The 72,089-nt window shown below is 39.1% G+C and overlaps 2 protein-coding genes across 2 annotated transcripts; both read left to right on the top strand.

Annotated features, from left to right (window-relative positions):
* Positions 1 to 14,093: 14,093 nt before the first annotated feature.
* Positions 14,094 to 31,820, top strand: KLF5 (KLF transcription factor 5). The gene is made up of 4 exons (XM_057533188.1): positions 14,094 to 14,689; positions 17,065 to 17,938; positions 18,930 to 18,989; positions 29,981 to 31,820. Exons 1-4 carry the CDS (start codon positions 14,438 to 14,440, stop codon positions 30,157 to 30,159), a joined length of 1,365 nt encoding a protein of 454 aa, XP_057389171.1. The 5' UTR covers positions 14,094 to 14,437; the 3' UTR covers positions 30,160 to 31,820.
* Positions 31,821 to 44,747: 12,927 nt separating this feature from the next.
* Positions 44,748 to 45,312, top strand: LOC103000203 (peptidyl-prolyl cis-trans isomerase A-like). Its single transcript, XM_057532998.1, has one exon. It carries the CDS (start codon positions 44,748 to 44,750, stop codon positions 45,240 to 45,242), a length of 495 nt encoding a protein of 164 aa, XP_057388981.1. The 3' UTR covers positions 45,243 to 45,312.
* Positions 45,313 to 72,089: the final 26,777 nt, after the last annotated feature.

Below are 72,089 nucleotides of genomic sequence, written 5' to 3'. Positions count from 1 at the left end.
AAACGATGGGATCCTGAAAACAGCAAATTAGCCCACAGCTATACCTGTTGACATAGTCAATGCGTGTTTGTTCTGTTTGAAGATACTTCAAAAATAACAACTGTAAAAGAGATTACTGCTTTGATCAGAGAATCTGAATCTCCTTTGTTTGACCATGAATAATTGGTCTTTGTAATGTTAATGCTTCTTTTAAGGAATATCAGATCTGTAAATGCACCTTAATTACAGGCAAGCTGTTTTGGAGGGAATTCGCGACAGCATTTTATTGAAGGTCTTTTCTAGTTCCCCTTCAAATCTAATTACAGTAGAAAGATTATTTTACGCCAAACAGCAAAAAGCTATAATTATTAGTGTTTTCATTCATGTTCACATAGGTGAAAAGAGTTATCTTATTGAAGAATAAGATTGAAATCTTAAAAATGTCCTAGTTTTCCTATTAAGCACAGAAGGAGGTAAAGCCTTAACTGAGTTATACTTGCTAACCTGTTAACCAGCCGGCAGCTCTGAAGTCTGTTTTCCCCAGACTTTACACTTGGAAGCACCACTTGGGAATCCGCAACTTAAGCAATGATTGATTCCTAAATCTTGTTTTTAAATTTGAAACCAATTAAACAATCCAGTTAGAGTATATAAGTACAGTAAGGAGGGAAGACAATATCTTTTTTTTAAAAGGCTTCCAATTGTAATTTTGTGGTATTCAGCTTAGTTATTTTTGTTGTAAGAAAATAGATGTCAATATAGAAAGTTAGATGTTGCTGAAGATGTGAGGAAATGGGATTGCTAAACTGCAGATCGGGTGATTTAGTTAGATATGGGGAAGAATGTCTCAACAGCAGAGTGAAATCTCCTTACGTGGAGGTGGCTTGAAAGTTGCATATTTTATGAAATGGTATGGGGCAAAGCTTGTGAGCCAAGCAGGACCTTCTCAAAGGGGAAACTTTCCATAGACTGCTTTTGCTGTCTTACTTTGTATTCAATCCCCAAACGGAATTTTCTCCTCCTCTGGCCAGAAGGCTAACGACCGTTAAGCACTTCTACCTTGCCCCCACCAGCTTCCACCTTCCAACCTGAGAGCATTTTTTTGCAATATCGTGTTAACATTTAAACTTATCATTTTAAAACTATGAATAGAGCCCATCACACCTGTATAGGAGGGGAAATGTCTCTGAGGTTTAAACCACACTGAGTTAGCACATTCTCAGTCATTTGGGGTGTGGTTTTTTTTTTCCTAATTATAGCAGCAATTAGCTTTGCAGCATTGCATTCATTCCAAACAGCAGGGATGGAGAACAATAATCTTGTTTACCTGAAGCTGGAGAGAGTGTACCTAGCTTTGTTCCCTCCGCAGCCTAATCTAAGTGCTTTGCAAGGTGCCATCCTGCACAATAGAGTGACTGGGACCCTCAAAGAGCCTCCCTCACCTGGTTAATTCAGTTGTCACTGAAAACCTGCACAAGGTCAATGAAAAACAGGTAACACGCCGTTTCAGATTTAATAAGGTGGCGTCTTTTATTTACATTGATTTCAAAGACAGAGCCCTCAGATATAGTGATACCTTTTTTTGTTTTTAAATCGTTTAATCTGTTAAAATTATCCCAGGGAAAACAATGGCGCTCCTCTAGAGTGTTCTTGACAGTGAATGAAATAGGAAGATGGCTGTTGTTAAAGGCTCTTTTGCAGTCATGGGGAGGAGCAAATTATTAAATGGACAAGTTATTTACATTTGAAAATGAACTGCGTCTCACACGGGGAAATTGGGCGACAGGCGATTCTGCATTACAAGGGGAACGTGTCATTAGTTTTCATTTTCCACAACAAAGATTTTAGGGTAATTTCCTTTCATGAGAGTTGTTTCTCTTCTATGTACATTACCCTTCAAAACCACTGTTGTCACCATTAGAGGGTCTTCGGTTTGGGTTTGGGTTTTTTCCTTAAGGTGTAAGAAGAATGGCCTTGATTATTCTAAATACCTAAATATTAGGGCAAAAGTTTGATTGCAGCCAGCAAGAACTGAAATGGTGGGTGGGTACAGTACAAATGGGTCATAGCCCTTGTACATTGCCAAACGATAATACTCTGAAGGTATACTACAGCGTTTGACATATTTTAGTGTTTTACAGTGTACACAGTTTATTTCTCTACTGTCAAATGTAGGCTACTACAGAGGAAGAACAGTGATCAGTTATATATTAACCATGAAAGGTCATTTCTTGTGGCAAATGCAAGGTCTATTGATCAAGTAATATTTGTTGGTAGAAATGAGTCTCATTACTGAATGAAGCTTGTGAAGGAAAACATTATCTAGTGGGACATCATGATGTGTGCAAATCATCCATTTGTTCAAGGTGGTTTGAATATCATCAAATGTTTATCTGAACTTCTTAAATGTAATTTACTGACTTTTCAGCTAATCAATCCCCAAAGCTGCGTTCTTTTGTCAACTTACTAGGCTGCACATTCAAACAATGATTAATTGCCTCATGTTAACTATGAGATAAGAAAAAAAAAAATGAAAAGAAAATGAATGACGTATTCACTTGGGTTGCAAAATGGGCTATAAACTAGTTTCCCAGCATGAGCTGTGGTTTACTTTCAAACTTAAATAACTTGTCCATGTAACCTTATCTTCCGGGCACTTCCTGCAAACTTCATATATTATGCAATGAAGCCCATAAATATAGGTAGAAGTTAACTTGAATGGCTGAAACAGAGTTAACCACACACATGTAGTTAAAGCTTTATCACCATTTCTGTCATAAACCTCTCCCTTTTCTTTAAGAGATTTACCAAGCTATCATAAAAAAGTATTATGGCTGTATCTTTGCAAAAAAAGAACCCTTGAGAAGTGGCTTACCTCCTTAAACATACTGGACTTCGCCTTACAGTCCCATAGCCATGAACCATGAGTGCTGCCACATGTCAGGAAGGCCAGTGTGTTTGCATGTCGAACGTCGCAGGGTTGAGGTGGCACCGGCATTTATTATTCATATATTCCTAAAAAATTTAACACAGTATAACTCCAATGATGACATATTACTAGAGGTATACGAAACACATTTAGCCAAGTCACCAAATAAACAAGGAAAAGTGTAAAATAGAATGCTTTATGGTAAAAAAAGTGATTAAACATAATCAAATATCTGTAATGAGAGGGATAGAAATTTTCCAGGCGTATAATCAGCCTAAAATAACTGGGCAGGAAAATTGAAAGGATCTGATCCCCTACATTGACTTTTAGTAAATGGCTATAGCAAGCATCCTGATGATTCTGCTGACTTCTTTTCAAGAGCTAACACCAGTGGCATTATATCTTGCAGTATATGTGTAGCATCTTGAGAAACTCAGTCATTGTAAGTTTCTAATATATATTTTTTAATGGGTAGACACAAGCCCTCTCTTTCTAGGAATGATTTCTCTCCAGAAATATGAGATTATCTTTAATTACCTCTTACTTTCTATGTTCCTATCAGAGAAGTCTGAGGATCATGGAGTGGAGGATTACTGGACTTGAGTCAAAAAACTGAATTCAAATTCTTCAAGGCCCTTCTCAGAGATCTCTTCCTCCAGGAAGCCTTCCTTGACTGTCTGACACAGATAATGCTTTATCTTTTAGGTTTTCAAGGTATTTGGTGTTTAATCTTTAATAACACTTTTGGTCCCCTTTGAGTCACCAGTGCTCTTTAGTACAGTTCATGTCCCATAGTAGGTGCTCAGTAAATGCTTGTTGAATAATGGGTTTCTAAAATTGAGAGGGTTCTATTAGGTGAGATGAATCCTTTGGTTCTTTTCAGACCAACCACATTCCATGAATCCTAGCTCATCTTCCTAGTAATAGGCATTTATGGAGATAGGCTACTTTTTGCATGGAGTTGCCAATGCTTAAATGGGACATAGCTAACAACCTCCCTCCCTGCCTGCTATCCACAACCCTCAATCTCTCTCCTCTTTCCAGATGTAAACTGTTAACAGTTGTGTGTTAGCCATTTTAGACAATGTATATTTCACATAAATCACTTACATAAATGACACCATGAAATATGTATTAACCAATGACATTTTTTTTTTCACCTATTGTGCCTTTAGAGACATTTCATGTCAGTATAGATATAGCTACTTCATTCTGTTAAAATTTCTGGGTAATATGTGGATAGAGTAGAATTTACCCACTCATTTACTTGACCATTACTTATTGTTGGATATTTAGATAACTGTCAGTCTTTCATTATTACAAACAATGCTGCAATAAACATTCTGCTACATCTATCTACTTTTGTGCACACTTAAGGGATTTTGAGGAATGAATTTCTAAGAGTAGAATTTCAAAGTGTGTGAAAATTTTACCTTTTGATAGATGCTTTAGAGTGCCCTGTGCAGAGAGCCGTTTTACCAAGACCCTACAAAGTTATATTTTTACTAACATTATGAGACTTCCAGTTTCCCCACACCCTCTCTGAATCACTTTCATTTCTGTACATCAGGTGAGCAAAAATGGTTATCCCATTGCTGTTTGTTTTGCATTTCCCTGAGAGTGGTGGGGTTGAGAAACTTTGCATACATTTATCGGCCTCTTGTACACCTTCTTCTGTGAATTGCCTATTTACCACCATTGCCTAATTTTCCTTGGGTTCTCTCTGTCTTACAGATTTTTTTTTTAAGATCTCTTTTATGATTGTGAATATGAATCCTTTGTTGCAAATGTTTTCTCCCAGATAGTCACTTACTATTTAGGGGTTTGGAGTAAAGGGGTCATTTGTCTTTTACCTTCATGGTCACACTGATACACAAGACTCTCCATTAGGTTAGACTTTCTCTTGGACTTTATTATATAAATTCTTTATATAGCATGTAGAAATTAGGTTTGATCTATCCGTGGGCCAACTGTTCTCACCAGTTTACCCAGTTTGTGATTTACCCTAAGCACTATGTCTGTTCCTACCTAGAATTCCCTCCTCTCTCCTCCTATCTGCTGTTTTGCAGAACCTTGTGTTTTCTTTAAGGTCAATTCAAGAATCAAAGTCCACAGCGGATCTCTCTCTCTTCCTTGTTCACTATCCACTGGCACAAAGTTATTTTGCTATTTTATGTGCACATATACTGTAACTTCAACGAGATGGGAAGCTACCCAACTGAAGTTCTCTTGCTTTTGCCATAACTCCCACTGTCTAACACATAGTGGGACTCTAATAAATAATTGTTGGTTGTTTTAAAAATTCTTTTTTATAGGAAAATACTTAATCTATCCCTTCTCCCCCAGACATGTACACCATCCCTGTGCATTTCTTCAATCATCTTTTTTGTGTAATTTGTCTTTTGTTCCATTTGTCGTTAGGTCACACCTGCTTATAATGTCTGAGGTTCTAAACCTCAACAATAAATTGAGAGCAATGTTAAGGATCTGATTTTCTCAAAATTCTCTGGTGGCACAAAGAAGAATCTAGTATTTTTCAAATTTGAAAGACGCATCTCTAAAGTCTAACTTATTCCCTGGGATAGGTTTTTATTTCATGCTACCTGAGACCTGTCTTCTCAGACACTAAAGAGAGACTACGGCTTTACGGCAGTTTTTTTTTTTGGTTTATTTGTTTGTTTTTTAAAATTAAAAGTCAAAAACCTAATCTACACTACATTAAAATACAGTTTATGTTTCATTGATTGGTCAAGTTGTGCTTCTTATTACTACTGCTTCTACTGTGCTTTCCTTAAAAAAAATTTTTTTATATCATAGAATGTTTCAAAAAGATACAAAAATAGTGAGAATGAACCCTTCATGTACTCATCACCCAGCTTCAACCATTATTAACTCGTGGTCAATCTTTTTCATTCATACCTTCATTCAGTGTTTATCCTCTCTGGGTTATTTTGAAGCAAATCCCCAAATGTCACATCATTTTATACTTAAATATAAAATTTAAGTCCAAAAATGTAGTTCAAAGCTCTGGAGGCCCTTGTGTTTTGTGTGTGTACGTGTGCGTTCTTCATTCAGACATGCCTTTTCATATAGCGCTCTACACGGCAGAGCCATGGTTGGCTGAAGAAACAAAGATGAATGTAACATGTAATATAATAAAAATAAATTTGATAAGTGCAGTGATAGTGGTGGTACTCAGTACATAGGGCCATCACGACAAAAATGATAGTTCCATAAGGTCTGTATGTTTTAGCTGAGGTGGGATTGCTTTCATGGGTTTGTGATAGGTTCTCCTCAATTTAACTTCAAGTCTCCTACAAAAACAAATCTGTGAAGACCAGTGCCAGAAAGCAGGATCTCATCTTTTGAAATAAAACAAATAGTTCTCAAACCTTTATTCTTCTTTTTCCTTTTAATTTCAAAATGATTTCAAACTTAAAGAAAAAGTTGCCAGAATAAACAAAAAATTCCCATATTCATTTTACCCAGATTCATCAGTCACTAACATTTTGCCACATCTGCTTCCTCTGTCTCACTGTTTCTCTCTCTGTCCCTCTGTTTCTGCCTATCTCTCTCTGTACACACACACACACACACACACACACACACTGTTTTGGGCCTTGATTAATTCAACCATTAGTTGCAAACATCATGACCCTTTATCCATAAATATTTAGGGAATATATTCTAAGAACAAGGGTATTCTCTTATATAACCACAGTTATACTATCGAGTTCAGAAATATAGCATTGTCCATACTCAAATTTTGCTAATACCCCAATAATGTTCATTGCAAACAATGCTGCAATTAACATTCTGGTACATCTATCTTTGTGAACATTTAAGTGATTTTGAGGAATGAATACCTAAAAGTGGAATTTCAAAGTGTTTGAAAATTTTATTTACAGTTCATACTTAAATTTTACTAATTAGCCCAATTATGTTTATTGTGACAGTTCCCTCCAGCCTCCCCCCATGTAGATCAAACCAGGATTATTTATTCCTTTAAAAAGAAACAGTCGCTGAAACTTTGTCTTTCATGACTCTTTCATCATATGCATATTTTTTAAATTTATTTTTGGCTGCGTTGGGTCTTTGCTGCTGCGCGCAGGATTCCTCTAGTTGCTGCGAGCGGGGGCTACTTTTTGTTGCGGTGCGCGGGCTTCTCATTGCGGTGGCTTTTCTTGTCATGGAGCATGGGCTCTAGGTGCATGGGCTTTAGCACGTGGGCTCAGTAGCTGTGGCTCGGGGGCTCTACAGCGCAGTCTCAGTAGTTGTGGCGCAGGGGCTTAGTTGCTCCGCGGCATGTGGGATCTCCCCAGACCAGGGATTGAACCCGTGTCGCCTGCATTGGCAGGCGGATTCTTAACTACTGCGCCACCAGGGAAGTCCCTCTTTCATCATATTTATTGTACATTTTTGAAGAGTGAAGCCAGTGGTTTGTAGAAAGTTCCTCAATTTGAGTTTGTCTAACTTTCCTCATGGTTAGATTCAAGTGATGTATTTTTATGTACAGTACAATACAACACAAGATAAACAACGTTGCATCCTTCTCAGTTCATCAGATCAAAAGAACCCCATGATATCAGTTTGTCCCATTAATGATGATGTGAATTTTGATCATCTGCTTAAGGTAGTGTATGCCAAGTTTTTCCATTGGTAGGTTACTATTTTTCCCATTGTAATTAATACCTTATTTGTGGAGAAATACTTTGAGACTATGTAAAATATCCTATTCCTCATCAGAATGGTACCCAATCATTTTAGCTTCCATTAATTCTTGCCTTAATCAATTAATACTATGCTGGTTGTAAGAGGGTGATTTTTCTGACTCATTTCTTCTACATTTTAAGATGGCATTCTATGAAATTTTATTCTTAATTTTACCTTTTATGTTTATAAGAATAAAATTGAGTTCACCAAACCTCAGTGGTCTCTCTGGTGTGGGATACTGCACTCAGAGGCATCATGATGGACACTAAGACAAGACCATTTGTGTCCTGCAGGGACATGCGATTTTGTAGGGGGAGACGGATTCAAGGCCGATGGTTAGGAGTGCTTTACTGGGGATACAAAGCTAATGGGAAGGAGAAGAAACCAAAAGAGTGTAATTTTTACTGGGGTATATGGAGTGACCTTGGGAGAGGGGTGGGATTTTAGCTGGGCTTGTGATTTATGGTATATGTAGTCAAAGACAGACATTGGAGGGAACAGGAGTGGCATTTGGGAAATGACAAATTAGCCCTATGGTTAGAGCCTAAGGTTCCTGGGAGAAGAGGCAGGGAGGCGTAGCGAGATTCCAGGCTGGAAAGATCAGCTGGGGTTGGCTCAACGTCCCAAACTGAAGAGTTTGGACTCCAATTTACTGAGAAGCAAGAAACATATTTGGGGGGGGGGGTTACCTGTCAGATAATGCTTAGGGCAGGGACTGTATCCTACCCATCTTTATATTTCCAAGGCCTACAGCAGTGCTCAGCACACTAAGGATGTTCAATAAATGTTTTCAGGCACCAGTGATGTGCTGGATGATTTAGAATAGGGGTGTGTATGTGTGTGTGTGTGTGTATATGTGTATGTTTTACTTGTGGGTTGAGGTCATGATGGGAGGGTGGAGAAGGGGCATGTGGGCCCTTAACTCTGAAAGCAGCTCTCTATTGACTTGTTTATAGAAAAATGTTTAAAATATTAAGTTCCTAGACCACCACCAACAGGCTCCCCAGACTTTAATTTTCAATTCCCAGAAAGCAAGTTTGGGAATTACTTTTGAACAACTTTAGGAGAACAAGCCTCTCAGAGAGAATATAGTAAAGACATCCCATTAGAAACCATTTTACTCTATATCGCCTTTATGAATATTTTAGAATTTAAAAAACTCCAAAAATGAGAATTCCCTGGCAGTCCAGTGGTTAGGACTCGTCGCTTTCAATGCGGTGGCCCTGGGATTGGTCGGGGAACTGAGATCCCACAAACCCTGAGGCGTGACCGGAGGAAAAAAAAAAACCCCACAAAAAACACAAACAGCCCTTAAGAGATGCATATGAACTTTAAGAGTCTATGCATTTTGTCAAAACACTGTAAATAACCTAGTTCATTTAATAGGGGAAAACAAAGCAAGAACGTAAAATGAGATACCCAAAATAACTTTGAGTATAAATCATTGCAGAAGTCTTGTTGATCACTTAAGAAATAAATTAAAGCATATTTATATTTAAAACATTCCCAGGTTATCCCTTTCCAAACTTCAAACCTTGTAATCTCTCTTCAGCTTGTTTACTCTGCAGTGAATGCTGAAAATCTACTGGCTTGGTTAAGAAGGTTTACATATTTTCCCAGCACAGGGTGTCGGCAAGTTGTGGCTATATTTGGTGCTCTCAAATGGAAAATCATTTGATCTTCACCTACAGTTCCAATAAACCCTTAACTGTATAGAGGTAACATTTATGTATGTTTTTTATTAAAAACGTTTATTCTGGTTACAAATGGAATATGTGGCAATTGTGAAAAATTTAGAAACTATTCAAAAGTATAAAGCAATGTAAAACCACCCATCATTTGACCATCCAATGAGAGCCACCAAAATACATAACGTGTTTTGTATTTTCTTTTCATCTTTGGGTCTGTGTTTATAAAAACCTCTTAACTTTGTTTTACTTCACATGTCGTGAGTATTTTCCCATGTGACTAAATATCCTTTAATAATATGAATATGGTAGTAGATTCAGTGGCTGCTCTTGAACTACTCTCCTATTGTTGGATACCTGGGTTCTTTTCAGTGTATAATGTAATATATTTCCTAGAGGGGGAATTATCTATTATTTTAAACGTTGTTTACATTTTAGCCTTCTTCTACTAATTGTCAAATTGTCCTCTTCAAAATTTACAGAAGTTTACACAACCATCACCAGTGGATAGACGTGAAGGCATGAAGAGCCAGCATTGGGCTTAGCGCTATCCTTACACATTTCATTCACAAGTTAACCTCCAAAGGCGTATTTTCTTGTGCCCCGTGCACAGTTCACTTGAGCATTCAGTAGGAGTGCCTCACAGCCTAGGACCATTAGTGCTTTTGTCATCACATGAACAGCAATTGGCTCAAAACACTGCTCATTGTGATGCTGGTGATGAAGCCTCCTTAGTGTTCTAAAAGATTGTTTGGTGTAACTACTTCAGTTCAGGATTTTTCTCTTGACCTTTCCTAACATGTTGAGAGTCAGAATTCAAATACTGTACAGTTTAAGCTACAGTATGCCTGGCCCTGGCCTGCAACTTGGTTCAAGGCATTTATAGTTGTCTGCTTATTATACTAACAAGGTGGAAAAAGCAATCCCAGTACACCCAAAAGGTAAAATACTGTTTTTTGTATATTACTAGAGTTTTAAAAATAGGATAAATTATAGTACATTTAGGAATAAGTGCACATTGAGAGTTTTATGAGATATTTCAGGAAGAACACATTTAAATCCAAACTTAAATATAAAATTTAATTTCTTAAGGACTGGGGTTGAGATAGTAAAAAAATAGAATATGAAGCTTTTTTCTTGACATCACTTTAATTTATACAAAAAGAAGTCTATAATCCTATTTAAATTACATACTGTTTCATCACAAAAGGAAAGGACATCTTTTCTCGTGTGTCTTAATTTTTTGAGTCAAAATGGTTTGAATTTTGACTAATCTCATTTGAAGCTTCTGTTTCTTGTGTTCTTTTCTCAATGGCATTTTTTTCTTTTTATGTGGGGCTACAAGCAGTTGCCATTAATGAATAGAAAAGATTAAAAGTGTGAAATAAAGGACAATAATTCTGTCTTACGTTCCTACTGATACAGAGTCTAACACTAGGTGGATAATTAATGATTATCAAAAAAGTCACTTTAAATTGAATAATCTTACCCTAGAGGAGAATTTACTCCCTTATTAAAAAAAAAGAAAAAGATTTTTATTCTTTGTCGTGCTTTTTCTATGGCCCAATATCACTCGGAAATTTGACTTTGATTTTACTGAGTTGCAATATTCCATGAATAGTTTCCAAAGTGAATAAAATGTTGTCAAAAATACTCTAGATCCCTTAATTTCAAGCCCTCCGTGACGTGTCGGCCAAACAACTGAGTACAGATATTTCTTTTGCCGTGTCTTCCTATGAACATTGCCCTAGTGATAGCTTCATATTTCTCTCATCTCATCATTCAGAAGCTATTTATCCATTTTTTTCCACTGCCTCCTTCAAACCTCCCCCTCCCCCATCGTTGAATGCCTATTCAGCCTCCACACATTCAGGCATATTTATTCCCGTAAAGATAGTGACACTTAGGGTTTATTCTAAGACTAAATCTGTGTTGCCCAGTGACTAAGGACTTAAGCATGCACACTGCTTCTGTGCTTACCCTCCTACCTAACTTGACTACTCAACTTTTCTTCTTTCTTTCCCTCCGAATGCTCTGTTTTGGCACAGTTCAGTTAACACACCACTGCCAGGCCACTAATTGATTTTTGAAACCTGACATTTGTTTTTTGTTTTCTCCTATCTTCCCTCATGGTACAGCACTACTAAGCAGGAAGGAATGCAAAGAACTAGAAAGTTCAAAGTAATTGAGTATCTGTCCATTCACACTGTCTGGCTTCACGCCAATGCAGAACCTGGAACATTTGAAAAATATTTATCAAGTTTTAACCCTTTTGGCTAAGTCAGTGAAGCAGGTTTTCAGCTGGGGCATTTGTGTTCACAGCAACAGCAAGTGAGCCTGGTTGAACATGTCTTTTATATGTTCAGAACCGCATGGCAAATGTCTCAGAAAAGGATTTCTTTCCAATTTCCGTACTATTGTACAGTGCTAAGCTAGTTATTTTCTGTGAGACTGCAGAGCTGGGTATTTCAGAGAAACTATTACTTAAAAGTGGCAGCCCTATTTCATGAACCCTTATGTCAGGAATGAAATTTAAATAAATGCTACTGTATTTGAGCAAAAAAGATTGTATTCAGTTTTTCTGCTGTAAATATGTTTCGAGCCCAACCATAGCTAGGTTCATATCTACATTCATTAAGAAAAGTGGAAATATGAAAAAAATTTAAAGGACTATAAAAATGTTTTATTAAAAGTTTATCAAATAGTTTTTTTTTTTTTTGCATTGGAAACGCTTTTGTAAATGAAAGCATGTTAAAAAATGGTGTGAAATGTAGAAATATTTCCAGTAAAATAACTGGATTTTATTGCAGCGAAAGCTTAGGTTGAAATAACAGGCCATCAACGCTCTGGTTAAAAAAAAAAAAAAAAGAGAGAGACAAAAGGAAAGGTCTAGATAGGTTTAAAAGCAAATTAAAATATAAATAGATACCAACTTGTATTAAATCTAGGTTAGATTTAAAGTTAAAAAGAATACAAAATTCTATTGAGTTATCTATATCACACAGGTTTGATCATGTTATCAGCATTAAGTACTAAAAATCTTGCAAGGTTCAATTTTTTTTAAAGTTACATTAAATCCCATACCAATTCTATAATCTGTTTCTAAATTATTTAATTATATAATTGGGTTCAATATCAGAGAAAATCAGGGCGGCTTTTTAAAGGTGAAGGTGGATGGTGTGAGATTGCTTAGAAAAAAAATTTGCCAAAACGCATTAAATAATACTTTGGTAACATGAAAGTAGTCGTCAACCATTCTCTGAAATCAGTGATCACAGCTCTAAAAATGAATCATTAACAAGAACGGAATGAAAAGGAGAAAAAATATATTTTACAGCATAATTTTATGTTTTCTAATAATAAATAAACACCTGTAACACTTTGTGTATATAAACTTTTTTAATCTACACACTGAAACGAGATTCCTATCTTTGTTAGATTCACTTCTTGAAGAGAACATTTTCCTAAGAACTCTTTTTTTGTAAAAGCTGCCTTACTGTGAAGTGATGTCGTATATGTAAAAATGTCTAATGGTATAGTGTGCTGTCACCGTATATACACATATGTAGTAATATTCCAGGCATTTTTATTTCAGTGTATTGTTATGGCTTCCCAATAAGCCAGATAAAAATCATGTACAAGAATATTAAGGATTAAGGAAAGTGCTTTCCTTAGGTGATTGCTGGCAAAAATTCACCTTCCCATTATAACACAGTCAATGGACAGTGATATATTTTGGCTATTACTTTCCTACAAATTTGGATTCCCAGTTTTCAAAGCTGTTGCCCGTCTAACGTCTGTGGCTTCTTTGGTTGTCTTTTCGTAGGAGTAGGTGCCATGGTGAAAGGTAAATGTGCTACGTTTCTGTTTTGTAAATATTAAACTCCACTTTTTGAACACACAGGGGTAGCAAAAATAAGTCAAAGATGTAATGTCTATTTAAATACGTTTCATCTAGTCGTCAGTGCTTAAATTAGATTGCATGCTTTGGCTAGAATCAACAGTGTAAATATTAAAAACTTCAAAATTCATATGACCCATCCCCCTCCTCTCCATACACGGATACGAGGTTGAGATGTGTGTGAAAACTACTCCTACCCATTTAAATACTGTAGGAAAAAAAAAACCAAGCTTTTATGTAATGACTTAAAAAAATACTTGCCATTAAAACTTTTATTCAGGACATTCCAAATTTGCTTTGCTAAATGGATATATTCAGTGCTAAAGATACACAGAGACAAGAGCTGTTTTTAAATTTATCACACCGCCCCTAGTTCTGCGCTAAAGAAAGTACATTTTGTATATTTAAAAATACACGCTCATTAAACAAAACTCTCCAAAACCCTAGCGCCCGCACCTAGCTGCCTTCTAGGTTTCAGCTTGTGAGTTTCAGGTCCTTGCACAACACCTAAGACCTGCAAAACTCTTTTTTCTCTCTAATCCTGGCAGAGAACAGTCCGTAGAGATCTCCCTCCACGTCTCCACCCGAATTCCCTCTCTTCCCCAGATTCCACCCGCTTCTTTCCTTCCTCCGCCCCCAGCTCCGCCAGCCCAATCTGTCAGAGAAGTTGTGTACAAACTGCGCGGCCGCCCTGCGCGCGAAGCTCGTGGCCCGAGAGGGGTGCGGTCCGCCCGGCGGAGGCGGAGCTCTGGGCAAGCTTCTCCTTTCTCATAGGCTAGTCGCTCCGGCCCGGCCGGCCTCGGGGCCTCGGGATTCGCCGGAGCGCTGCCAGTCTTGCCGGCGGGCCCCGCCCCCCCAGAGTTGGGTAAAATAGAGGCGGGCGTCAAGTGTCAGTAGTCGCGGGGCAGGTACGCGCGCTAGCAGCTCGTTCGGGGACACCGGCAGTGGCGGGAGCGGGCTCCGGGGGAGCGAGGGAGCGTGGTGGGGCGGGGCGGGAGAAAGTGGTCGGCCGGAGGACATCGGCGTTCACGCGAGGCGGAGCGGAAGAGTTTGGGTTTTCGTGCGCGCCTTCAAAAACCGCGCCTGCTGTGAGCTGAGGGGTCCGCCTGGAGCCTCCCCTCCTCCGCCTGCCGCCCCGCGCCGAGCTCGCCGGCCCGAGCCAGCGTGGGCGACGTGGGAAGCTCGCTCAACCCGCACGCCGCGCCCGGAGCCGACCCCCGAGTTCCCATGGCTACGCGGGTGCTGACCATGAGCGCCCGCCTGGGACCCATGCCCCAGCCGCCGGCCCCGCAGGACGAGCCCGTGTTCGCTCAGCTCAAGCCCGTGCTGGGCGCCGCGAACCCGGCCCGCGACGCGGCGCTCTTCCCTGGCGACGAGCTGAAGCATTCGCATCACCACCCGCAGGCGCAGCCCGCGCCGCCGCAGCCGGCGCCGCCGCCCGCCGCCGGCCCGAGACTGCCAGCCGAGGAGCTGGTCCAGGTAGGAAGACCTGCTCCCCTCCCTCCGCCTTCCTCCCGGGACTCGGGCGTGTCCCGCCGCTGCGACGCGCGGGCGACAGGGGCCGCTCCAGGCTGGGGCGCGCGTCGGGGCGCACCGCGGCCCGGGTCTGGGGGGCAGCCCCGCCCTGCCCTCCTGGCCGGGCACTCGCTTTTCGCCGGGAGAAGGTGGGGGGACCTGAAGGGGAGGGTCCAAGGGGAATCTGCCCTGGCAGCTCTGTCCGGGAAAGATTAAGGAGGGAACTGGTGCTCACGCGCACCTTAGTTGTTTTTCTTCCACTCGGGGGATGAAACCTCGTACCTCACGCCCTACTTCGCTTCGATTCCGCATGTCCTCTTAATCCCGCCTCCTGCCGCTGCCCCGGCCTTGGACTCCCCCCCCCTCCCCCCTCGTCCCACGCCGTCCCGGGTTCAGTGGAAACGCAAATCGGGGTGCTGGAGGCAGGCCTCTCGGGGTGCTAGTTTCATATCCCTTGGTGCAACCTGCTTTAGACGCTATCGTAGGGCTGCCTTTGGGAAACGGGAGTTGGAAAAGCTAAGGTGGTGTTGGAGCGCTTATTTTTCCTTAAAAAGAAAGACAAAGAAAGACCGGGGGGTGTTGGTTTCTTCATGTGCGCGTAAATTTCCTCCTGGAACCTCGATGAAAGCTGGCAGTTGGCTTTTACACTTGCCCGGCAGCCGAATTAGAGCAACCGCCTGTTTCTTTCGCCCACGCAGGGAGTCATATAGCCCAGAAAAAACTTCCCGGGACTTTTAGCCTGTCCCAAGGAAAAAAAAAAAAAAAAATTGGAAACATACCCACATGCAAACAGCTGGAAGAGCTAAAATCAGAAACCACTAACCACCATGGGAGCGAAGTGCACGAAAGGGTTTAGTTCGGTTTATTTCAAGACGCCTCATTTAATAGCCCCTTGGTACACTGTGTATTTGCTACCCAGCTCCTGCTCCGGGGGGTCTGCGAGTGTCGCGGTGCTGTGAAAGGGCAGTGGCATTTGTCAGAGAAATGACTCACAAGACCAGAGCGTTAATTTTTATTTTTAAATCGTGTCTATGCGGGAAACACGGTCTATATCCACACCGAATGATTCGGGATCTGATTTGAAACACTTGAAATTAAGTAGTAGCAAAAAATGACTGTATTATTCACTGGTTAGGATGCCGCGGTTGATCGTTCTATGAGCATCTAGTTTGGGGTGTTTTGTGTGTGTTTGTGTCTTTTTTCTGTTGAAATTTCCTTTCAATGTAAAAAATTGTAGAAGTTTATGTTATACCAGGAAAGACGATAGCTGTAAAAGACGGAGGAGACCAGTTACAAGCTGGGTTGTGTCCTAAAAAAAAAAAAAATGACCGTTTTAAAATGATTTGGTTATTTGTCAGTTTGCTGCTTAGAAGACACAAGAGAATAAGGATGACTGAGCTTTTTACAGAGTGAGGGGGAATGTAGCATTGGCCCACTGAGGAGCACACGATAAATCTTTGGCTGATGACTGACTGTGCTGGCGACAGGCAGCCTCTCCCCACCCACGGGCCCCTTAGCACCACTCTACCAAGGGAATGGTTTTCCCCTAGGTAATTAAAGATCTGTTTTAGATAGGGATATGAATAGGAACATTTCATTATCATATTAACCAATTACAGAATCTGCTGATTAAAATCAACATTTAGATCAAATGGTGAAGGGTGAAGTTGGTTTGTTCTTTCAGTGGATACTATGTTTTGCTCAAGACATTGTATTTAAGTTTCCACTGGACTATAAAATGGAAAAGGCACTGAAATAGCCAAGGAATATGTTTTATATTAAATATTTTAGCAATATCTACCGAAGCAAAAAAAAAAAAAAAAAGAGAGAGAGAGAAACTTTGCAATATTATGGTTGAGGTTTGCTGGGTTTTTTTTTTTTTCTTTCTGTTTTAAACACTGAATTTACCTGTATGACATGAACAGAATCAAGGTAGTTTGGCCATATTACAATACTGTATTTCAGTTGCAAACTTAAATGTAATGGGGCAGGGAACCCTGCTTGTACGTGAGTGATGATAAAGTATACTTTATTATTGCATCAGAAAGGAATATTTTTTCTGTTTGCTTCCTTTTTCTTGGTTTGTCTCTTTCAGTTTTTATCTGGGGTTGATTGGGGGCTATTTTACCAAATACTTGGTAAACACAGTTTCGTAAGTTTTTGGTGAACCATTTTGTTACACAATTGACAAATAAACCTGATATGTTTATAAGCAACACTTAGGAGTTTGCCTTAGTACTTTTCATAAGGATTGTTGGGGGAATTTTTAGTAAGCACAGTTTGTCCTTCCTGAGATGATGAATTGGGTGGATTATACATGTTTGTATCTTCTTTTTTAGACAAGATGTGAAATGGAGAAGTATCTGACACCTCAGCTTCCTCCAGTTTCTATAATTCCAGAGCATAAAAAGTATAGACGAGACAGTGCCTCAGTCGTAGACCAGTTCTTCACTGACAGTGAAGGGTTACCTTACAGTATCAACATGAATGTCTTCCTCCCCGACATCACTCACCTGAGAACTGGCCTCTACAAATCCCAGAGACCGTGCGTAACACACATCAAGACAGAACCTGTTACCATTTTCAGCCACCAGAGTGAAACGACAGCCCCTCCTCCGGCCCCGACCCAGGCCCTCCCTGAGTTCACCAGTATATTCAGCTCCCACCAGACCGCAGCTCCAGAGGTGAACAATATTTTCATCAAACAAGAACTTCCTACACCAGACCTTCATCTTTCTGTCCCTCCCCAGCAGGGCCACCTGTACCAGCTCCTGAATACACCGGATCTAGATATGCCCAGTTCTACAAACCAGACAGCAGTGATGGACACTCTTAACGTTTCAGTGTCGGCCGCCATGGCGGGTCTTAACACTCACACCTCTGCCGTCCCGCAGACTGCCATGAAGCAATTCCAGAGCATGCCCCCTTGCACATACCCCATGCCAAGTCAGTTTCTTTCCCAGCAGGCCACTTACTTCCCCCCATCACCACCAAGCTCAGAGCCTGGAAGTCCAGATAGACAAGCAGAGATGCTCCAGAATTTAACCCCACCTCCATCCTATGCTGCTACAATTGCTTCTAAACTGGCAATTCATAATCCAAATTTACCTGCCACCCTGCCAGTTGCTTCGCAAAACATCCAGCCTGTCAGATACAATAGAAGGAGTAACCCCGATTTGGAGAAACGACGCATCCACTACTGCGATTATCCGGGTATGTGATCCCACCTGGTTGAAGCATCGATATGTGTATTTAGTGTGTGTTTGTGTGTGTCTTTTTACACGGGAGAGTAGTGCTTGACGATAAAAAAAAAAGTCACCTACTCTGTTCTTGTCGCATCACAGTCTCTGTGCCTTACCCAACTTTGTAACCGTTTAGTTACCTAGTGTTTATGTGATGTGTTAAAAAGTCTGGAACATTTGGATAAAAAAGGTTACTTTGGACTTTTTTCTTTTTAATATTATATACGTTAGAGTCTTGCTACGTTTTCTTTGTTTACCATAGCAATCTAAATTGGAGTTCTTAATTCTACATTAAGTACCCTGAAAAGGGATTACTTAAGTAAGGTAGGGGAGAATAAGGGGTGGGAATGAAGAGTCGGTTGCTACAAGACAGAACTATCTACAGAATAGATTTCAAGGTTGGTTCTGATAGCGTGTGAACATACGCTCATTCTTGAATGAGATACGTGGCCCAAAATATAAATTGATGACGGTTATGAATAAATCTGCAAGTTGCTGGCATAAGCTAGTTTATGATTAATACAGGGTATAATTTATTATACATGATATGGCATGACATACTAAATGAAAAAACAAGAAATGTGGGAGTACAGAAAATTGCAGTCATCTTGGATAATGGTTTAACATTGTCAGCTCTAGAGCCATTAAAATTTTTTAAATCACTGAAGTATGTGTTACTAGTATAAAGCACCTACTGGTATAAACACAAATTTCCCATTTGTAGCTTGGCTTGATTGCCTGCTCTCTTTCTGCTAAAGTGATACATAAAGCAAATCACGTTATACGTTTAATCAGGTAATAGGGGAGTATGTTTTAAGACATCTCTTAAAATTGAAGTTTCAAATACCTCCTTGCGTGAGAGATTTCTTCTTTTAAAGCCAGATTTTAAACACTGAATCATCAAATGTAAAGATTGCAAAAGGATCTCCAGAATGACACGCTGTTCTTCTCCTTTATTTTAGGCTGCACAAAAGTTTATACAAAATCTTCTCATTTAAAAGCTCATCTGAGGACTCATACTGGTATGTTAATTTTCTTGTTAATTCTGTGAGTTGTGTAAACAGTATTAAGTGGTATTCACCCTTTAAAAGCCAACACGTGGTTTGATCTCTTCTTTCTTCTGTCAACTTTTATTTTTTAATGGCCTACCTTTTCAGCACTGGCTTGGCTCAAAATTCAGTTCAGTGAAAAAGTTTGGTTCCAGGAAGGCTGACGTTCCCTCACTAAGGCCTTGCCCTGTCACCTCACATAGAATTAATTGCTCGCAAACATAAACAACGATGTTTACTAATGGATTTTAAAACTTTAATGGCACTGCTATTCCTATCTTGAAGGAAAAAATGTAACTCATTTTCTCCCTCCTCAGCAAATCAGTTGGCTTCTATAAAACTATATCAAACACTAAAACCTTTTCTATTTAGCATGTAAAGCATAACTGCTGAATACATTATCTTTAGTTTCACCTTAACCTAAAATATCTGCGTTTAGCATGTTTTCCGTGCTTGGTGAAAGGTAGGGTCAAAATTGCAGAGTATTAAAATCAGGCAAAACTGGGGTCGTGGTTTAAAAGTTACTTTACATCCTACCCCAGCCCGTATTTTATACATCGGAGAGACTTTATCCTTATTCTAGCTTATATCTCATCCGTGTTTAACATGTTTAGCCCCTATAATTTTATGAATACATATCTTGTCAGATCTATACAGTCATTTTAAAATGCTTTTTCATTTTAAAAATTTACATCAGAACTCATTTGAGGACGAAACTAGGTGGCAAGCTGTAAAAGCCTCCAAGTACCCAAAGTATTTGCAAATATATAGGTGGTTACTGTGATTTCCTTAAAAGGATAGCCCTAAAGGGAGGAACCTATACAAAGTGATGGTGGTTTTTTTTTTTTCTCTCAGTAAATGCAGCTTTAATCTAAAGTTCAGAGAATAAGTTTGCTAATAAAAGCAATGACCTAGCAAAATGTTTTATTCCATCATTGCTATGGAAACCAAAGTATTCAACAGTTCCTTTGAATGGGTTGTTGGATTAGTGTGAGGACTTGAATCTCCCCAGGCTAGATGTTACTATGGAAATTGAGTTTTGATAAATGAAACAGTTATCTCTTAACTGCTGCATTAAAAAGTAAAAGCCTTTGAACAAAGGTCAGTGCTGAGATAGAGCTCTAAGAGGAATATGGCTGCAGACATTTTGTGTGCACTTAGGAAGTATTGCTTGATATTCCAGTGATAAACACTACTTCTTCAAATCTAAATAGCATTGGCGACAATGTGGTAGATTCCAGGACTTTCTGAGAGATTGCTTTTAAAGAAAAGACATCTCATGTATTTATCAGTGAAACCAATGGGTTAATTCGACCCAAAGTTTTTAGATAGAGACAAATTGATTATGTAAAAGGAAAGATCCTACCTCAGCAGCCCAAAGTAGAAGTTATATTTATAGTTAACAGCCGTTAGGCATATAAACTCAATCTGAAGTTTTCAGAATAATATGACAAGGCCATGAAAACATTCCCTATAGAAATACTAAACTATCCCTTATGTATTATATATTAAGGAAACATTGAAAATGGGTTTTTACTTGAATTTTGATTAAGGAGAAGAGGAAATAACTTTGAAACTTTTGAACGATTTTTTTTTTTCTTTTGAAAGTCCTTGAAACAGGAGATAGAAAGGAGGGAACACGTTTCTCCTGAGGTTAAAGTCTCCTAATAAAAGAGGAGGGCGATACTATATAGCGATGTAATCAACTGCTTATTGCAGGGATGTAGTCAGAGCATATCTAAATGGCCTTGCAACCCCTGTCAGGGTTTAGTGCTCTGAATGCTTATACCTAGGATTCTGGAACTTGACCTGCTGGCAGAGAAATTTAATAGTGGGTTGTCTTAACAATGCTCCTGCTTAAAAAAACAAAAAACAACTAAAAAGAAGACGTAGGTCTAGTTTGGGTCCCATGCATCGACTTTTTCACCAGATCATAAATGTGTGGCCATCGACATCTGATGAGTGAGACCCTGTAATCCAGTTTAATAAAGTTTTGTTTGATAGCCTTTCAGATGCCTTGGGGAGGGTTTGTAGCAGACTTGTTCATCTGGCTAAACCCGTTCTTGGGTAATCATAGAGCATTGAGGTTGTTTTCTCCTCATTTCTAGTTTCTAGACAATGCCTTTGAAAATTACCTGTGCTCTCTCATTGCGTCCTCCCCACCCTGCCTGTTGTTTTTTAATGAATGTCTCTGAAGCCAGCAAAATCTTTTTTTTTCTTCTTCTTCCTTTAAAGGCCCAGGTACTTCTAAGTAACTGCTCTCATGTGATAGATTTTTGTTTCCTTTCTGTCTCCCGCCCACCCCCTGCCCACCTCCCCTGACAATCTGTTAGGGGACTTTAAAAACAATTTATATGGGAAGGTCGATCTTGTTTTTGATTTCAAAAATAAAAAATAACTTTTTAAACGATTGCCATTTTGCAGGCAGAATGTGAAGGACCCTAGGATTTCTTTGGAATATAATTGTGATTGCTTTAAAATGTCAAGTTACCTTATGTTTTAAAAATGATTTAAGCAATTAAAACAGCCTATGCCTGAGTTCTATTTAATTGCATATTCTGGATTTTTAGATAGCAAATGCTTCTTGACTTACAAATTGAACATAAGGAAATAGTCCTTCCAGAACAAGACCTTTTTAAAAAAATTTGGGATGAAAGAGTAGAAAATAATCAGTTTCTTGAACCAGAAGTCTCATAGCATTCAAGTTTTTCTAAGTTTATACACTTTGATTTCTTTATTCAGAAAGAATATGCAGATAATAAAAAGTTCTATCTTTATATGGGTAGACAAAATACCTGAAACGGATGTTTCCTCTATTCTAGGAAAAAAACTATTTCACTTAAAAACATGCTACATCTTTATATACATGTGGTACCATACTTATAAGCCTATAGGGGTACCCTTAAACGTGTGTAGGGGTGTTTGTGTGTTATTTGTAGTGTGTGTATATACATGTCATGCCTCTGGTTAGACATAATTATGGCTGCTTCTAGGCGACAGTGTCAGGAAGTGTATATTTCCAAATAAAATTATTTGCGCTTTTAACAGCATTTAAATTCAAGCATTCTACTGAAATTTGTGTAAGCCTCCTGACGTGTACAAGGGGCTTTACCCATTGCCATCATTTGACAGCTGCTCCCAAGCACCTTTTTAAAAAAGAGATTCACATACCATTCTGCCCTTACAAATCAAGGTGACTGTTAAACTGATTCATAAATCAAAAAGAATATTCTACTGCAACCAGCAGTATAGTTGTTTCTGCTCATACATCTTACTGTCTTTAATTTCGTAGTGAAGATTTTAAAAACTTCTGAGCACAGGCTTGGGGCCAAAATATAGGAAAAAGTTAAGACTATATATAACAAAGAAAAATTTGCAAGAAACTGAAAAAATCTCTCATCATCTGATACTGGTTTCTTGGTATGCCTAAGAGTACCACAAGTTAAAATGCTGCTTTTACATTGAGTGTGGAAATTTCTTTGAAAATTGTGTTTACACATTAGTAAAAGGTACTTACTTTCCAAAGAAAGAGTTCTGAAAAAGTAGTGAACTCTGAATACAAATGTGTGAAATCTGAGTACTTTTAGTCTCATGTATGGCTGTGCACTTAACCCTAGAGTATATACTAAAGCAGTTGGGAAAAGAGGGTATGGTAACATTTTAAGGTCACTGGTCAGCTGCCTGCAGCAGGGCAGAAAATGAGCATTTGTGCAGAGTCTGAGCAGCGCACTCTCTGGGCTCCGGTATCCCTTAGACCCGGACTCTGCACGGGCTGCTAAGTGTGGACTAAATGATCCCAGAACGCCTTGCCCCGGGTTGACAAGAAAAGGACCATTGGAAACACCCCACAAGAGAAAATGGAAGCATAAATAACATAACAACACAAAATGGACTGCGGGTGAAGCACTGTCCTGTTAGAATCTCACAGTGAGCTGTATTTGGGATTCCTTGTTTAAGAAGGAATTTCACAGTAAGCCTTGGAAAGATTTTGAGCCCAAGCCTACTTGTAAAGGGACTAAATTCCTTCATTCTGCCTTACTTGCTCTGTAGAACACTTTCTTTTCTAATGGCATTTATATTAAGATGTTACCATGTATACTCTTAAAATACAGAATCTCTGCTAGAGGTTTATTGCTAAGCATTGATTTTAGTTTCAGTTTGGGTACTAAAAAATCCTTAGGTATAAATTCCTGTCTAGTTCCTTGCTCTACACTTACTATCCATGAAATATGTTAGATACGGATTTTTATTTTAAAATACTGACCATGTTGATAATAAAGGTATTTTGATTTGTAGCACTTCCCCACAAATAGAAAACATTCATAATGTTCTGAGCATGAGTTACTCCTTTTGTGGAACTGTGGGAAGTAGTAAAACACTTAAAAAATATAGGAAGGACTTCATTTCCTTAGAAAATGATTTAGAGCTGAAATCGGCATATGATTGTATATATGGCCTTAGTGGAGATCATGCAGTTTGGATCTAGAGATCAATATTGGTTAAATGTGTAACCTGTGTTATTGGTAAAGGTGAAGAAGTTTTGCAGGATGAAATTATTTAATACTCAGTGATTTGTTTGAGTCTGTATTTGAAAACTGCAGGAAAATGTATCACATTTAGCCTGTGTTATATGTTACTAGTTAAACATTCTTAAATTATTTTTGTTTGCAGCTTTGAAATTTATTTTCTATATTGACAGTTTCAAGTTAATGTAAAAAAAAAAATAGTGGCTTAAAGAGATTCTCTGGTTCAGACCCCTGGAAAGGTATTTATGAGCGTGAAAGCTTAGAAACAATTTCTTTTTAATGACTCACTGGGAAGATTAAACTTTGCTTCTGGGACTTGTTCTTTCATCCGAAAAACATTTACATAGGAAATTGATTAAACATTGTTTTGAGATGATAAAGCTTATGGAAGGTTAAGAAGTATAATTTGATTAAGTAAACATTTTTGACTGATCTTGTGGAGGATCCAAAGAGAATCTCTTCTTCCTTTTGTTTTTCTAAATTAGTGGGAGAAGGTGGTTCATAGATGGATTAAATAGAATTGCTGAAGTTGAGACAGAAACAGTTAGCTGTGAAGGTAGTGAGAATGTAGTTTTTTTAAAAGTAATGGTTTAATCACCAAAGGTTTTTACTTTGGCAGCTATTTTTAGTTTTACAGAATGTAGTAGTTGCTGACTTGATGACCTACATCTTTTCAGGTGAAAGATTAGAAACAAAGTAATGTCCTACTTCAGTAAGTGTCTCTGTAGCAGCATTCCTATTCTGTCAGCCTGTATTATTTATATTCAAGGATCTTTAACAACTCTGATTAAGGGTGAGTTACTGTTTTAGAAGTGCACCATAGGTAGCGTTCATTTAAAAACATCGGGGCGAAAGAAAATACTTTTGACTACTTTATAAATATAAACCTTTAAGAGTTGGGAAGAATCTGCAGGTCAAGGTAACCACGTTAAGTGCAAATCAAAGGAAAGGATATCTAGTACTCATTCAGTGCTAGAAAAATGAAAGCATAGAATTTTTCTATTTTCGTTAAAAAGGAGAAGGTAAAGTATTTCACCAAGACTTTGCTTTTTTTAAAAAAAATTCAGTTTGGGCTCTTATTACAAGAAGGTGAATCTGAATGTTGTCTTTTTGTCAGGAGACTCAGGAATTGGTATTTCATTAGCACTATCGATGACAGAGGTTGTTTTTGTCCAGAACCCTTAGGAGAAGTAGCAGAGAGGAGCTTAGGTGCCTAGAGATTGGTCCTGCTGGGGTAGAGATATGCTGTCACCCAGGATATCACGCCCACCCCTGTCCCCTTCAGGTGTGGCAGTTCCCTGTCTGCCTTTGGCCAGCACTAGGGGCCCCACAACTGCTTGGTTTTCATCAAATGCAGTCCAATTCTGGAAAAGAAAGCTCGTTTACATAGTTGATTTATCCTTGGGCAACTTCGGGATGGATAATCAACTGATTCTGAACAAGTGTTTCTGAAGAGGCTAAAAGTACGGCTCTCGCCTAAATGTACCTTTAGTCAGATTACACTCGGTGGTCCTCAGCAAAACAGGACCCGGCAAAGCCCTGCTGCAGGTGGGGTCGTGGAAAAAAAGACACAGTATGGTGGTCTCGCACTAGATGCTTTCCTGTCTCTTACGCCTTCCCTCCTTTTTGTGAATGAAAATTCCCAAGTCGGTCAGCCTTGGGCCGAACGTGATTAACCAAAGGTGCACGGGGAGAAGTGAGGCAAGAGAAGACAGTCTCTGCCTTTGAGGGACTTTCACGGCTAGTTAAGGAGGCAAAAATACGGCTATTTGAAGCCTTTATTCAGCAATATCTGTGCCAGTGTAAATCAGTCATTTAAATCACATTGAAGTGATGATGGGGATATAGAGAAGTGGAATGATTTCTCTTGGACTGTTCAGAGGTTTTCTAGAAGGAATCAGGTGAGTCCGATTTTAAAGATAAACACACAGGGAGAAAGAAGGGAATTTCTTAATATATCCTTTTAATTAGCCCCTTTAAAGTGAGTACATTATTGACAGGGATACTATATCTAGTAAACATTAGGTGCATTTTGCAAATACTGGTAATACAGATCTTTGAAATGAACTGCCTACCCTTCTGTTGCCAGGTGTAGGAGGTGTTCTGCAATGACCTTTAATAAAAAGATTTTTAATGGAAAATTACTGACATAGATATATACAAATATGAATTAATGAGCCCAAATCGTCTTGCTTTATCTGTTTTTTAAGATACCCAACAATTTCCCTATGAGTTTCTTTAATCTTGGGATTAAAACTTCTTTTTTTTTATGCTTTTATTAGAATGTATACTGTTTCAGCTCTAAATTCCTTAAGTCACTAATGATGGGAAAAGATCTAATTATTCTTGAATTGCATGAAAATATTTTCCTCCTGAAATAAGAGCTCATTTTGAGCATCAAGGACTCAAGTTCTAAGAATTAAGCTTAAGTATTGACTATTGAAATAATTTTATTCCACTTTAACAGTCAGAATAGAATATGGATGTTAAGCTCTTTGAGGCCAGAGACCAAGTCTTATTCGTTGTGTTTTGCAAGTCGCTTGGTACAGGTTACACTCATCAGTACAGGTTATACTCTCCTTTACTAAACATTGACTTTAATTGTGATGATTTTGGGCCTCTATCAAATATAATTGATTGGATTTATTTTTTAGCCATCAGGAAGGAAACCAGGTACACAAATTTGCTGTAACAAAGAAGTTACCTAAAATAACTATTGTAAGATAAATATTGCCATCTGTGATATTTTTCTTTTGTTAGAAGAATCTGTGTAGAACATTCTAGGGAAAGGCCTTGGTGTGAGTCTTTTGAATATGTTCAGCAGAGCAGAGAAACTTTTCCCATTCTATTGTGGCAGATTCAAAAGTCATTTCTTAATCTATTCAACAGAAGAAAAAACATCGCTAAAGACTTTTCAAATACTTCACAGACATGTTCTGCTAACCCACTGAAGTTCCTTTAGCCTGGGGTAAAAGAGAGCCATCATTAGGTGATATTTGGGAATTGTCAGTCCCAGCATAGAACAGCTGTCAGGACTCCACAGGTCCTGAAAAGCAGGTCTCCCCCCCACCGAGGGATGGCTCAGTCAGGGTGTGTCCTGTGCTTCAGACAGTCTGGGATTTCAGGCCTGCTCTCAGTCCGTTAAGCTAGTCATTAACTGACCTTCACAAGTGGCTTCAGAATCTTTAAATAAAGGTGAACAGTATCCTTGTGTTCCTTAAATCATTCATATATAGAGCGTGTATTGGTGTTTGCTAATGGAGGATGTAAGCAGGACATTGAGGAAAAGTGGCAGGCCAGGCTTCTGAACGTGGAGCTCATCATTTTGCTTCTGACTCCTGGAGGTGTTGTGCTTGTAAATGAAATACAAGTACCTGAGTTGGGAGTATGCGCTCAGTGTCTGTTTCTGCCTGCTCCCTCCTTCTACTGGTAATGTTTTTGCTTAACATTAATTGATTTCATCAGTGTGGACCCATATGTATGTTTAACTTAACAATTTTTTAAAAGATCAGGGATTTCTAGTAAAATAGTCCTAGTAATTTTAAAAGAGAATGAGAAAGTACATACTTTATTTGAGATAATTGAAGCTTGTTTTACATGCTGTACAGATTTGTCACTTTTTTTTTTTCTTTTTGCCTTTGGAAAGTTTCACATTAACAGCATGAGAACTTAAAAATACAGTTGATGTTGAAAGAGCTTAACTAAATATTTTAAATTGGTGGTATTGGAAAGAGATTCTGTAAAAATCCAATTAAACTTTTGAAAGCTCTATCTTGTTGAAATAACTTAAAGGAAGTTAGTTTGGTTTCCCAGAAGTACTATGCATAGTGTTTCTGGCTGAGGAAGAAAGGTCTGCATCTGCTATTTGGCCAGAAATTGGGTACCAGTTTCCTCTACAATGTTTTACTTGAGCCGTGTTGACACTTGAACAAATCCCGTAGAAACTGCCTCAAGTGGGGAATAGTTGTCCTTGCTTTTATGGTAAAGCCCTGGCCCCATAACTAACGTCCAGACAGTGGTAGTATTCTTGGCTGAATAATCTATAGATACATATAAATTGAGAGCAAAACCCCAAATGTTTTAGGAATTTTCATGGCTACCGTTTTTCAACCAATCAGTAAAGTAAACTTTTAAAAATACTGATGCAGTTTATTGCTTCCTAGCCAGTAAAAATAGTGAACAAAAAGAGTCTAGTGTCCCTTGTTTCTTAAATAAACTTTGAAAATTCAGTTCTCTTGCCATTTAATTATTCAATTCAAAAAACTAGAATGACTTCTTTTAAAATTGGGGCACTTTAGGAATTTTTTTCCTTGCCTCAGACATCAGAAATAGCTTTCTCTTCCCATTAAATGACAGTAAAGTATTTAACCAACATGTTTGTTTTTGTGATTTATTTTTCATGAGGAACAAAAACAAACACTTGTGTGCAAAAAGTTAATTTTTTCTGTTTGATTTACATCGACAAGAGTGATAGCTACATTTACAACTGGCATTAAGACGTTTCTATGTATTAAACAGATTACATGTGAATATAAGTGAAAGAAGAGTGGTTTATTTCTTGTTACTCAAAAGGTTTAAGTATATTAGCTTAAATTCTTTGAATTTACTCTGAGGGGGAAAAAAAAACACTTCAGGTATTGAGGTGTGCATTTTTTTAAATGGAGCAGTAGGAACCTAAAAAGGACTTAAAAACACAAAAAATATTTGTGTCTTGGCTCAGAAGCAGAGAGGAGAGGAGAGGGGAAGGGTGGTAAGGGGTGCACACCACAGGAGTTGAAAGAGAAATCTCCTGGGAAGTAACTGGTACAAAATTCAAAGGGCTGCCCTGGCCCTTCCATCTTTGTCCTTAATGGGATTTTGTTTAGGAGTCAAGAGTGGTTATCAGGACAGCAAAAATACATTAACCACGAGCTGTGGAAATCTCAGTTGATGTGAACAATGTCTTTTAAAATTTGGACTCAGTTGAGTAATCTTACAACTTCCTGAATATGATCCTGCTAAATCAGGCAGAAAGGTAGTTGGATTTCATTGCGGTACTAAGTTACCAGTGTTCAAAGCACCTCTTCCCTTGCAGAAGAAAACGTTTTTAAGGAATTTAGGAGTTTGGCTATTCAGAGTTTTAAAATGCTATCCCTATAAAACTCAGCAGTAAGCCAGCAGTACTTTAATATGCAAAATGACTTCACAAACTCTCATCTTAAACAAACTCATGGAAAATTATAACAAAATAAAGCAGAAATATAGGAACTACTAGTGAATGCCCAGTGAGAAGTTCTTAGGTTTAGGGATTTATTTAGAGGAATACATGATCTTAATTAAATAGGATTAATTAATTCTAAAACTGGGAGTTACGACTGCCTTATAAATAGCAAGTAGTTTTTTTTCCAAAGGTGACCTTAATTTTATTTGTATATCAAAAATATGCAATGATGCAGGGCAATTGCATGAAGTCAGAAGCTGGTCTGGAGTGAGGGGTAGCAAAGGCCTTTGACAGACCATCCGGGAGTTGGGTGCCACTGTAGGCAGAATCCTTTTGGGCTGCCAATATTGAGTAGTTTTGAAAGATTAGCAACCAGCAAACTTTAGACAACGTTAAGAATAGTACAGATTGCAGGGGGTAGGGCAGCGGCTCAGATATCAATTCACTATTTAAGTGAAGAGAGCTGTGAAAGAACAGGAAGATTGAATTAGAGGCTTTTCTGTGTTACACATACAAGCTCCATGAGGTCAGGCATTTTTGTTTTATCCTAAGCATTCAGGACGGTGCCTGGCATATAATATGCATTCGGCACGTCGTTGATGGAATGAATTTTGCTTTTTGGCGCAATACATTGCAAAGGAAAATTAAATGCATTTATCAGCAAATGTTAGAATTATTATGGCTGTTTCATGACCCTTCACCAAAGTGAAGTTATCGGTACCAGACTTTCTGATCTGGTTGAGGAATTATTAAATAGCAAATGCATAAAGCTTTAGCACCATTCAACTTTCATCTCTTTCTAGCTTTGATTTGCTTCAGTCTGAAAAACGGGAAGGTGTGTATGTACGTGTACTGGTGTGAATTTCAAAGAGCCAGTGCCCAGTCGTCCATTTTGGAAAGCCATGTGTTCAAGCAAACTGGCTTACGTGCTGGAAGTTTCAGTGTGGCTAATTCAGAAACTCTTAGGACCACTTCGTTGAAGTAAGGGATCTCGGTTGTGGTCCATTAAGTTTCTAGTATTGGTGAACAGAATACTTTTTCTCTCTATAATTAAGTGCTCTTCCGCAAAACAGTGACTCTGCGCTCGATGACGCGAGGGGTTTTTAGTTCGTCAGGGAATTCACACACTTCCCCCCCCTCGGAGCATGAGTGTGAGAGAAATGCCTTAGCAGGCAGCGCTGCCTGTGTCCGTGTTGCGAGCTACCCCTTCACCTCCTCCTCTTGGTCCCTTGGCGCAGGTGAGAAGCCGTACAAGTGCACCTGGGAAGGCTGCGACTGGAGGTTCGCGCGCTCGGACGAGCTGACCCGGCACTACCGCAAGCACACGGGGGCCAAGCCCTTCCAGTGCGGCGTGTGCAACCGCAGCTTCTCCCGCTCGGACCACCTGGCCCTGCACATGAAGAGGCACCAGAACTGAGCTGCCGCTGCCACCCGCGCCGCCACCCGCGTGTCGCCTGCCGCCGCTCCTCCGCCCGCTTGGCAAAACTCTAAACTGCAGACTTAACTGTATAGAGAAAAATGAAAACGAAAACAAAAGACTGGAAATGTATATTTTGTATATTTGAGAAAACAGGGAATACATTGTATTAATACCAAAGTGTTTGGTCCTTTTCAGAATCTGGAACGCTTGCTGTAACCTGGCTTCACCCAGGCAGATGCCAATCATCTCAGACAGGCAGCCTCATCTCAGTGCGGATTGGGGGTGCAGGGTGTGTTTGCAGTGTTCTTCCCAAAGCACCACCGTTTAATGTGACAGTGTTGAGTAAACAAGTCAGTTGGCAGGCACAGGAAGTCGGCCGGATTGTGTGTCAAGATGTTACTTGACATCAGAGGAGTTTTTTCAATACTAGGTAATTCTCTAGAGGTGCGCAGCATACCTGGCAATTCCAAATAGCCATTGAACAAATGTGTTTTGTTTTTTTTTTTTTAAATATGAGTTGCCTATATTTGCTATTCGAAATTTTGTAAATATGCAAATCAGCTTTATAGGTTTATTACACGTTTTCTAAGATTCTTTTGGGGAAAAAATCATAAATAATTCTTTTGAAAATAACCATGAATACATTGACAGTTAGAACCTGTGGTAAGATACCTTTTCAAACCTTACCAGATTCATTTCTCTAGGGGGAAGAAATAATAATCATTCAAATGAACTTCAAAAGCAGATTTCATGCACTGATTAAAATCAGATTGTTTATTTTAAATATGAGCGACATTTTGTATGAATTCTGAACTCAAGAGCTAAAAAGATAGTTAACGATATTCAGAAATTAAACCTCTTACAATAAGCTGAACAGTATCATTTTTTAAAAAGACAGACTTATGTAGTTTTCACATGGCCATGTTTAGTTTATGATGTAGTTTTCATATATGGAAACATGGAATTTATGATGCAGGTTTCATATATCGAGATGTTTGCTCGTGCAGTACAGTTGGTTAAATGCCAGTTTATGTGGACTTTGCATGTAATATACAGTGAGACACAGTAATTTTACCTAAATTACAGTGCAGTTTAGTTAATCTATATTGTTAATACTGACTCAGTGTCTGCCTTTAATTATAAATGACATGTTGAAAACTTAAGGAAGTAAGTGCTACACATATGCAATATAAAATAGTAATGTGACACCAATGCTGTCAACCAAAGGGCAGAATGAATAAGCAAAATGCCAAAAGCGGTCTTAATTGAAATGAAAATTTAATTTTGTTTTTAAAATATTGTTTATCTTTATTTATTTTGTGGTAATATAGTAAATTTTTTAGAAAATTTTCATAACTTGATAAATTATAGTTTTGTTTGTTAGAAAAGTTGCTCTTAAAAACGTGTAAATAGATGACAAACGGTGTAAATATTTTGTAAGAGGCTTCAAAATGTTTATACGTGGAAACATACCTACAAGAAAAGCATAAGTTGGTTGCTGTTTTGCTTCTTTTTCCCTCTTATTTTTGTATTGTGGTCATTTCCTATGCAAATAATGGAGCAAACAGCTGTATAGTTGTAGAATTTTTTGAGAGAATGAGATGTTTATATATATAAATGACAAATTTTTTTGGAAAATAAAAAGTGCCTAAAAGATTCATGTTGTGCCTTCCTTTTTCCCCTACCATAGCAAAAACAACAAATTCCTTTCTCATAACTATATAAAAGGGTCTGTTTTATGTGGGCAGTTAATAAAAAAACAGTTCCCACTTTGAACCAGTATCTACTTTTGTTTAAGACAAAAGAGAAGAATTTGTTTTTACAATATCGGCGGTATAAAGGGAGGCATACTTAATGAATGCTTATGTCTTTACACAGACACATAGATTGACTTTACCTTTTCAAGATCATTAGTTGAAGACACCGTGGCGCTCATTTGTATATATCCTAGTTTTGTCAGAGGTAAACAAAACAAGAATTGGGGTTTTAACTTTTTCTTCCTTTTTAAAATATTTATTTATTTATTTATTTATGGCTGTGTTGGGTCTTCGTTTCTGTGCGAGGGCTTTCTCTAGTTGTGGCAAGCGGGGGCCACTCTTCATCGCGGTGCGCGGGCCTCTCACTATCGTGGCCTCTCTTGTTGCGGAGCACAGGCTCCAGATGCGCAGGCTCAGTAATTGTGGCTCACGGGCCTAGTTGCTCCATGGCATGTGGGATCCTCCCAGACCAGGGCTCGAACCCGTGTCCCCTGCATTGGCAGGCGGATTCTCTACCACTGCGCCACCAGGGAAGCCCTTTCTTCCTTTTTAAAAGAGAAAAAGAGGGAATTTCCAGGTGGTCCAGTGGTTAGGACTCCACCCTCCCACTGCAGGGGCCCAGGTTGGGGCCTGGGTTCGATCCCTGGTTGGGAAACTAAGATACCGCAAACCGAGCGTCATGGCCAAGAAAACACTGAGATGATTTTAACCACTAACAACAGTACACCTTGGCTTCTAATGTCATCTCCAATAAAAAGAGCCAAGAGTTGCTCAGAGAAATGGCTGATTTCTGGGACTAGGGTAGGAAGCATACAGAGATGCCTGGAGTATCTTAACAGCGTTGGAAAGTAAGCAATTAAAAAAAAATTCCAGGACTTCTCTGGGGGTCCAGCGGGTAAGGCTCTGCGCTCCCAATGCAGGGGGACTGGGTTTGATCCCCGGTCAGGGAACACGATCCCCAGTGCCGCAACTAAAGAGTCCGTGTGCCACAACTAAAAGATCCCGCATGCTGCAACTAAGACCCGGCACAGCCTAAATAAATGTTAAAAACAAATTCCCACAGTGACGCTGGAATGTCAGAGCAACAATATAAAATAGGATTGGATTATAACCCAAAGTATAAAATACCCGTGAGTCCATGCTAATATCAATGATTGAAAAAATAGGAAAGAGATCTGCGGAAGAATTCCAAACAGTTTTTGTAGATCCTCCAACCTCAGAGGTAGAACATAAGTCCCCGATCGCTTTAAGTGCAGGTTGCACAAAGTGACTTTATTCCCAAGAGTACAATATGGCCAGGAGGGGAGGGAGGATCCCTTCACACTTAGAGAAGCCTGCCGGACACCCTCAGCAGGTGATCAAGGTCCTGGTCAACAGCATAAGTCATGTTCATAGTATATACTCTTGGTTTGATGTTATGAAAATGGAACTTTGCCTCTGTGGTCTTCCTCCTAAAAACACATAAGCCCAGTCGAATCGTGAGAAAGACATTGGACATCCCAATTGAGGGACATTATACAAAATATCCAACCAGTAAAAACTCCAGGTCATGAAAAACAAGAAAAATGTGAGAAGCTGTCACAGCCAAGAGAAGCCTAAGGAGACATGACCAAATGTAAAGTAAACGAAATGGGATTCTGGAACAGAGAAAGGACGTTAGGGGAAAACTGAGGCAATCTGAATAAAGTATGGAATAGAGGAAACTGGGGGTGGGGTATACAGGAACTGTGTATTATCTTTGTACTAGTTTGATAAATCTAAAGCTTCTAAATCTAAAGTTTAGAGCATCTTTATTCCTGTCCTGCCGCTAGCAATTATACTCCAATAAAGATGTAAAAATAAATAAATAAAATTTAGAGCAGAAGTTAGAGTGAAAGTTTAAAGTTTAGAGTGAAGGAAAAGAATCAGTATCACTATTATATATTTTCAATAAGTGGGAAAATCCCTGATGGGAAAATAAAGTGAAATTGCGGTTACATAATTTGGCATCCTAAGTTTATTCAGCCTCTCTCATTATTGGACCCCTCATTCTTCCCTGTCATTCAAGTAACAGCTAGCTCAAGAATACCACACATTCATTCCCTAGCCAGAACCTCATTTTTTCATGGGTGAAAAACATAATTTCTTTGGCTTAAATTTATTTCTAGACATTGAGATAGAAAGTGAGGCTACCAGGTTTCTGAAGCAAAGACAACTCTATGTCTAATGACAAATCAGACATGGGTCAGTATTCCGCTGATAATTGTAAGAATTAAGTTTTCTTGTGCGTAGAAACCTTCACTCTTGCTTTGGTTCCCGGCACTTAATTGTATACAGCTCCCTAACACTTCAATGCCATTTTACTCCAGATTACAGAGCACAGCTGTTTCTAGTCTCTCTCCCTTTCTTTATTCTCCTTTTCTCCCTTGTGTAGGCTGCTCTTTCTCCTCTCTTGCCAGCTACCTGTTCACATCCTTGTCGGCCACAGCTCAGTTCAGATCCTCAGTGGAACTTCTTTTGCATTTGGAGACATCATGACACTTCAGCATTTGAATATTTTCCAACTTCTGTCATATATGTTTTTCCTCCTCAGATTGTCAGCTCTTTGGAAGAAACACCACTTCTCAGATTGCCTTTGTATTCCTGCTCTTTTTGATTGATAAAGCAGATGTCAAAAATAACTTTACGGTGCTGTGTGAATTGGCTTAAGCCCTGCAGGGGTTGAATCAGTCTGATGTTCACCAAATTTCCTCTTCATGTTGCCCTGTTGATACAGCATTGGTGCTGGATTCTTGATAAGGTGTGTGACTGAAACTGTGATTATAAGGTGAGCAAGCAGATAATACCTTGTGAATTTTCAAACATTGTGAGTAAACTTTCAAAGGGAAAATTATTTTAGACAATTGCGCCTAACACACTTTCAAAGCTGCAAACAATTTATTTACTGATCATTAGCATATCCATTAAATAAATATCTGCATTCAAACATAGTCTGACCAGTCTTTTGGTAAACAAGCTACCCTGTCTAGACAAAAATTGATGACACCAGCTTCCAGTTAGCCAGAAAACAATGATGTGATTTGACGTCAAGTTAGTAATGCTCCGAGTTTTAACTATCTTCAGTTAGTTTTTATTCTCCCTTCCACTCCTTGCCCAAGTTATCTTATTTTCTGTTTTGCTTCATTTTGTTGCTTCATTCTTACGTTGCAGCTTGTGTTAAGTGCATCACTTCATGGCATCCAATTAGAGAATCCTTAGATAAGCATGACTTGGCCTGCCTACATAAAAATGTTCTTTAAAATCTAGCTAGATTCCTTTTCCTATCTGCAACTAAGCCCACCAGAGCTCTTTGGATTAGCTCATGGGCCATAACATAACAAAACAGGGCTTTATTCCCCATTACTAAATCTGGTCTCTACTTTGAAGTTAACCAAATTCCATCTTTGGTTAGATTCTTTACTGCAGTCTTAAACTAATCAATAGGAGACCACCACCACCCCCTTTTTTTACTCATACCAGAGTTATCGGTGACAAAACCTGGCAATTACTTAATACTTATTTAACAATGACTATTAAGAAAAAAAAAAGCATAATAAATCACATGAGAGCTATGTGTGATTAGAAGAGTTTGCTACATGAAAACTCAGAATTTCCCTTTTTCTTTGTAAACCAGCAATCTTTATTTCACCTATCACTCTCAGTGCTTCCCACCCCCATGAAAGCATTTGGGGATATAGAAATGGTAATATTCTTGAACATGAATGTAAAAGCTTAATGCTATTTGGCAACCAAAGACATTTGAATGATGATATATATATGAAAGGAATTGAATGGAAAACTAAGAAGCTTATACAGACGTCTAGGGAAAAAATGGTAGATTACATGCCTCTAATTTTGCAGCCTCCTAAAGCCCCACTAAAATGAAGAGCCTTTTTCCTTCAAGGCATAAAGCTATGAGGCGAAAAGGAAAACAGAAGTACCAACAAGCTTGTGGGAACCGGGAAAAGCTACAGAGAAGAAGCAACAAGCTGAGCAGAACTGAAAAAAAGCTAAATCTGAAAGTAGTCGTGGAGAAAACTAGGAACAAACCTAATTCTAATCCCCATGAAAATCCCAAAAGATCTCAGGAATTTGTATACTCAAGGACTTCTAAAAGTAGAGCCAAAATACAATTGTTAACAGTTTGTCTAAGAAGTTGTTAATTACCTAGTCCACCCCCCTCCCCCTCCCCACTCCCCCGCCAATCCCGCAACCTCCCCCAAGCCGCCACCCACTCCATCATCAACACCATGAACAGGGCATAATAAGCTAGTGCCCTCCCCAGCAGAAGAATGGAGGTTTATCTGCTTATTCTCTGGAGAAGGTAAAGACAGAGGGTCTCTAAATTAGTAGACTACAGGCCCAGTTGTGGGGAGGAGTGCCAAACAGAAAATAGGAGAATTCAATAAATGTGCATGTTGGTTGTTGAACCAGTTCCTCTTCTCTTCTTTATTTGGTTCCCAGAATGCTGGAACCAAGCCTTTATCCTCCAGGCAGGAGGCTGGAAAATTCTTCAGAATGGACCAGCCCAAGAGGAAAGATCTAAATGTACTGAAAATCCCGAGTTCTCCAATAATATGGCCCAACCAGATCACTCACAGAGAAACCCACAGATGGTTAGCCTCACGCATATACTCAGAGCTTCCAATTGTTGGTCCCTCACTATTAAATATTAATAAACAACCAAGAATTGCCAGATATCTGTGGAAATGATTTAACATGAAAGAGATAAAACAAAGAAGAGCAACCTGGAGAAGAAAAAACTACGTGAGATAGGTCAAATATAAAAACAAAACAAAACTGTTATTAATAGCCTCAGAGATATACAAAAGATACCACAACTATGAAACAAACAGGATGCTTTGAACATGCAGAGCAAAAAATTAAAATTCAAAATATGAGAGCAGAAATGAAAGAATCAAAAGTAAACAGAAAAATGCAAAAAAGATAGAGTTCCAGTCTAAAAGAAGATAAGTAGAGTTCTATCATCTAACAATAAGTCCCAGAAAGAGAGACTAGAAAAACTGGGGGTAGGGAGAGACATTAAGAAAATAATTCAGGAAAATTCCTTAAAATCAAAAGACATGAATTTCAAGAGTAAAAGGCTTTGATGTCCTAACACACCAGTGTGAATAGATATACATCTGTATGAACTTTCAAAGCCTGGGACCAAAAATAAGTTCCTAAAACTTCCTGAGAGAAAATAAGTCATATATAAAGGCAGCTGAAATGCTTCAGACTTTTCATCGGTGACATTGGAATCTGGAAGATAGTGGAGAAATGCCTTTTGAATTATGAAGAAAAATGATTTTTAATCTAGAATTTTATAACCAGCCATACTATCAGTCAAGTTCAAGGGAAGAATAAGATATTTTTTGGACATGCAAGGTCTCAAATTTTTTACTCTTTTACCTTGCAGAAAGCTGCTGAAGTCTACACTTCACCAAAATGAGGGAGTAAATAAAGAAAGAGAAAGATATGGAATACTGAAAATTATCTGTGCATGGGACCCTGTGCAGATGAGAAGTGAAGGGGATCCTCTGGATAAGGTGAGAGAACAGGTAACCAGGCAGGACTGGAATCAATTAAAAATCTCTGGGAGATTCTTCTCCAAGATATGAAATTGATGGAATATTGGATACATCTGAAAGTCTTTCAAGGCGATTTAGACCAGAGGTTGACAAACCACAGCCTGAAGTCCAAATCCAACCTAAGGCGTAATTTTTTTCCTGCCTGTGAGCTACAGAGGTTTTCTTTCTTTTTTTTTTTTTTTAATTATTATTTATTTTGTCTGTGCCGGGTCTTAGTTGCATCATGCAGACTTCTTAGTTGAAGCATGCGGACTCTTAGTTGCAGCATGCATGCGGGATCTAGTTCCCTGACCAGGGATCAAACCTGGGCCCCCTTCACTGGGAGCGCAGAGTCTTATGCACTGGACCACCAGGGAAGTCCCTACAAAGGGTTTTTTACATTTTTAAAGGGTTGGATCAAAAAAATGTAGCAAACTGTATGTGAACCAGAAAACCTAAAATATTTACCGTCTATCTCTTTTATAGAAAAAGTTTGCTGACCCCTGATTTAGACATCTGGCGAAGATGTGGGGGGTTTAATTAGAGATCTGTGTATAGAAAACCAAACGAACAGAAACTTACACACACACACACACACACACACACAATTATTGATTTCATGTAAAAGAAAAAGTTGGCAAAGCAAACGTGTTATGTAGAAATAGGGAGGAGAATATTGAGTACTGGGCTGAAATAGTTGAATGTGGGTGTGTCTAGGGATGGGGTAATGGCAGAAAGAGGGAAGGTGGGATTATTGATTTTTCATTAAAAAAGCCTTGTAGAAGTATTTAACTTTTAAACAATTTAGCATTTAATTTGATAAAAATTAACGGGGGCAGAAGGAGGAAGGGGAGGTAAGGAGGACAGTAAACACACAAGAAAGCGTGAAATGTGTGCGCTATTGTGCCTTTGGAAACTGCCGGATAATTCTGAATGGTTGACTCTGTCCCTCCCCTGGCATCGAGCCCACCTTTGGTAGTTTGATGAGAGGAGGCTCAGTTTCTCTCATGAAGGTCTGCATAAAAGACAAAAGAAAACTGAAGAAGTGTATGTTTAGAAGGAGGTAGGTATAATAATATTTGGAGGTTCTTTATTATACAAAATGGTTGAAAGTAATCTGCATTGAGGTACTAATACTGGGGTGTATGGTTTGTAAAGTACAGAGATGTACAAGAAGATACTGTTATCTTGAAAAAAACGGCACAGGGAAAAATCATTTTTTCCATTTCTGAATGTTCCACACTGGGATTGGGACAAAGTCAATGCTCAATAAATACACGTTGACTAAATAAAAGTATCTGTAAAAATACCTCATAAAGATGGAAGGTGTTTTGGAAGGTATTTCTTCCTAAGATGGAAGAAATCTTAGGTACATTAGACCAAGAAAATTAGGGTGATTTAAATCTGAGTAAAAATGGTCATGAATTCTCACCAGAAATTATTAAAAAGCTATTGTTCTGTGTTACAGTCGCAACTGTCTTGAAAAATTCTATTACTACGTAATAAGATTCAAGGCTACGTCTGAAATATTTGGGACTTAAATGAACTTCCCTTGCTGAGTACATTAATTTCTTTTTTTTTTTTAATTGAATTATAGTTTTTTTGTTTTTTTGTTTTTTTTTGCCAGTCTGCGCAGCTTGCAGGATCTTAGTTCCCTGACCAGGGATTGAACCTGGACCCCAGCTTTCACTAAAGCACTGAGTCCTAACCACTGGATTGCCAGGGAATTCCCAAACTATAGTTGATTTACAATGTTTCAGGTATATCGCAAAGTGATTCAGTTTTATATATATATATAGGTAGATATAGAGATAGATATATGTATAGATCTATCTAGATATATGTATAGATCTATCTAGATATATTCTTTTTCAGATTCTTTTCCATTTTAGGTCATTACAAGATATTGAATATAGTTCTCTGTGCCATACAGTAGGTCCTTGTTGTTTATCTATTTTATATATAGTGGTGTGTATCTGTTAATCCCAAATTACCAATTTATCCCTCCCCGCCTTTCCGCCTTTGGTAACCATAAGTTTGTTTTATATGCCTGTGAGTTTTGTACATAAGTTCATTTGTATCATTTTTTTAGATTCCACATATAAGTGATATCATATGATATTTGTCTTTGTCTGGCTTACTTCACTTAGTGTGATAATCTCTAGGTCCATCCATGTTGCTGCAAAAGGCGTTATTTCATTCTTTTATATAGCTGAGTAATATTCCATTGTGTGTGTGTCTGTGTGTGTATGTATATCTATATCTCTATATATACCACATCGTCTTTATACATTCATCTGTCAATGGACATTTAGGCTGCTTCAGTACATTAATTTCGTTTTTTTTGAATTTTAGAATTTTATTTATTTTTTTATACAGCAGGTTCTTATTAGTTATCTATTTTATACATATTAGTGTATATATGTCAATCCCAATCTCCCAATTCATCCCACCACCACACCCCGCCACTTTCCCCCCTTGGTGTCCACTTGGGCAGCCAGCATCTTTGCCTCAGGTCTCCCTGGACAGAGAACTAACCAAGAGGAAAGTGATATTGCCTCCCTTTTTTGAAAAAGCAACTGTTTGTTTTCCATAACCACATCTCTATAAGTACTTTATGAGGTGTGGCCACCATGCCATGATTATAGGCAACAGAGAGTCAAAGAGAACACGATAAAACAGTGACCAGGAAAACGGAGTATTGTTGAAACAGGGAGGGGTCAATTTTTGGAAAGGGGTGGTCCAGATGAACCTGGTGTCAGGTGATCAGGCCTAATCTTATAAGTCTGGTTGTCACAGCCAAAGAGTGTGATGAAAACCAGGCAGTGTATCAGATATAACCAACGCATACTGTGTGCCAGGGTACTGTCCTGGGTCTTTTTTTACACACATTACCTACCTTACTATAATCCTATAATGGGCTTATTATTACACCAATCTTATAGATGAGGAAAATAATGCTCAGCAAGAGTAAGTGGTTTATTTTTCCTCATGGAAACATAGCTGGTAAGAGACAGAACTGGGTGTTCTGACTTCAACTCCTTGACTCTGAAATAACAAACCCATCTCAAGAGTCACGAGACTCACGTTAAGTCTAGGGCAGCCCGTCAGACTCAAGGAATTAGGGAAACTGGACTTGAGGTAACTTCAGTTCATCTAGAGGGCTTCCCAGTCTCCCTTTGGGGCAGGAGTTGCTCCAGGGTGCAGCATGCCTGGGCCTGTCAAGAGTAGTAGGTGAGTCCTGATAAGATAAAGCAAGTGGATTAATCTGCTTAGACAGAAGCACAGATTCTGACTGTGTCTTGAGGAATAATGGAGGATCAGAGCTGCCATGTATAGGAACAGACCCCACAGCTTGGATGGGCCTTTAGGGAGTGTTTTGTCCACTGACTTGAGAAAACTATCCAAGCCAAATAATACAAGCCACTGTCGAAGCAGAATGACAAGTACATTCCTTGAGATTATACCTAAAGGGAATACAAGAAGAAAGGAAAGTGGGGATGTTCCCAGGCCTTTGATCTTGTCTACCTGACACAGGCCTCTCCTCCCCCTCCCAGAGACTTCCTGAGGCAGGAAGTGGTGACATCACCCTGGGTTTGTCAGCCCTCTCCTGCTCTGAGTCACCAGGATTGCTGGCATAGTTCTCCATGAGATCTCCGAGGAGACAATTCACTCCCCTTGTAGGGGCTTGGCATCGTGCTGAGTGGCAAATCACTCGTGAACTGCCAGACTTCCATCCAGTGTGAGATTTCCTCCTTGAAGTGTCACTCAGGGTCCTTATAAGCAGTATCTTATGACTTTTATTAACATTATCCTATAGTAACTAATTCTAAGTGGGGGGGTGTTTGTTATCAAAATAGACAGTGGAATGAATTACAGTGAATTTTAACCATTCCCCCGTTGTGGAACGTGAATATGGTTTCCAATTATTTGTTATTCTAAACAATGTTAAAGAAAACATCTTTCTATATAAATGTGTGCCTGTGGATGAGTTTCTGTAGGATACATCTCTAGATGTGGAACTGAGGGGTCATTTGATTTATTTTATTTATTTATTTTTTAATTAGTTTATTTATTTTTGGCTGCGTTGGGTCTTCCTTGCTGTGCGCGTGGGCCTTCTGTAGTTGCGGTGAGCGGGGGCTACTCTTCGTTGCAGTGCGCGGGCTTCTCATTGCGATGGCTTCTCTTGTTGTGGAACACAGCACCTAGGTGCGCGGCCTTCAGTTGTTGTGGCTTGCGGGCTCTAGAGCTCAGGCTCAGTAGTTGTGGCGCACGGGCTTAGTTGCTCCGTGGCATGTGGGATCTTCCCGGACCAGGGCTTGAACCGTGTCCCCTGCATTGGTAGGCAGATTCTTAACCACTGCGCCACCAGGAAAGCCCAGGGGTCATTTAATTTAAATAGAGGAAAAATAACATAAATATAAGTATTTATGTTGTTTTAAGTTACCCGATTTAAAGCCTTTTTATTATGGAGATTTGCAAACAAATATAAAATTAGAACGGTAGAATGAACGCCCACTACCCCTTTATGAACTCACAGCCACCCTTAATTTACCTTTTCCCCTGCCTTCCCTCCCCTTGATTATTTTGAAGCAAATCTCAGACATTGTATCATTTCATTTGTAACTATTTCAGTATGCGTCACTTCAAGATGATTCTTTTAAAAAAACATAACCACAACACCATCTTTGTACCTCAAAAATGAATAATTTCTTAATATCATCCAGATATGTCATTTAAGATCTGAATAGGTTCTCAAAAATTGTCCTTCAAAAAAAAAAAAAAAGAATATTTACCCTTCCACCAACAGTACTGCAGAATTCTGGAGGGAAAGGCAGTGAACAAGGGAAGGAACTTGCATTAGCCAATGTTGAAACGTGAAGAGAGACACCAAGAAATGACAATGTAGCAAGAGCGGAAGCTGAACCGACCAGTGGTCTCTGAGCTCTCCTCATACATTTCACCCCCCACTAAAGAACAGTCTTGAATAGCAGACGACATCAAAAGGCAGCTGTGCTTTTCTCAGAATAAAACAGCTGAGTTAAACAACCAAAACCAAACAGCTGTACTGCCTTTGGATTTAGTGTTACATTAAAATTAGATGTTTTCTTTCCCCCCCGGCCTTTTTTTTTTTTTTTTTTTTTTTGCAGAAAGAAACAATTGAAGAGTTTTACTGTAGACATAAATGTTATGTTCAAATCATGTGCACACAGCCCACAGTAAAATGTTAGTTGTTATGGAAATTTGGCTGATAGCATTGTCACACATAAGTCTAGACCCTCTCTCTATTGTTTTCATTATTCAATACTACTTAATTATTTAGAATTTGCCTGTGTACAGTGAACACTATTTATGATCCAGAAGTGGAAGTTCACATGCAAATTTTATTTGTAAAAAGTATGAAAATATTCCATGGAATTAAAACAACTTAAACTTGATTTTTAAACAAGGATTATTTCTTTCCTTTAAAGTTAATTATTATCTTAAAATCTAAACTAAATGGAGCAATACAAGCAAAAAACATAACACGGTCTTAATTCTTCCTTAAAATAAGCCTATAACCTTCCAAAGAATAAAGGTAATTTACATTACAAAATATGACTTGATTGTAGAAATATGGTTAAGCTGAAAGAAGAAAATAAAGATTCCTATGGTTCTACCATTTATTCTTCATCTATAACCTGGTATCCATGCTAGACACCAGTCAGAGGTAACTACCAGCCATTCATAAATCCATTTTGCAAACTTAAGGGTTACACTCTACATTTTCGTCTGTAGTCTGCTTTGTTTTCTACCTATGTCATGATAATTTTTCCATGTCATTAAATATTTTTCATGACATAATTAACATAGTCCCACAAAAGTGTTTTTAACTTTTTTCTCTCCATGAGTACATTCTGGGAGTCAGACTCTCTAGAAGCAGAAAAGAGGAGACCGACTTGGAACCAACACTTTTCAAATTATGTGTGATGAAGGACAGTTTTAAAAATTTCCAATCTTGGGAGTTCCCTGGCAGTCCAGCGGTTACGACTTGGCGCTTTCACTGCTGGGACCTGGGTTCAGTTCCTAGTCAGGGAACTAAGATCCCACAAGCCGAGCTGTGTGGCCAAAAATAAATAAATAAATAAATAAAAAGTAAAATTTCCAATCTATTATGGACTGACATTTTTAAAAATATGATAAGAATAAGAGAAATGAGACATTAATTTCAGAAACAATTTTCAAGAAAATATTTAAAATAGAAAAATAGAATAAATGTATACCAAGTACCAGCCTAAACTTTTTATTTTATTTATTTATTTATTTATTTGGTTGCAAGATCTTAGTTCCCCAACCAGAGGTCAAACCCACGACCCCGACAGTGAAAGCACAGGCGTCCTAACCACAGGACCGCCAGGGAATTCCCACAAACCTTTTAATATTAGATGTGATAGATATCAAATTACCCTGTGAAATGGTTGTATAAATTTCAGAGTGTTTATTCTCAGTATTTTTTATTGATATTATCACAGGCCAGTGGCAGTTACATGGACTGTACTTTGATTACATTACTTTAGACCTTCCCAAGAACATTAAGTAAATACTTCTCTTCGTAAACAGTCAGGGGTGGAAAGGTTAAATAATAATTTTAATTTGCTATTTGAGAGTTGAGCCAGCAGCCTTCAACTCTCCTTCACTTTCCACACACGGGCAGGCCCAGCAGGGTCCTCAGGATGTCTTGGTGGATGGTCACGGGAGTGTCATTCCTTGGGCTTTCCTTACCAACAGTCTTGTTCCCACATTCCTGAAAAAAGGTGTGTGCAAGAAACCTATCTTTCTATCTCTCCTCTACCGCAAGCTCCTTTAAGAATGATCCCAGCGGGCTTCCCTGGTGGCGCAGTGGTTGAGAATCTGCCTGCCAATGCAGGGGACACGGGTTCGAGCCCTGGTCTGGGAAGATACCACATGCCGTGGAGCAACTGGGCTCGTAAGCCACAACTACTGAGCCTGCGCGTCTGGAGCCTGTGCTCCGCAACAAGAGAGGCCACGACAGTGAGAGGCCCGCGCACCGCGATGCAGAGTGGCCCCAGCTTGCCAGCAACTAGAGAAAGCCCTCGCACAGAAACAAAGACCCAACACAAGCCATAAATAAATAAACAAATAAATAAAAATTAAAAAAAAAAATTGTTTAAAAAAAAAAAAAAGAATGATCGCAGCTTTGCAGACGCCGCCACCCCAGAACCTCCCTCGCTGCCCAACCATGGTCAACCCTACGGTGTTCTTTGACATCGCCTTCGACGGTGAGCCCTTGGGCCATGTCTCCTTCGAGCTGTTTGCAGACAAAGTTCCAAAGACAGCAGAAAACTTTCGTGCTCTGAGCACTGGGGAGAAAGGCTTTGGTTATAAAGGTTCCTGCTTTCACAGAATAATTCCGGGATTTATGTGCCAGGGTGGTGACGTCACACACCATAATGGCACTGGTGGCAAGTCCATCTATGGGGAGAAATTTGGTGATGAGAATTTCCTTCTGAAGCATACGGGTCCTGGCATCTTGTCCGTGGCACATGCTGGCCCCAACACAAACGGTTCCCAGTTTTTCATCTGCACTGCCAAGACTGAGTGGTTGGATGGCAAGCATGTGGTCTTTGGCAAGGTGAAAGAGGGCATGAATATTGTGGAAGCCATGGAACGCTTTGGGTCCAGGAATGGCAAGACCAGCAAGAAGATCACCACTGCTGACTGTGGACAAATCTAATAATAAATTTGACTTGTGTTTTATCTTAACCACCAGAACATTCCTTCTGTAGCTCAGGAGAGCACCCCTTCATCCCCATCTGCTTGAAATATCCTATAATCTTTGTGCTCTCATTGCACTTCTTTGGGTTCCATATTTTCCTTATTCCCCTCCAAGTTTAGCTGAATTGTAAAGTTAAGTTTATGGTTATGAAATAAAAACTAAACAACCAACAACAACAACAAAAAAGAATGATCCCAAACTGCTCTCTGAATGAGCCAACCAATAAAGTGGCCCACGTAGCTCTTGCTTTTGTTATGATTGATTCTTTTTAAGCAGCTTTATTGAGGTGTAATTGATATACAGTGAACTGCACATATTTAAAGCATACAATTTGATGTGTTGACATATATATACCTACTATATATATATATAAATATGTATACACACCTGTGAAACCATCTCCACCATCAAGATAGTGAATATATTCATCACCCTAAAGTCTTTTCATGCCCCATTAACATTCTTTCCTCTGCCACTCCTGCCCCCTCCCCTCTCCCAGGCAAACACAGATCTGCTTTCTGTCAGTATTATCTACTTTGCATTTTTTAAAACATAAATTTATTTATTTATTTATATTTTTGGCTGTGTTGGGTCTTCATTGCTGCACACAGGCTTTCTCTAGTTGCGGCGAGCGGGGGCTACTCTTCGTTGCGGTGCGCGGGCTTCTCATTGGAGTGGCTTCTCTTGTTGTGGAGCACGGGCTCTAGGCACGTGGGCTTCAGTAGCTGTGGTGCACGGCTTCAGTAGTTGTGGCTTGCAGGCTCTAGAGCGCAGGCTCAGTAGTTGTGGTGCACGGGCTTAGTTGCTCCGCAGCATGTAGGATCTTTCTGGACCAAGGCTCGAACTCGTGTTGCCTGCATTGGCAGGTGGATTCTTAACCACTGTGCCACCAGGGAAGCCCCTACTTTGCATGTTTAAGAGTTTTATATAAATGAAACCATACTGTATGTACTCATTTTTGTCTAGCTTCTTTGAGTTATTTTGGATATATATATTATATAATTATTTTGAGATTCATTCCTGTTGTGTGTATGAACATTTCATTCCTTTTATTGCCAAGTAGTATCCCATTGTGTGGATAGAGCATGGTTTGTTTATCCACTCACCTGTTGAAAGATATTTGGTTGGTTCCAGTGGTGTATGTCAGTTGTATCTCAATAAAACTGGAAGAAAAAAATAATTTTTTTTCTTATTATTGTGTTGAGGTCTTTTTAAAAATAATTAATTAATTAATTAACTAACTAGGTTGCATCAGGGCTTAGTTGCAGCAGGCGGGCTCCTTTGTTGTGGCATGTGAACTCTTAGTTGCGGCACGCATGTGGGATCTAGTTCCCTGACCAGGGATCGAACAGGCCCCCTGCATTGGGAGCGTGGAGTCTTATCCACTGTGCCACCAGGGAAGTCCCTGCTGAGGTCTTAATATAGTCTAATGCAAGTCCTTTCTCAGATACATGCATTGCAAGTTTTTCTCTCAGTCAGTGCCTGCTCTAGTCACAAAGTCTCCCCTCTGTGTATGTGTTTTTCCTAATCTTATAAGGACACCAGTCATGTTGAATTTGGGGTCACCCTAATGACTTCAGTTAACCTTGATTACATCTTTAAAGACCCTATCTCCAGGTATAGTCCCATTCTGAGGTACTGAGAGTTAGGAATTCAATATATGAATTTTGGAGGGATACATTTATCCCATAACAGCCACCTAACTGAAAGGCGAAACTATTCAGAATTCAGAAGGACTATATTTCTAATCCATTCAACACTGGTAACTCAATGGAAGATTCTTCACGTGAATTTCAAGTAATGATGTCATATTATTTGTGGAACATGAATTCTCTCTAGCAGTTCAAATTGCATGACATTGACCATATCTACCTCACCAATGGATGAGCTTTCCCAGAAAAAAGACCTCTTTGTGAATCGTGAGTCATTCTCTCCTTTTGTTAGCTGCTGAGCTCTGAAAGAAGTGAAGCAACACCTTTCCAGGTGTAAAATAGAGATAATAACAGTATTTGCCTTATAAGGTTATTGTGAGGAAGCAAAGAGATAATTCACATAAAGCCCTTAGAACAGTGCCTAGCACTTAGTCAGGGCTTAAAATGTTAGCTATTGTTATTTATTCATCAAATACAGGCTGAATTCTGGCTTCATACTAAGCGCTGTGCACAGTGTTGCCGCAGAGTTGAAGATAAATCAGTCATGGATACAGCATCAAGTAAATGATTAATCTATTCGTAGTATTAGTAACTACCAGTTATTGAGGGCCTTCTGAGGGTCAACTTCTATGCTGGTGCCTTATATTGATTATTTCATTTACACTTCAAAAATATCTTGCAAAATAGGTCTTACTTGTTCCATTTTATAGATGAGGAAACTGAAACTCCTTGGGGTAACTAAAGCCCTATAAATCAGCTTTGTAGTCATGGGCGTGAGCTTTACACCAGACCTGTCTGATGCCTAAGTTCTGCTCTTTTCTCTGTGAGCTTGTGGTCACAGAAGAGTCACTGCACATGTATCAAGAAATATACCGCAGGGAAAAAGTGCTATGTGCCTTAAGAGAGATATTGATTGTTATAGGCATTCGAACAGGAAGAGAGATTTCCCTTTGGGATTTTAGGGAAAACCCGTAGGAGAGAAATAATTTGGGCCGAATTGGCACGTGTGGAATTGGCAGGGTTGGAGGATGGCAGCATTCCTGGATATAAGAACAAAATCATACAACAGGAAATTGTGGTTTTTAAATGAGGAACAAGAGGGTGTTTGGTTTGACTAGAATTATGTGGAAAACCCTCATCAGCTCCAGCTTGAACTACTGCCCCTTTGTTCTCCCTCTAACTCTCCCTCTGTCTCGTCCTTCTTTGCACTTGGTCCCCTATATCTTGTCCACATTACTGGGAGATGGATGATCTTTCTAAATCTGATCATGTTGTTCCCCTGCATGATGTTCTCCAATGTCTCCCCATCACCAACAGAAGAAGTATCTAAACTTTAGAGCCATGATGATGTATCTCCTACCTACTGCCTGGTCACACCCCCTTACCTTTCCCCATCTTGCAGTATGGCCTGCAGTACTGGACCCCCAACTAAGAGTTGGGAGGAACTGCCACATTCCCTGACACTGCCCTGGTCTTCACACTTGCTGTTTTGCTTTTTCCTCTCTTATCCTCCTGGAAAATTCTACTTTCATTCTTTGGTTTCAGCTCTTAAAAAAATGCCTTCCTTGAAGCCTTTCCAGATTCTCCTCCATCCCCTCTCCCGAAACTTGACTCATCTTTTTAAGGACCCACTACATTTGGTGTGTGATCATCCAATGATTATTTTATTATGATGATGATGTTACTTAGATGTTTTTCCATTTTTTACCTTTTTGAAGGCAAAAGCTGTCTTACTTTCTCTTTTGCATTCTCAAGACTCAATAAGTAGCAAGAGTACAATGAATACTCCTTGAATAAATGAATGAATGAATGCATGAATGAATACCGGGGCTATATTAGCAAGGAATATTGAGGTTATATCTTTGGGGATCTAGAAGGTAAGTTTAAGTGATTCAGTTCTTTTATTCGTTTTATTTTGTTCTGCACTGGGAGCCAGGGACCATTTTTGAACCAGGGTGATTAATCATGGGTTAGTATGTAAAGCTATAGGAAAGGCCAGAGTCAGGGAGACCAGGAGGCTATTATAGACATGTGGGAATTGGGGTAGTATTAGAAAATATTTCACTTTACCTCTTTGACCAAAGAAAATGTTACTGGGAAATGAAGTGAACTTTTCAGTTAGTAAACTTTTTCTCAAAATCCCAGAGGCTAAGTAAGAAATTCTTATCTGCTCCATTACCATGTTCTTCTGCAAAATGAGATTGCAATGGATGAGTGTTAATTCCTTGTGGCTGATATCAGAGGTTCTCACTTTGTCGTGCTCCTTCAGGGCAGGGACCGCCCGTGGAGATCCTTGAACCCCCGGCACCTTGAACAGAACTTGGCAAATGGGTGCTCAATACCCATTTGTTGGAAAAAAAAAAAAAAAGCCTTCCAGGGTTGTCATGTTCAAGTTAATGGCTCTGCTGTTATTTTTTTTTTTTTTAAAGCCTAGCTTTTAAATTTATTTATTTATTTTTGGGTGTGTTGGGTCTTCGTTTCTGTGCAAGGGCTTTCTCTAGTTGCAGAGAGCGGGGGCCACTCTTCATCGTGGTGCACGGGCCTCTCACTGTCATGGCCTCTCTTGGTGCAGAGCACAGTCTCCAGGCATGCAGGCTCAATAGTTGTGGCTCACGGGCCTAGTTGCTCCGTGGCATGTGGGATCTTCCCAGACCAGGGCTCGAACCCATGTCCCCTGCATTGGCAGGCAGATTCTCAACCACTGCACCACCAGGGAAGCCAGCTCTGCTGTTATTGCTCTCATGCTCTTAAACCCTCTCTGGTCCTCTCCATTCAGACAAAAAAAACCTCTTTCTGATGCTTATACTTTGATAGTGTCGTTTCTCCAGCCTCTGTAAGCCTCTTTGTCTCACCAAATCCAAATCGTATTTATATTCTTTCAACCAAGAAAGCTCATTAGGTTTTCCCAGCAGAGTTCAACTCCCTATCTTCTTCCACTAGCTTCTGACTGCTCTACTGAAAACCACTTCGATTCAGTGGCCAAGAGTTAAATGAGGCTCTCGAAACCTTCTCACTGGCCGGCTGTGGGTCCCTAGAGGAGGTAAAGTCTTGGTTTTTTTTTAGTGAATCTAGCCCTAGTTCCCTGGTTCCTATATCTGGCTGAATGTCATGATCAGGGAAACTAGTTAAACATCTACATTCCTGATGCAATTCCAATGTCACTGACTCAGAATTTGAGGTGGCTGGGGGCTGAGGACCACAGGAGGCCCAGGAATCTGAATCTGAAGTGTCCAGGCGATTCTGACATTCAGACGGGTAGTTGAAATCCTTGGTGTAAATCTCTTCCCAGGTAAGCCAAAGGGCCAGGGAAAAGGATATGGTGGCGACTGGGGGAGGGAAAGAAAGACCCACAGTCTAGGTCTGACTCTGCTTTTTAGGGTTATCTATGCACTTTTAATTTTATGTTTATAGTCTATGTTTTCTTTCATGCTTTTCAAGGTTAACAGGTAGACGGAATCTGGAGGCCCTAGAACTTGCTACTACATCTATTACAAGCAGGAATTTCCAAGAAGACTAACAGACCTGAATTCTTTTATCTCGCAATCCTAGAATTGCTAGGAATCTTAAAGGTCATTGAGTGGGACATGTACATTTTGAAGACTGCCTTAGCTCTCCAAAGGACAGGCAATGACATCAAGATTAGTGATGCGCATAATTCTGGCAAGCAACCCTAGTCAGGCTTTACCGGAGGCTTCCTGCCCCCAGCATTGCTAGCGGAGAGAACAGGAGACCCAGAGGAAAGGCTGACGGGGGAGAGACCTGGATGGGTGCCTTCAGGAAAATGAAGGGAGATAGGATTGTATAGGAGCGGAGTGGGTGGAACGGTATGGGTAGGAGCGATGGTTCAGTGTCTTCCAACAGAAAGGAATTTATTTACTCACTCCCCAAACGTTTATTAGTTATCTACTTGGAGGCTGACCTGACACTAGCCAGAGCTCCTGCCCTCAAAGGGCTCTCAATCTAGTGGGATAGACAGATACATATCACAATGGAGCGTGATAAGTCCAACAATGGAGGCAGATACTAGGAGTGATGTAAGAATCTGCTAAAATACTACAGCCCACATTCCTCTTTCCTGCTCTTTTTTTTTTTTTTTTTAATTTATTTATTTTTGGCTGCGTTGGGTCCTCGTTGCTGCGCGTGGGCTTTCTCTAGTTGTGTCGACGGGCTTCTCATTGCAGTGGCTTCTCTTGTTGCGGAGCACGGGCTGTAGGCGCGCAGGGTTCAGTAGTTGTGGCACACGGGCTTAGTTGCTCCGCGGCATGTGGGATCTTCCTGGACCAGGGCTCAAACCCGTGTCCCCTGCGTTGGCAGGCGGATTCTTAACCACTGAGCCACCAGGGAAGCCCATTCCTGCTCTGTTTTTTTTTTTTTTTTTTTTAAATAAATAAATTTATTTATTTATTTATTTAGGCTGCGTTGGGTCTTCGTTGCTGCGTGGGGCTTTCTCTAGTTGTGGTGAGCAGAGGCTACTCTTCGTTGTACGTTGCAGAGCACGGCCTCTAGGCACGCCGGCTTCAGTAGTTGCGGCGCACGGGCTTAGTTGCTCTGCGGCATGTGGGATCTTTCGGACCAGGGCTCGAACCCGTGTTCCCTGCATTGGCAGGCGGATTCTCAACCACTGCGCCACCAGGGAAGCCCCCCTGCTCTTTTTTAAACCACCAACTTTCTTTTGTGTTTCTTTAAAAACATAAATATTTTTCTCTAGGGATGATGTGACAAATGAATACACTTCTCATCTCCCCCCTTCCTGTAATTACCAAGCTTTTGTTGGGTGCTATGGACCAAAGGTAATTTATTGGTGTGATATAAAATGGCAACTGTGTGGACGTAGATTTTAAGATGTTAGGGATGGGTTGGCTAGAAGCAAAAAATGAAGAAGCAGATTGAAAGGGCCCCAGATTGATATGAAGGCAGGGAGGTGCAGGAAAAGGAAGAGGAATTAAATTGGAGCCTGAGAAAGAAAAAAAAAAAAATTCAAACATAGAAATGGCTGCAATTAGAAAATATCAGGCAGTATAGTTTAAACCTGTATCGTGGAAGATAACCATTCAAAATGTATTATTTTACTGAGTAGTAAAGGGTGAAATGTGTCCTAACCTTTTTTTTTTTTTTTTTTAAAGATTTATTTATTGATTGATTGATTGGTATGTTGGGTCTTCGTTTCTGTGCTAGGGCTTCCTGTAGTTGCGGCAAGCGGGGGCTACTCTTCATCGCGGTGCGCGGGCCTCTCACTATCGCGGCCTCTCTTGTTGCGGCGCACAAGCTCCAGACGCGCAGGCTCAGTAGTTGTGGCTCACGGGCCTAGTTGCTCCGCGGCACGTGGGATCTTCCCAGTCCAGGGCGTGAACCCGTGTCCCCTGCATTAGCAGGCAGATTCTCAACCACTACGCCACCAGGGAAGCCCTGTGTCCTAACCTTTTAATAAAGAGCCACATGAATCAGAAGTGCTGCAGGAGATTTCAAGGATACCAGGGAAGATATTACAATAATCTACTGTTACAATAGTTAGCTTAATTGAAAATTGATAATCAAATTGATATAGTCAGTAGTAAAGTTACCCTGAATGATATCCGATGCTTAAAATTACTATATTACTATAATTTAGTTAGTTAATGCCAACTTCAAACACAATTTAAATAATAAACTGTTTCAAAGAAAATTGAAACAATGGTGCTAGATTATATAAAGTTCTTACTGCAATGGAATCCTAAATTGTTTTATGTAGCTTTTCATTTTTAACAACTAGGTTGAATCTGTGTTACACAGATTTAGTTATTAATAGATATCTTATAATTTCAGACCTATCCACGGAAGTCAGTGTTTCCTTTTTATTTCTTTCTGCTCCTGCTGCAAGACAAGCACCCACTACGCATTCAGAAAATATTTGTTTATTGATGAAAACCTTGAGTAGATAGGCATAGACTCAGAGTTCATAATTTTGATCTGTTGTGAAATAGAATAAACAAAATGTGGATTCCATAGTCTATAGTCATTTAAACCCATCATATTTTTTTCTAAGGATCAGGAAAGTACCTGCACTTTCTGGACAGATTTCTTCCAATAAAATTGAGATCTAAATTCAATCTGCTTATTCAGAGCTCAGTTCCAATACTTAGAGTATTGGAAGGTCGGTCTAGAATTCAGTATTCACTCCAAGTGGACTTTCAGCCTGAGGCGATGAATAATGGCCTCAATTTTTCTACCCCTTTCTGTGTTGCAGGAATCAGTCACCTGGACTCTGCAGTGTGGCCTGGTTGCCATGGGCAGACTTGTGAGCTGGGACTGTTTTGCATACAAAGGAGGGCACCTGTGACGGTACATATTGAAAATTCAATTGCAGGTGTATTTGCAAATTGGATTTTGAGGGGGAAGTTTAAGCAAATCCTTTTGAAAGCGAATCCCTCCAAGGTGTGAGTAATGAAGAAATAAAAGAAAAGTGACAATCAAAAACCTATTAAAATCTAGTTTCCAGAGAAGACGCTGACTGTCTACTGACATTTGTGCTTTCATAGCTAGACATTTAACAGTCTTTTTGTGTCAGTTGCTTCCTTTATAAATGCCACGTGACAGATTTTTCAGTTCTCTCTGTTTCTAAGACCCTAATCCCCACCACTCTTAGATGCTTGAAATGAGCTGGTGACACTGAGAGACGAGGTACTCTGTGCCTCTGGATTTCTCTACAGGAACCAATAATGACGCCTCAAGCACCAATATATGAAATCAATCACTTGTCCAGTCCACTCATCCCGTTGATTTTTTTCTCTTTATTCAGTCCTCAAAATCAATTATTATGAAAAAAACAAAAACAAAACTGAACAAACCAGCTGTTTAAAAACTTTAGATTTTGGGGGTAGTAATGGAGTCATGTGTCTAAACTAGAGGAAGAAATTATTCTCACCTGATGATACTTTTCGTTTGCATTCTCGTCTGCCTCCCCAATGTTTTGCTTTTATTAAAAAGCCATTGCGCTCCCCCTCTTCCAAGATTTTTAGCCTAACTGTTTAATTTTGCAGCTGAACTCTATTTGCTACTGCTGCCATCCCCCTCAAAATGGTTGAGAAGGAAGGAGTGGAGATGATGAATCAGAAACAATAGAAACCTAGATCTGACATTTTGGTCATATTATAAGTTGTGATAAGAGCAATGGATGATGAGCTTTTCACTGTGACCCTTTCACTCTCTAATTGACATTGGTTATTTGGGAGGGCGGCTGCAGGAATGGCTGTCTCAGGACCCAAATCTCTCCCTTTCCCTGCATGGAAAATATAATTTTAATTAGGAAAAGAAGATGGAATTATCGAGTTTTATTACATCGACTGCTTTTTTTTTTTAACTTTTTATTTTATATTGGGGTATAGCTGATTATCAATGTTGTGACAGTTTCAGATGCACAGCAAAGCGACTCAGCCATACATATACATGTATCTATTCTCTCCCAAACGACATCAGCTGCTTTATAAGATAATCTTGGATGGGTTGAGTACGAATGTAGTTAAGGTAAAGCAGCATTCACATTTTATTTGATCTCTGTTAGATTCTATGAATTGTGGCCCTGGAACCTGTTAAACATAAATTCCATACAGAGAAATGTTTTCTGAAAGCAAAACTTGATGTTTGCAAAACTTATAGGCTCATGGGTTTCTGATTGGGAGAGTGCACACAGACCCCTCCAAAGTAAATACATACATTCTAAATTTACCTGAGTGCTTTGAGCAGCTCTTAACATCATATGACAAGGAGAACATTTGTTAATCAGAAAAATTACAACCTATTCATACTTATTGTTTGATTATTTCTTTGCTGACCTCTGAGGTCCCATTGTTGATTGAATTAGGTATAGTAACTCATATTTATTTTAGCAACTAGCTATTATGAATGCAAACTCTTCTTATCACCAGATGATTGATAGGCACATTAAGAAGTTGTTCAACAGGTTGCTTGGTTTGAAGAAATGCTTAAATCCTGATAGGTTACTTTTTTTTTTTTTAATCAGGGAGGAGTGGGAATTAGCACAGATAAGCCCATGGTAACAACAATTTTATTTTCAAAGTGGAATGTTATTACTTAAAAAAATTTAACTCTTTTAAGCAGTAGATGCTGTCAGTCCCTTTTATAGATTTAAATGTATGAGATGTTGGTAGGCTGAAAATATTCGGAAATAAATGGTTTTTCTAGTGTTTGGCTGGAGAAGGTGTGCTATGAGGAAAATTGTCAGGAGATGAATTGTCAAGCGGTGGTGAAGTATCTGTTGATACTAATCATCTGAATTCTTTTTCTTTTTTTAAAAAAAGGATTATTCTTTCTGTTTTGTTTAGTCATTGCATAAAGGCTTCATTTTGTAGAGACTTTCAGGCGCTTAAAATAAGTGAGGATCACAAATGCCTAACATTTTTTTGCTGTTGGTAGAGTATTGTTTTGATTCTTCTTTAAACGGAAACATAAGCACAAAGGAGTCAGGTCAATTGCTCTTGGCTATCTGATAGGTAGTAATGAGGTTCAAGTTTGTACATATTCATCTTTAATCTAGTCTTTCTTTGGTGAACAGTATGGCTTAGTCATCCTGGCTGTCATTTTGTCTCCTTATAATATCTCTTCCTGAGGACACAGGCATTGTGCTGGTAAGCACCAGAGAAAGGCCTAATATGAGCATAATGGGTGAGTCAAAATAAAAGGCTGACTATTTCTTCTTGAATGGAAGATGAACGATGTTGCTAGAAAATTCTGTTGTGTGATGCCTCAACTTCGAAAAAGTGACCTAAATTTCTAATGGTGGATATAGAATTAGTTGGATTACTGTACCATTTTATACCAACTTTATGAGGGCAGATACTAGGAAATACAATGCTACGTACAATTATATGAAGGGCAATTTTGAAATAAAAAACTACCAAAGGAATATGAAGGTTGGTGACACGGAGTTTCTGAAGTGGAAACTGGCCTGGTGTCATCTGGTCAGGATTTGCTGGCTCTCTGATGGGGGTCTCTGCTCTAGGACACTGTGAGCATTTTATCTATTGGCATATTCACGGGTGATGTGGGGAGTGGCAAAACAGCAGAGTGTCTCATTATTAAACAAATCACAGGTTCAAATCTCCCTCCCCCTCCTCCAAGCGTTTCCTTGGAGACACTGTTCCTTGTCAATTTCCTGAATCGCATTAATATTAAACTATGACTTTGAATCAGGAAGAATGTGAGGTATCTGAAGAGTAGTATTTATATCTTCCATGTGACATTTGCATCACATTGATAAATGTTGAAAACCTTCTTGAGAACACTGAAAAAATAAGGAAATAGAGTTCAAAATAAAGTATAGAACTTGTTAGACTAGTTTCTGTTTAAAACTTGGTGGATTATACCTCTTTGTTTTAAACCATTAGAACAGCAATGATTAAATATCAGATTCCGTAAAGAGTCACTCGCTCCCTTTGGAAAGTTTTGATTAAAGCCGTGTATTTATTAAAGTATTCTAGCCACACATCTTTCCTTCAAGATGTTTTTCCCACTTCTGCTGTTTTATTACATGATGGTTATTGAAAGGTTAGATGTCATTTACTTTCCCAAGGTTTATTTTTATATCATAAATCATACTTAAAAAATTTTTTAATACATCATGAGAAGCAGCGTGGGCTGTTCAAACTGGATGTCAGGAGACCTGGGTTCTACTCTCCATGTGACTTTGGGTAAGTCAACGAATTTAGACGTGTCTCCGTCTCTCTGGCTGCATCATTAGTTAATTAGTTAATGTTTGCAAAGCCACTCTGAGCGCCTTTGATAAAATACAAAGCACCATTATTTATGACAATAATAATAGTGTCTTGGACCTGTAGGTTCCCTTTCATCCAAGGATCCCAAAGTACTTTACCTCTGGGATTGTAACTTTACAGAGGGTTCCTGTGCCTTGGTTGCCTCTCCTTGAAGAAACAGGTGGTAAAAAGCCGTCTGGGTTTTCACTGGAGAGTAATTAAGTCTCCCACCAACTCCTGCGTCATTTGCATAAACTTCCCAGGACAGAAAAGCAGCTCCCAAAGAGAGCAGAGTCTGACTCCTCATCCCTTGTCACTATTTATAAACAAGTCACAGGGGATTTGGAATTTGGAATCTCAACTCCTACATCTATACTTTGAGAATTTGGTAAAGCATGGGAATATTTAGACAGCAGGTGAATTCTGTTTAACGAAAATATAAAATGTAGCAAGTGTGGGTTACCTGAAGGTCTTTCAGGTTGTGTGTACCAGTTATGGACGAGTCCTGTGATCCCTCCTTGGCAGTCTGGTTAGGCTAACTTCAGTTACTTGGCAAAGATGAATGAGGTCCTAACTCTTGTGCATGTCTGGGGTTATTAAGAAGAAAAGTGTACGATGTGGTCCCTGCCCTCAAGTTGTTTACAACCTGTTTGAGAAGATGAAACTAAGAAGCAGGAAACAATTAGTGGACCATGGAAGACAGCATATAATTAAAGGCTAAATTGTGTGGAGCAGACCACAGGAAGTAGAGAGAAGGGAGCCATCAATATGGACCAGTGTAGTTCAGGGAAGATTTACCAGGAGGTGAATTTAAAGGAGCGTGTTTTCCCAAGAACCAGTATCACAGAAGCAGTGTATGGACAGCAGGTGCCTGTGTTAGGAGACAGGGCAGATGGAGAAGACTCTTCACTTTTCCCAGGGAACCCAGGGCTTTGGTGGCAAGCAGCGGGGAAGGAAGCTCCCAGGGTATGGGGAACTTTCAAAGGCAGGCAGAGGAGTTTGGAAGTAATTTAATTCACCTAAAAAAAAAAAAAAAAAAGACTTCAGAACACAGGGAACTGATAAAAGCAGTACTTTAGAATAATTCTTTGGCAACAGCCTGCAGGAATCACTGGAGCAGGAAAGAGACTTAAAGCTGGGAGGCTAGCTGGAATCAAATATAGTAACGGGGTGGGCATTATTTAGAAAGAATTAATTAAAAATAGAGCTTTTAATGAGAGCTTAGCATGTGCTGGGAATGCATCTCATTCTCACAAAAATCCAAGGTGATAACTAATATTAACTCATGTTAGCACTGATTTCCTGATATGGAAACTGTGGTTGAGAGGGGCTAGGGAACCTGCCCAGAGTCACAGACTTAGAATGTGCTGGAGCCAAGGTTTGAACCCAGTATGAATCCTAAATCGCTATTTAGGCTTAGGAGATTAAAATGGGAGAGGTAGGCATTTTGATGAAAGAATAGTTGTCCAGTCTAGATAGGAAAATGCTGGGTTAAACAAAGTAAAAACAGGTCATTTCCCCCACCCCCTTTATTCCTGCAGGACATCTTAGAACCTCTATTGTGCTACTTACTGCACATTGTGAATCTGCGGGAGAATTTAGTCTAAGGAGCATGTCCCCACCCTGGCACAGTGCAGAAAACACTGGGAAAATGCTGGCTTGGAATCTTCCTTCATAGCCATGGAAAGCTCCAGGATCTGGAAGGCTAGGGAGCTGTCAAGATGCGAGTGTTGGGGATTGCAATCACTAACAGAGAGAGCCACGAGTTAGGATCTGGGTTAAGAAAAGCAGGAAGTAAGAAGAGGGGCAGACCCAGAGGCCACCATCAGGATGCCAAACTAGGTTTAGGGACCTGGGAATTCAAAGAGGGAATGTTTAGATCACAGGCAAATTAGTTACAAGGGGAACCAAGCGTTGGGAGGTCTATGCCCACTGTGCCTGATGCTGTATCCTTCCTTGCCTCACCAGGTCACACTCGGCCAGTCTAACCTGTCTCCACTTTGCAGTCTCTGGGCAGCTGGCACTCTTGGTGTGGGGTTGCAGAGAGGTAAATAGGTTTTCCTGGAGGGAAAAGATGTTCAGTTGCAGGCAGGAGATGATTTGGTTGCTATCTCGGAAGCTGAGGATTATAAAATTTGACTCTGACTCCAGATGAAACTAAGAATAACTCTAATGAGAAAAGATGGTTCTTGGCAAAGAGGAATCTTGCTGATCATTTCTGAGGTGTTGAAAGGGGAAAAGGTTAAAACAAAACTACAGCTGAGTTTGAAACCCCAAGAAACCTTAAACATTAGCTGGCTTTAAAATTCTATTGCAAATGATCAGAGCATTAGCCATTATTTCTAAAGCTTGCAATTTGACTTAGGAATATACTGATTACATTTTGATACATTTGGCAGCCAAAGTAGAGCAGGAAATCATTATTGGATAAAAAAGGCCACACAGGAGGAAGTTTTTATTGGCAAATACCAGCTTATATATTTACAGAATCCTATCATCTTAGTCCGAGTAGGAGTCTTTTCCCGGTTTCAAAATAGGTCCAAAGAGATAACAAATCTTTCCTCTTTTTATGACCTCCCCCTCCTGCCCCACTAGCTCCCACCAGCTTCCAACTCTCTGAAATGGATTCCAACTTCCAATACTGCCACCATCAGGTGCGGCCAAAATCAGTTTAAATCCTCTTTTTTGGGGGGTGGGGTGCAGGGGTGATCTCTTCTGTGAACATGGAAAACAGTTATCTTTTCTTTCAAAACCCTTCATATTCTAGAAGGCTATAATTACATTTCCCTCAATTTTCTCAGCTTTACATGGAATAATAGACGTACCTCTGACATTTGTTGTTTTTTTTTAATTTTTATTTTAGAACCGTTTCTGACGTTTGTAGGCTCCTTCAGATGTGCAGGGCACCAAGCAAGTCACTTAAATGATCTCATTTACTTCCTACAAAATCCTGTGAATCAGGTATTTTTATCCCCATTTGAAAGGTAAAGAAATTGACACTTGAGGTCCAGAGGTTAGTAATACCTTTCAAATAGTTGGTAAATAGAAGAGCCAGGATTGAAAAATCGCCACTCTTAATGGGAACTCATGGACTAAATTTTCCAACCCTTTGAGTCAACTCTCCTTCCTTTTTTCCTTTGATTTCTTTACTTTTCTTCAAGGCTTGGTTGTCCTTGAACCCCTTTCCTTTCCTCCATGCTTTCTTATTTGACTATTTGAGGCCTCACTGTTCCTCTTTTTAGCTCCCATTTAAAAAATTGTATTACACATATACATTCTTTACATATTTTAAAATATTTATACGTTATTTAGGTTTTTCCCCTCATTCCATCGGAAATAGGAGCTCCTTGCAAGTTGGAACCATACCTTGCAATTCATTGACTTCTTAGCCAAAAAATTGTTCTTTGAGTGGTAACTGTCTTATCATGGAATGGAGAAAAAATGAGATCAAATTGAGGGGAAGATAGACTTTTAACAAGGCCAGACCATTCCTGCTTCCTCTGTGCTCTGAAAGCATTTTGCATAAATACAAGCATACCAAAAAAGAAGGTGGGTCCTGGGGTCAGAGAACTTGGGTTGAAATCCTAACCCTAAAATTTTCTACCTGTTTGACTTTGGGAAAGTTACTATAACTTCCTAAGGACCCATTTTCTCCTTGTAAAATGGGGATGATATGATAATACGTATCTTACTGGGTTGTCGTGAAGATTAGAGGATGCAATTAGGTAGGCGCTTTGTAAAGCTAGGTACATGGTAGCTGATACAACTACAGCTTTTATAATTAGACTACGTGCTATCCTTGTGTCTCTCTCACAGAAATTACTCTCTTACTAGATCGTAAATTCCTCAAGGGCAAAGACTGCTCTTCATTTTTATTATCTGCCCCACCAAACTCAGTGCCTCTCATAAAGTAGTAGTAGCATTCAACAATTTTTTCAATGACTGTATAAGAAGGAACTCTAGTGAAGAGTCCAGGTTGGAAGACTTTATAAAAGATTCTTTAAAGCTGAGCACAAGTTTTGTCAACTGAACTTTGACCCCAGCGTGGGGCCCTACACACAAAAAAGGTACCTGAGTTAAGTAGCCTTTAATTACTGGAATTTATCCCAGTGACTATATTTTCTTTTCTAGTATTTCTTACAGCTCATTTTCAAATATGGATTTTTTTTTCCATAATGTCCTGTCCTCAGCCTTATGGAATCTATTTTTTCTTTAGCTCTTTACACACTTAAAGTTCCTTCCAGATTGTTCTATTGCTCCTAGTTCCTGTACTGTAAATTCTTTTTTTTTAATTGAAGTATAGTTGATTTACAATGTTTCAAGTGTACAGCAAAGTGATTCAGTTAAATATATATATGTATTTAAATATATATATATTCTTTTTCAGGTTCTTTTCCATTACAGGTTATTATAAGATATTGAATATAGTTCCCTGTGATATACAGTAGGTCCTTGTTGTTTATTTAATTTAATTTGATTAAATTAAATTTAATTAATTAATTTTTTGGCCACGTGAGGATTGAGGGATCTTAGTTCCCCCGACCAGGAATTGAACCCAGGCCACGGCAGTGTAAGTGCCGAGTCCTAACCACTGGACTGCCAGGGAACTCCCTCTGTTTTGTTTTGTTTTTTTTAATTTTATTTATTTATTTATTTATGGTGTTCGTTTCTGTGCAAGGGCTTTCTCCAGTTGCGGCAAGCGGGGGCCACTCTTCATCACGGTGCGCGGACCTCTCACTATCGCGGCCTCTCTTGTTGCGGAGCACAGGCTCCAGACGCACAGGCTCAGTAGTTGTGGCTCACGGGCCTAGTTGCTCCGCGGCATGTGGGATCCTCCCAGACCAGGGCTCGAACCCGTGTCCCCTGCATTGGCAGGCAGACTATCAACCACTGCGCCACCAGGGAAGCCCTGAAGTATGCATTCTTCAAATCAAAAAAAATTTTTTGGGAATTCCCTGGCAGTTCAGTGGTTAGGACTCAGCACTATCACTGCCAGGGCCTGGGTTCCATCCCTGGTCGGGGAACTAAGATCCCGCAAACTGCATGACTCGGCCAAAAGAATTAATTAATTAATTAATTAATTAATTAATTAGAAAAAAATTTCCCCTTTCTGACATTTTCCAAGTTATGATAATTTTTTCCCCCTTAGGCCGTTAGACTTTCATTTACTCTTCCTTGTGTTGAAAATGAGGATTCACCCTAATATTCTCTCATTTAAAATTTTAATTTTTATTTTATCAGTTATTAATGCATATAATTTAAAGAATGAAATAGTCCTGTAAGGGTTATTATGATTAGCTGTACCTACTTGCCTCTGCCCTCTGTCTTCCATTTTCCAACTCTAGAAGAATAGAGGATCCTCTATCAAACTTGTATCTGTTACTTTTGATGCTTGCATCCATATCACTAAACAACCTGCTAATAGTGCAACATCTTGATTTTTCAGTATTGTTTATTCACTTCCTGCTGTGGAAGATGAGAATTTAGCAACCTTACCCACTATTCTCAAATATGCATACCACCTCCTCATTCAACCTATATAGATGTCATAATTTTTTAAAATTAGTCTTCAGTATTTATAAGATTTGTAACTATTCGTAAGATTATGACTTTAGGACTATGTGACTATTATTTACACATGAGCTATGTGCTATCCTATGATTGTTTTTCCTTTCTTGTACCATTTTGAAAAATTTCAATGAAGTATATAACTGTCCTGTTCTTTTTTTAAAATTTATTTTTATTAAAAAGATTTTTTTTTGATGTGGACCATTTTTAAAGTCTTTATTGAATTTGTTACCATATTGCTTCTGTTTTATGTTTTGATTTTTTGGCCGTGAGGCATGTGGGATCTTAGTTTCCCCACCAGGGATTGAACCCACACCCCCTGCATTGGAATGCAAAGTCTCAACCACTGGACCACCAGGGAAGTCCCTAACTCTCCCATTCTTTAGTTTGCCTTTCTTTCTGTTTCTTTCCCCCTCAATCATTTCTAAACTCCCTTCTGATTATATTCAAGCCCAGCAGGTGTTTTTATCAATTTCATCCTCCTGGATCCACCTCTCTTAAAAGCCTTTTGACCTCCAGTCTGAACTGTGTCCTTTATCCCTGGTGTACACCTGCCATCCTGAACTTCTCCTTCACCAGTATTCTGGGGCATCCTTTGCCTCTCTCTTGAGTTGGTTCCCCTGTTTTTTAGATCCCGTGTCTTCCTCTTTCTTCGTTTCCCCCTTGTTATTGTGGAGAACCTCTTCTAGTAGCTTCCTGAGTAAGGGTGCATAGGAGATAAACTTGATAAACATGTCTGGAAATCTTTAAGTGCCCTCACACTTAATTCATATTTTGGCTAAGTGAATATTCTAAGTTGGAAATAGTTTCCCTCAGACTTCTGAAGGCACTGTTCAATTATTTTCTAATTCTAATCTTGGAGGTTGACAAATCTGGAACTATTTTGATGCTTGCCTCACTGTGTATAGTTTTTTTTCTCTCAAAGCTTCTAGAATCTTTTCTTTACACCAGTTTTCTGAAATTTCATGAGGAACACCCCTAATGTTCTTGCTGTAGCTCTGTTTTTATATAGTGTGTTAGGCACTCAATTGGTCTTTCCCATTTGGGAACTCATTTCTTTGGGAATTTTATTGAATTACTGTTTGATATTTTTTTCTATTTGTTTTTTTCTGTCTTTCTGGAATGCCTATTATTTGGATGTAGTACAATCTGTATTGATGTCCTACTTTCACAATTGAAAAAGATTTCTATTTTTCATCTTTTAGTCTTTTGCCCTACTTCTTTGGGGGATCTTTTTTCAACTTTATTTTCTAACTCTTCTTGAGTTTTTCTTTTTTTTTTTTTTGCTGTTATATTTGATTTCTATAGACTCTCTTTGTTCTGTTTATTTTTTGAAATATGTTATTCTTTTCTTGTTTCATCTATATAGTATATTACCCTATTTCTTTGAGGATATTGATAATAGGTTTGTTTTTGTTTTTGTTTTTGTTTTTTTTTTCTGTACAGTCTTTGTTTCTTCTGATTATTTGTATGTTCTTTCTCACAGTAGAGATATCTCTCACATCCTTGGTGATCACATTTAACATCGGGCACTAAAAAGCTGACTGGAAACCCTGCACATATGGGTGAGCTTTTTGATTGTGGGCTTCATCATAGAGGGTCTGCTTGGGTATTTTTTTGGGGGGGGTGTTTAATATCCCTGACGTCTGTATCATTAGATTTTTCCTGCAAGGTTTCCAAAGCACAGAGTCCAATCCCCTGTCAGAGCAGTTCCGCTCAGACTTCAATGTATACGGGTCACCCAAGGAGCTGTTGAAATGTGAATCCTGATTCAGTAGGTCTGGGGTGGGGCTGAGATGCTGCGTCTAGTCTCTAACTGTTGCTGTGCTCCATGGACGCATCTTGATTAACGTGGAAAGAAGGCTTATGATCCTGGCTGCTAATTCTGGAAGTCATTTTGGAGAAAAGGCCTGGGAGGTCGCAACATCTGGTATGTGATGCTTGCCTCCTTTGCACTTAATCCCCTTGCTTTCAGCACGGTGGTGGCCCGGCCCACGTGCCCCGTGCTTCACCCACTCCAGAGCAGGAAGGGTTCCAGGCTCAGCTGGGGAAGGGGGAAGGAGGGGAGGGGCAGTTGCTTGGTCAAAGGGAGAATGCTAGGCTCCTTCAGCTGCTGATTTTAGGATTCTGCTTTCTTGGACTCCTTACTTTATTTTACTCTCATTTGTTCTTCCTCTTTCCAACCCCTACTTTGAAAGTTATTATTATTATTATTTTTTTGCTATTATGTCTCCCATTCTCTTTGCCCTTGGGAGTGGTGTGCTTAACAAAACCCTCTCTACTGTAGTTTTGGGGAGTTTCAGGAGGGAGAATAAACGTATGTGTTTAATCCACTATCTTTAACTTCAAACCCTCCCTAACTGATCTTTTACTTTATGCTTCTGACTGTCGTCCCCGCCTGGAAAATACAGTTCACAGCACACAATTTATGGGACTTTGTTTCCCAACTGAGATTGACTTGCTTGCCTTTCCAAGTTTGAGTAACCTGGGCTCAAATATTTTGACATATCACCTTAAAGTCTCTCTACGCAAATGAGACAAACATCATTATTTTATTGATGAATTTCCAATATTATCTCTGGTCTGGGGCTCATAAGGACCATTATTTTTTCTGCACGTCTGGGAGCAACTATAAGGGCATCCTTTCATTAATACGAGGCTCCTACTTGTCTTAGAACTGATTTGTTTATAGCTGAAGAGAAAGCTGAGTTTTTATTACCATATGGAACTCCAGCTTAGTTCTACTTTTTTTTTTCCCCCCTCTCTTTCCAGATAAGTGTACAGATAAAGGGGATATCACAAAGAGATATCCTGTGATTATCTAGATTTCTCTTCTTTTTCTTTTTCTCCCCTGCTAAACTTCCCAACAGGGAGCTGAAACTAGATATTTACTAGAAATAATATTTGGCATGTTGAGGGAATTGAAATTTGGAATAAGGGTGACCACTCTGAGATTCCATGACTCTGTGGCAACTTGCATGTTGACGGTGCATCCCTGAGTGAGTGTTTTTCTTTTGCTGAACCTGATGGTATGAGGAAGTATAGTGGCCAAGCACATACACATAGCCTTTGGAGTCACACAGACTTGAGTTCACTCCACTTACTAATGGGATTGACTTGCACAAAATGCTTAATCTTTGTAAGCTCCTGTTTCCTCACCTGTAGAGGAGGAAAATTAATACCTGTTCTACAGGTTATTGTAAAGATTAAATGTGATAATGTACGTAAAACATTTAAGGCAGTGACTGACCCTTAGGACGCACTTACTGTTCGTGGTTGTTACGGGGGTGTTACTGATGTCTCTCTTTCCCTCTTCCAATATAGAGAATCTAGCATCTTCTGCAATTCCAAGAGTTCAAGTCTTCTCCATCTGTTTGTGTTAGATAACAGAAGACCTTTGAGTCACACCCCTAATGATATATTTGGCAGCCCTTTAGAAGTTATTTATGACAGAGACTTTAAAAAATCTCCCAAAAGGAGAAAAAAAATTTTTTTTCAGAATCTCCTGATCCTTAAAAAAATCAAATAGTTAAAAAAAAAATTCTAGCTACTTTGGCTCTATGAAACCCATTAAGATAAAAGCATAGAATTAGGGGGTTTTTGAATAAAAAATCTTAGTGCAGAGTGCCAGACCAATTATGAAGGTTGTACGGTTATGCTGTAACTCCTCAGGTGACTTTTAGTATTCAGATTATTTATATATTTATATATTTATTTTTATGAAATATTACATGATAAAACATTGAACAAGTGCCAGAATGGATGTAAAGAAACAAGCTGACTTTGCCTTCTTCAAGATAGAAAAATGATTGGTATGACTCCATTACTTTGTTTCTCCTTTCAGTCTCTTTTTCTCTTTCTTTCTTTCTTTTTTTTTTTAATATTTATTTATTTGGCTGCACTGGGTCTTAGTTGCAGCATGCTGGATCTTTTTTTTGTTGTTTTTTTAGTGGCAGCATGCAGGCTCTTAGTTGCGGCATGTGGGATCTAGTTCCCTGACCAGGGATCGAACCTGGGTCCCCTGCATTGGGAGCGTGGAGTCTTAACTGCTGGACCACCAGGGAAGTCCCTCTTTTTTTTCTTTTTTCTTTTTCTAAGGTGGGGACAAGATGGAAGGTTGTAAGGGCTAAATTAGACAGGACAGAAATACTCTGCTGGCCTAGTTTGCTATAACTTCCCTCTATGACTACCCAGTGCAGCTAGGACCTAGAAATACCTGTCCTGTTACTAACCTGTCATTTAAGACAGCCCCAAATGGTTTAGTGTGATTTAATCACACACTCTCTCTCTTTCTTTCCCAACAGCTTAGTGTAGAGTCCCTATCATGGCTTCTTATCAATATGGGACACCAATGAATGCCTTTGAATTCTTAGTGTTTTTGGAAACTCTTGGCATTGCATCCAGTAGTGGCCTGAATGCTCAGCCTGTGTTCTTTTTACACATTTCCTTCAGGTAGCACTGTCTCAGTGGTCTAGCCTAACTCCAACTTGCAAGTGATGTTTCCACCATCAGTCTTTGGTTGTATGAACCTTTAGCATCCAGCAGATGCACTCATCTGGGCAGGGAAAGAGATTAAATGAAGATGAGGCCAACCTTACAACAGCCCAGGGCTCTACGTGGGAGGCACAATCTGGGAGTAAAATTCCCCTCCGCCCTACAAGGCTCTCTCCTGGCCCAAGAGGAACCATGGGAAGGAAAGACTGGCCAGCCTGAGATGGGACCTGTCTTTGATCTTGGACCTGCTATGTCAAATTTCTCCCATGACATTAGTTTTTAGATTAACCTGGGGCAAATTGTATGATTTCCTAAAAGCTTAAAAATTAGAAGAAAAAGACCAAAAATATGTTTCTGTTTTTTGCCTTTGATTGACAGAGGAGAAGACACTAGTATTTAGTATTAGGTATATTCATAGCTAAAAAAAAAACCCTGCTTTTGAAGAGCAAAACAATTTATTTTCAAAAAACCACTTTTCATTTTTTCCAAAATTGGATCATCGCAGTACTCTATCTTCCTAATTGTAATGTTTTCCTGGAGCGTTGTTTATGTAGAAAGTAGTTTCTCAGATTTAAAAAAATCACATGATTTCACATTTCAAAATTTCTTGGTCTGATTGCCTTAAAATCTTTCTCCTGATTATCAATGAAAGCCCTCAGGAGCCTGGGGACCAAGCCTTTTCTCTTTCAAGTGGGCTCAGAATCAGCAGGCTTCTACATTTCAGAATATGATTTTAGGGCTGTAAGGAAAATTCAGCATCCCAGATTTGAAATTTGATGCCAACTTCCAGGCACTGTCTGTCTTTTCTCCTTCTCTTCCTCACTCCTGTATCTCCATGCGCTGAACTCTCCCAGGACATCAAAAGGAGCCCTGCTTTGAGGGGGCAAAAATCACACTCAAAGGACATTCCGTTTCAGTGTTTAAAATTTAAATTGTGATTCTACTTTAGAAGGACCATATTTTCTTTTCTATTGTTTTCTTAGAACCCAACCCATCATGGAATTATAACACGTGGAAAAAAAATGCTGAGAAGAAATTAGTTAAAAATTGTATTGGAAAATACTCAGAAAAGACTGAAACATTGTTATGATTATGGTCCCTGCTTTCTTTAAAGTCACTGTATTGTTTTAATAGCGTTGCTTACTTTTACTTTTCTTTTTTAACGTAGCACTTAAATGGAATACAGATAATCAATCAACCCTAAATCACTGGGCTCCATTTAAGAATTAATGTTACTTTTTTAGAGAACAGACTTGTGGTTGCTAAGGGGAAGGGGGGTGGAGGAGGGATGGATTGGGAGTTTGGGGTTATCGGCTGCAAACTCTTACGTATAGAATGGATAAACAACAAGGTCTTACTGTCTAACACAGCGAACTATATTCAATATCCTGTGATAAACCATAATGGAAAAGAATATGAAAAAGAACGTGTAACTGAATCACTTTGCCGTACAGCAGAAATTAACACAACATTGTAAATCAACTATACTTGAATAAAATAAATTAAAATAAAGAATCAATGTTACATTTTACTTCTGCATTAAAAAAACAGGTCTTAGATTCATAATTTAAAAAAAAACATCAAATAGAAATTTAGATAAATTCTGCCTAAACTCATAGGCAGATGTTAGAAAGAGAAGAAATGAACGATAGTCCCTTCAGATATATAAGTAGTGGGAAAGGCACTGCATTTTGGACAATGAAGGAGAAGAACTGTGGGAGATTTGGAGGGTGTGGGTGTGTGTGTGGGGGGGGTGGTGGTGACTGAGCCCGTCTCTATTTTTTAACCCCTTCCCTACATCTTGGTATGGCAGCCACTGGAAATATGGAGAATTGAGCTCTGGTGCTGTTCATGTTCCCAACAAGTTATGTATCTCTGGTCAGGAGACTGCTTTGCCCCAGTAGGCCTCAGATGTTTCATCCCTTAAATAAGGGGTAAATTTCCTGCATATCTGTCTCTTCTTGGGTCACCTCTTCATGCTAATCTTTGGAAGTATTACAAGGAAAGTATCTTAGCATTAATTTTGGCCCATGTTTTTTTGTTCCTGTTCTTGGACCATTGCTTGGTTTCTTTGGAGACAGTTTTTGACTGCTATGCCAATTGTTACACAGTTGTGAATATCAAATTACAACCTATAGTTAATATTCAGCATTATTAGAATATTTTAAAGCAAAATCCACAAAATATAGAGCTTATTGAAAGAATATATGACATTGCCTTTCTTCCTATAGTTCTTCAACAAAATCTGGTTTTATGGAGCTAAAATTTAAAGTGTTCATAATCAGGGATGCCATTTTGTATTGCAGTAATTGCTATGAGAAGGAGAATTCCCTGGTATTAAAAATTGAGAATTTAAACTTGCATGATAAGTGAATAAATATGAGAAATATACTTCAAGAGTAATAAAGATTATATGAATGCCATCCAGTTTGTAATAGCAACAGTGCAAAACTCAGAATCACTTTATAAAGAACTTTTATAGACTGAATGGGCTTATCATCTGAATTTTGTATTTAAAAAATTGAGTTTGGTTCTGTCTGATCTTATGGAACAAGCATATTCTGTATTTTCCTTTAAATATGGTGCTGTAGTACGATCCGAAAGCTGTTTGCTTATATCTTACTAAACATTTTTGTGGGTGTATGAAGAATTTATCGGGGAAAATGTTTAAAATGAAAAAAATATGCTCTTCTATTTAGTTTCTAATAAAAATAAAACAAATATTTGATTTATTTCTTTGTAGAAGTAACTAAAAATTGAAAATAAAAGCTATCCGGTATTAAGATAGGAGACTTGATTTTCTTGGATAATATTTGTCAATTTTCACAGTTTGGAAACTCCTAAAGGACAGAGGTCTTATTTATTCTGTTTACTGCTATGTGACCAGTTTTGTATGCGGCATATGCTTTATACATGTTTAATTGTCGACTAGGTACATATTTTTCCACTGAAAGTCTTTCTTTATATTCTTTTGTACAAAGATTGTAGATCATTATGTACCAAAATTAGTTGAATCACTTCTTCTGGGCTTTATGCCTTATTGTGACTAAGATATTATTCACAAGCCTGACCTGACCATAGATAAACTACTTTTACGTAGGTTTTCACTCTCCTGGCCATTTTTCTTGCTTTTCTCAGTGATTAAAAAATATCACCACATTGAGTGAAGACTGCCTGCCTGCAGTCTGCCATACATGGTGGGGTGTCACTACAGGACCTTGCTTCAGATGTGTAAGATCCCCTATCCAATAAACCATTGATGTCTCAAAAAGAGTATCTCTGTATTTAGGGTCAGATTAGATGCACCTGTTACTCTGTTCCAGACTCCAAATGATTTAGACCTATATTCACATTTGGGCACATCTTGAATTGTCCACCTCAGGTACCAGGGGAGTTTTCTCTCTGTGAGAAGGTGACATCTGATAGCTTGTTAAATTAACTGTGTGGAAAACATATAACATTGCCCTTTGGAACTAGGAACAGATAACTAATCAATGTGCAAGGGTCGATTATTTGGTAAACTATTGATAGCCTATGGCTAAAGGGCATTATTGGACTAAATTATATGTGTTTTTAGATATGTTAGATTTGAAATCATAGCTATAGTTTCAGAGAAATTGAAAGGTTTTTTGGACAATATATTTATAAAATGGCTGTATGTTTACATAGAAGGTATGCAAATTCTTTATCTAAGCACTGGATTCTCAGTGTTTCATTTCTGTATGAGCCTCTTGGTCTCCCCAGTCAGCCTCAGAATGTATATTTCATACATGCAAATGTGCTCATATGGGGATCTTCATGAAACAGCAGCCAGCTTTATTTGAGTAGCCTTACAATTTGAAAATAAATGATGCCAAATTTAACCAGATGGTGAGTATGGAGTTACTTATAGATAAATTTAACTTGATGCCAATGGTTTTACACACATCCAACAACTAATTAATTTTAAAATGCTTCAAAAAAATAGCGTACAAAACTGTATCCATTTGGCATTAATAATGTGAGATAAAGACATTAAAAATGATCAGCTTTGTGGTCTTTCCTTTCCCCTGTTTAAGAGAGAATAATATACCGGTGGGTAAAAATTGAATTCCTGCTTTGAAACTGCCTTACTTTTCTGCAAGTACTTATTTTTTCATTGAGCATGCAAAAAAAAAATTATCCTTGTAAAAATTTAACTTACATAAAAGTATACAATATGCATGAATTGCACTTTCCTAAAATGCCCTTCCCTGCCCTCAATACCATATCCCACTTCCCTCCCAGAAGTAACCACGGTTGAGACTTTGTTGTATATTCTTCTTGACCTTTCTTCTCTGCATGAATATAAACAATCCTATCTGTTTTGAATTTCATATGTGAGATCCTATCACACATATTGTTCCATAATTTAATGTTTTCACTTTTATTTTTTCATATCAGTACATAGAAATCCAGCTCATTCTTTTCAAATGCTGCAGAGTAAGTAGTTAATAGAATACTACTCAATGCATCTTTTTTTGGTGTTACCGTTTCTCTATTAATAGATCATTTATGTTTTCCCCCAATATTTCTGTTACAAAAAATGTTGCCATGAACTTTCTTGTACATGTTTTTTTTTCTTCAAATGCTTCCTCCTTCTCCTTCTCCTTCTTCCTCTTCCTCTTCCTCCTCCTCCTCCTCCTCCTCCTCCTCCTCCTCCTCCTCCTCCTCCTCCTCCTCTTCTTCTTCTTCTTCTTCTTCTTCTTCTTCTTCTTCTTCTTCTTCTTCTTCTTCTTCTTCTTCTTCTTCTTCTTCTTCTCCTTCTTCTCCTTCTTCTCCTTCTCCTCCTCCTCCTCCTCCTCCTTCTTCTTCTTCTTCTTCCTCTTCCTCTTCCTCTTCTTCTTCTTCTTCTTCTTCTTCCTATTCTTCTTCCTCTTTCTCCTTCTCCCTCTCCCTCTCCCTTTCCCTCTCCTTGTCCTTCTCATTTTTCTTCTTCTGATGAATTGCTTTAGTAGCTTCATTCTGCATTTTTGGGGTTCTGTATGTCTAATGTAAAATTTGGAATGTGAAATGCTGAGGTGCTACTTTTGGTGTAAATATATATATGTATACTCTTTTTTTTCCAGATTCTTTTCCCTTATAGGTTATTACAAAATATTGAGTATAATTCCCTGAGGTGCTACTTTTGACTTTTCTGAAGTTTTACAGCTGAACTTGGGGAGAGGGGAGAACATGGTATGGCAAGAAACTTGGAGAGCCACCTGTTGACTCATTCACTAAGTAGCTCTCAATCTTCAAAGTAAACAAACAAAACTTCCCTCAACACTACATTCCTCTATAATTATGACTTCTCATTGCAGGCAAACTTCACTACAGAAGAACCT

The sequence above is a fragment of the Balaenoptera acutorostrata genome, chromosome 18 (genome assembly GCF_949987535.1).
Source record: "Balaenoptera acutorostrata chromosome 18, mBalAcu1.1, whole genome shotgun sequence".
Lineage (NCBI taxonomy): Eukaryota > Metazoa > Chordata > Mammalia > Artiodactyla > Balaenopteridae > Balaenoptera > Balaenoptera acutorostrata.
The sequence above is the reverse complement of the archived record's forward strand: the minus strand, read 5'-3'. Positions and strand labels throughout refer to the sequence as shown.

Excerpts from the sequence above, each read along its gene's own strand:
- KLF5 (XM_057533188.1), top strand. The coding sequence starts at position 14,438 with ATGGCTACGCGGGTGCTGACCATGAGCGCCCGCCTGGGACCCATGCCC. Across the intron at positions 14,690-17,064 it reads CAGCCGAGGAGCTGGTCCAG|ACAAGATGTGAAATGGAGAA; the intron begins GTAGGAAGACCT and ends CTTCTTTTTTAG. Across the intron at positions 17,939-18,929 it reads CCACTACTGCGATTATCCGG|GCTGCACAAAAGTTTATACA; the intron begins GTATGTGATCCC and ends CCTTTATTTTAG.
- LOC103000203 (XM_057532998.1), top strand. The coding sequence starts at position 44,748 with ATGGTCAACCCTACGGTGTTCTTTGACATCGCCTTCGACGGTGAGCCC.